Genomic DNA, 62,500 nt, shown 5'->3' on the forward strand with positions numbered 1-62,500 from the left:
CTCATTGTTCTGAACTGAATAGAAGGGGAGAGCGATGGCTGGTTCAGGGTGTATTACGTTTCAAGAGAGGTTGTGGAGCCGTCCAGTTTGGTTATGGGAAGCCAAGAAGAGGGGAGGTAAGAAAGAGAGATGCAGACGGTGGGAGAGCGAGAAAGAAATAGAGAGCATAAAGGGAGGGACTGCAATTGGTTTACAACCTCCACTTTCAGACAGAACCCATCCTACTTTCTGGCCACATTGTACGCATGCACAAATATACACATACGTACACAAAGACATGGGGACACACACACACACACACACACACATGCGCACACACAACACATATACACACATACACTATAAGCCTTATTATCAAATTGTCTTCTGTTTGTATATTTTGAGGACGTTAATAATAAAAGAATAAATAGGGCTCAAGCCTGATGTGTTTACACCAATTACTGTAAACCTTGCTTATGTTTTGTGAAATCTAACGGCATTCATTCTTTTCCACACATTTAACTTTTGTGTTTGTCTATTACATACCGTAAGCGTTAGATTGGCAATTTGTCATTTAAAAGGACTTAAGTTAGGTTTTTAATATTCTATTCTTTTAGAATTATCATTATTCCTTACTGACCCTTCTTGAAAATTCTTAAAATAAAGCAGCAAAATCCAAACTAAAATGGTATTTGGTTTGTAGTTGTTTGGCCTTAGCTGCTTTTATCCAAACAAGGATATTGTGCAATTTGCAAAACAGAAGATTGCATCCATGCCTCGGCATATCAACCAAAGTACAGCAGACCGCTCACCCACCATCAGCAGCCCTCAGCCTGACAGACTTCATCCAGACAAACCTGTTGGCTCCCTTTGAAACGTCCCCCTTGATGTCCAGGGTGGAGACGGGGAGCCTGGCTATTGCCCGCCCAAGCTCAAGCGTAGATTGCACCTTAGTCTGGGGAGGCCGCTGTCATTTTCTTCAGCACAAGAGGCGTGATCAACGGGCGTAGTCCAAATGACTCTGTATGCAATTGAATAGTCCTTAAACCAATCAGACGAGGATCCGGATGACGTACTATGCAGAGTGACGGGAAAACTCTAGGATGCCAAGAAACAATTGTTTTGTAGTACAATGGATTGGCAATGGCAGTGAACCTTTTTTGCAGGTTGTGCAGAATGAATATGAAAGTGGAGGGTATATAACTATACACAGTCACTCGAGCTATATTTTAGTTTAAGCTAAGAAGCCTATGAGCATCGGCGAGAGGTTTGCAGGCATAGGGTCGACGGTCGTGCGAGAGTAGGGCAAATCGGAACGAATTTGAAATCGGTGCGTTACTGTTCTCTCACACCTTGAGCACGATTTGACTGCGTACTGGTTAAACCAGCCAATAGCGCGCCTGGGGCAAAAAAGCCAGCTTGGTGACGGGCTCCAGTAAAAGCGGATCGGAAACAGGAAGAAAAGTTTTGCTCCTCTCCAGCACCTGCTGCAGGGCGAATTCAAATCACCAGCAGAACGCGCTGGCCCAGTCTAGGAGCCGGGCCTAGCTAGGACGGACACTGGGCTCCACTGTGGCTGCTTGTGTTGCAGGAGGACTTCTGGTGCCATAAAGAGAGGACAGCTGAGCAAATCTGGGCTCCGCTGGGTCCGCTTTGTTTGTGTTCACTTGAAGGGCAGTTGGAAAAGTTATTGGTGTCATTGAATGAAAGAAAAGAAGTGTGATCAGAGGCCGGACTAAAAGCGACACCACAGAAATACGTCAGTATGACTGCGTGTGTTTCTCAGTGTGAATGCATGTGTGTGTATGTGTGTGTATGCGTGTGTGTGTTTGCGGGCCTGTGCGTGTTATTAGGGATAACCCACTTAAATCATATTGTGCAGCTGCTGTGCTGGACAATATGAAAGGAGGTTCTTTGTATTCCAAATGCAAACAGATACGAGTGTGCACGCGCATACACACACACACTTACATACACACGCACACAAAAACACACACCCACACACACAGTGTTAAAAGTGTTAAAAAAGAGAAAGTCAGAAAGTGGAATCAGAGGTCCAGTGACAGACTGTGATACGGGAGTGATGTCATGCACCAACAATATGTTCTCTGCCCCTCCTAAAGTCGGAACCAAACACCCACGTCCTCGCCAGTGACCTTTGAACCCATGTATTCATACATCTCATTGTGGGAAGAAAATCAGCATGCAAATCTTTCCTTCTCACTCATTATCTCATTATGTATTTGTGTGTGCATATACGTGTGTTTGTGTGTGTGTGTGTGTGTGCCTTTGTGTGTTAACCTATCTGCATGCATAAGCGTGTGTGAGGTTGTGTCTGTGTTTTTTTTTGCGTGTATGTGTGTGTGTGTGTGTGTGTGTTAGTGTGTTGAATTGGGAGGGGTGTCCCCCTCTATCCCTTGCCTCTATCAGCCATATGTCCGGGGAGTCAGCGACACTGCAGACAGACTGACAGACAGATGGGAGGACAGACAGACAAGATACCCAGGCAGGTGGACACATTTAAGGGGGGAAAGCAGAGAGTGGCAATGAGAGAAAGTTAATCCAGCGATCAATAGCCCTGAGGAAAGAGCACAAGGAGGGAGAGAGAGCGAGAGCGAGAGCGAGAGCGAGAGAGAGAGAGAGAGAGCCATGTCCTAGCTCAGCACTAAGTTCACCTCAGCTACTGATTACTACCTGAGAAAGACACAGAGAGCGGGAGGGAGTGAGAGAGAGAGACCCACTGAGAGAGAGGGAGGGAGTGAGAGAGAGACCCACTGAGAGGGAGTGAGAGAGAGAGAGAGAGAGAGAGAGAGAGACCCACTGAGAGGGAGTGAGAGAGAGAGAGAGAGAGAGACCCACTGAGAGAGAGGGAGGGAGTGAGAGAGAGACCCACTGAGAGGGAGTGAGAGAGAGAGAGAGAGAGAGACCCACTGAGAGAATGGGAGAGAGAGAGAGAGAGAGAGGGAGAGAGAGACTGAGTGTGAGACACTGAGAGAGAGACACAGAGAGAGAAAGTAAGAGAGACACAGAGAGAGACAGGGAGAGACAGTGAGAGAGACACAGAGAGAGACAGGGAGAGAGACACTGAGAGACAGTGAGAGACTAGGATACGGCTGTAGATGAGGTTGATATGATTAACTTTCACCACATGAAGAGACAAGGAAAATACATGAGGGGGGGGGGGTCGATGACAGATAGGGTTGAGGCTGGGATCTTGCATTCAAGCTTGAGCGTGTGTCTGCCTCAAATTAGCTTCCAAGTGGATACATGTGTGTGCGTGTTCGTGTGTGTGCGTGTGTTTGTGGTCATGTGTGTGTGTTTGTGTGTGTGCGTGCGTGCAAGATGGTCTCTCATGGTGCAGTGTGCAGATGTCTAAAGTCTGTCTCATATGTAAAGACGTGTGAAACATGTTTGCATATGCGCGTGTGTGTGTGTGTGTGTGTGTGTGTGTGTGTGTGTGTGTGTGTGTGTGTGTGTGTGTGTGTGTGTGTGTGTGTGTGTGTGTGTGTGTGTGTGTGTGTGTGAGCTTGTGCGCCCGTCTGTAACCTCCCTCGCATATGTCTGTGAGCGAGGGAGGCAAGGGCCTCCGAAGGCCTTGAAACCTGACACGACCCCCCCTACATACACACAAACACGCACGCACACACACATACACACACACACACACACACACACACGCACGCAAGCTCACACACACAGTGCCAGGCTGGCAGCTTGCTGGGGAAGGCAGGGGGGGGACATGGCTAATGCTTGGGGGGGTTGTCTACGCAGACTGAGAGTATGTGCGAGCAGCGGCAGAAAGGAGCGTCAGTGTGTGAAAGGGCTCTTGGGGCGGTGAGGGGTGAGGGGGCGAGAGAGGCTGTGTGTGTGTGTGTGTGTGTGTGTGTGTGTGTGTGTGTGTGTGTGTGTGTGTGTGTGTGTGTGTGTGTGTGTGTGTGTGTGTGTGTGTGTGTGTGTGTGTGTGTGTGTGTGTGTGTGTGTGTGGAGGGGGGTAGCAAATGGGGTGGAATGAATTGTGGAGGGAACACACACGGCCTGATTGCTGGTCTGATTAGCCACAGTGCTAGCCGGACTGATAAAGAGCAAAGCTGCACTCTCCAATTATAGATCTGCGCTCTGCACAAACACACACAACCCCCACACAACCCCCCACACGCACACACGCACACACAAACAATAGTCTTGCTCACACGCGTCCTTCAATTGGTTCATTGCTGAATATTTATCTCGTCTTTAGTGTGGTGTGTTGTGACATGGTGTGTGTGTCTGGTGTGTGTTTGTGTGTCTGTGTGTCTGGTGTGTGTTAAGAGCTGATTATGGCCCCAATTTCACACAACGCAAGGACCACCGAGGCGCTTCGACGCAGTCGTGAACCTGTTTTGGTTCTGCGGCGGGTTTTAGTGAGCAGACCAATCACAGGCCTTGCTGCTGCGTCGCCGTCGCCTCAACGGAAGATTACAATTTTTGGGGGGCGCACGTCAGGCCCTTGCAGTGGACGCAAGAAGGGTCCGCAATGAGGTAACGGGTCCGTAACTGCCTTGCGTGGCGTGAACGTGGGACCGTAATCAGCCCTTTAGTGTGTGTGTGCCTCTTTCTTTGTCATTGTGGGCTCAGCGAGTGTCACAGAGAGCTGTGATTCCTTGATTTTGCATTTTTTTTTTCTATTTTCCTCCTATGCACATGCATTCGTACGCATGTGTAGGGCTCTGTGCGTGTAAGAAGCTCTGGTTGATGGTTTGCCTCTCTTAAACAGATGAACGAGTCAGGCTTTAAATCGATCAGGAAATAAAGAAGCAGATGAGGATTATCGCGGAGACACGTTGCCCCCCTTTTAGTTACAGACAGCAGTTGGCCAAAAGACAAGAACAAACGAAAAGAAGAGCGAGAGAAATATAGAAAGACGGAAAGAGAGAAGGATAGGAAGAAGAAAAGAGGGAAACAGGAATGGGGGATGGAGTCAGAGAGTCAGCATGCACTCTTTGTCCCCAAGTGGGTCTTTGGGTCATTTGATTGCGAGTCATCGCTGTGTGTGTGTGTGTGTGTGTGTGTGTGTGTGTGTGTGTGTGTGTGTGTGTGTGTGTGTGTGTGTGTGTGTGTGTGTGTGTGTGTGTGTGTGTGTGTGTGTGTGTGTGTGTGTGTGCATGCCTGTGGTTCAGAGGTCACTAGCAGTCTCACCAACCCCCCTCTAAACATTCACACACACACACACACACACACAGTCAACACGTGTGGGGAATGAAAGCTGTAACGTTGAGAAGTCGACAATGGGGAGGAGGGGGGGGCTCTCCTGCTGCCTTAACAATGGCTAACTAGCATCTGCACATCCCTACACACTTATCACGCTGAGGGGTGGGGGAGGGCAGAGAGAGAGAGAGAGAGAGAGAGAGAGAGAGAGAGAGAGAGAGAGAGAGAGAGAGAGAGAGAGAGAGAGAGAGAGAGAGAGAGAGAGAGAGAGAGAGAGAGAGAGAGAGAGAGAGAGAGAGAGAGAGAGAGAGATGCAAAGAGAGAGAGATGCAAAGAGAGAGACACAGAGAATGATAATAGTCCTTATTATTAGTGTGTAATATAAAATGACAAAAGAGTAATGTATAGCACGCTGTAGGTTTCATATTGATCACCACAAGAACGACACAGTATAATGCATTGTTATTAGAAATACACCAGTTACTGAACAAAGAAACAATGGAAAATCCAATGACAACCGAAACACAAGGTTACATCTTAGTCCCCTGGAAACATTTAATTTGCTAATTGTGGAACTTAATGGGAAGGTAGGATATGAAATGTTTAAGAAGAAGTTGCTTTAAACAGTCCAACCCACTTCCACATAATGGACACCGATTTTTTTCCAGGTCTACTTTTCCTGGTTACCATTTTGTTAATATCCAAGATAATATCATGTAATCTTATTTTTACTTTTAGATTATGTTGGACTGTTTTCGTTTCCGCTTCCCTGAGCAGCACAATTTTCTACACACGGCCAGCCGAGGAACCTTGGGCTCCAGTGTCCTTGTGTCCAGACATTGTTGCTTCATAAGACATTCTGTTTCTGGTCTCACTGCAACTTCCCTCCACAGACTGACCATTTGGGCGGTAGCTGGACCCTAACCCTAAGCCCCAAGACCCTAACCCCCACGAACCTCACCCTCACGACCCTAGCCCCCGCGACCTCTCGCTTGCAGGCTCCCATCAGGCCACAACAAACCACGAGGTCTTTGTTCCATAGCCCGAGGAGAGCTTTGCATTGTATATATATGTATACATTTTTTTCCTCATATGACCTATGTGAAGCATTTTGTTCTTCTTTTCATTCTTTAATTCGACCAAAATATATCAAGCTGAAATAAATAATGTACGACTAGATGATGAGGACAATAGAACGGAAGGAACCCGATTAAATAATGAGAGCTAGTGAGGCTTTACCAGTATAGCAAATTACACGGAGAGTTACTGGGCAACAACTGACAAAGAACCGAGAGAGACCATTCTATTCCATCTCTTTTCCCCTTTTATTCTCATTCCACCCGGCTCTTCCAGCTCTCCAATACTCCCTCCCTCTCTCTCTCTCCCTCCCTCTCTCCCTCCCGCTATCTCTCTCCTGAGCCATCACATCTCCAAAGGAAATATAGTTGGGGAAAGAAAGGAGAGAGAGCGAGAAAGGAGAGCGAGAGCGAGAGAGAGAGAGAGAGAGAGAGAGGAAAGACCTTATCAATGCATCTTTGTGTTTTACCCTATTTTTATCCAACATAAGACTTGGATTTTAATTAACATTTCTATTAGCCCCGCAGAAAGAGACGAGTGCCAGCCCCAGACCAACAAACAACGTCTGCTTAGTGCTCTGAAGTCTCAGATTTGCCTAATGCAAATAATCCTCCTCGATGCTTCCCTCCCCTCCTGAGTCTCTCACTCAGAGTCTTGCAGAGTGTCCTTCATGAATCTTTGATGGTGGTGCTGCTAAGTGTAAAGCTCATAATGTGAACGCGTGGGCTTGTGGTCTGCTTTTAATGTGGCCCACCGCTCCATCCACACCCACCGACGCTCACACACATGCACCCACCCTCACAGACACACACATGCACCCACCCACAAAGACACACACACACACACACACACTCTTCATCACACCCAGAACTGGGCCAAATTCAGCTGTGCCATTTCACAAATGCAAAGAATAAACACGACCATGTCATATGAAAGCATGGACATAACACACACACACACACACACACACACACACACACACACACACACACACACACACACACACACACACACACACACACACACACACACACACACACACACACACACACACACACACACACACACACACACACTCAGTGATAAACAGGTAGCTGCCAGCTGTATCTGCTCTCAGAAGCCCGAGGGGCCGGGAGAGAACCTGCGGCAGCCAGGGGACTCTTGGACTGTCAGGAAAACGTGTTTACTTTCTCATCCTGGACACCCTGCCCTAGTGCACTACACTTCCAGAAACATGTACCTGGGGCGTCCGGGCTCTACCATTATCTCTCGCTTAACCGCCTCCAGCCAGACGCACTCGGGCGGCGAGGGGCGGATGAACCAGCAAATGAATGAACAATGAGACAAACAAACACAAGCTGCATTGGTTCGCAGTGTGGATGTTCGAGGAAAGTGGTGAATGGATAGGATCGGTTTTTTTCCAGGCATTTCCGACTCATGAGTGACACATATGCAGAACCGTGATGGTGTTATTCAAATCATCTATATCGAGGGCGATGCAGATTTGGATGGAAATAGCTTGTAACTAAAGGCCTATTTTTGCTCATCTGCTCTATCAGCATTTCAGCCTTCTGATGCAGTAAGAACCAGTCTTCCAGAGAAGCCAAACACCACAGTCTACAATCAGCCGCGAATGGCCAATGATTGGGCCGTGTATTATGCACCAGTTTGATTGCATGCTGCCATGAATTTTACTTTTTTACTTCTCTGCCACTTGAATACGTTGATCAAGAATCCACATTTCTCCACAGTAGTACACGAACGGCATTGAGGAGCTTCGGCCTGAAGTCTCCCGCCGCACTAAGACCGTCGCCCTCATTTTCCTTTGATGTCTTTGAATTTCAACCAAATAGTCATAAAAAAAGTCAGGAGCACCACCATTTCTCCCCCTGGGTTGGTGGGGGGAAAGTTCAAGAAAGCGGGCTCAGGTTGCTTTAATGAACGACTTAAATGCCAAACCTTTTAGGGTTCGCTTCAAAGGGAGACTCTGAGCGCCGGGCCTATACCTTCCGGGGTTGCCAATCTGGAAAGGGTTAAGATAAGGCTCACCGAAGGTCTGAGAGTTATTAGTACTGGTATAAGCACCCCCCGCCCCCACAACCACAGCCCATTGCCCCCGCAAACCCAACCACCGTAATATACACAACCAGCGTGCTTTACTGCCCCCAACCATTTAATTAAAGACGTAAAAATCAAGATCCTGCAGTGATAACGAGTGGGCCGGATGGAGGTCTGAGTTAACCAGTTACTGAGGAACCCTCCCCCCCCCCCCACCCTCTATAGTGAGGCATCTGTACGTGCAGATATAGTGGTCGATGATTAACCCAGCTCACACTGTTTGCTCCAATGCTTTGTAAGCCCTTCACCTGGGTGATTAAACGGAGCGTCGTTTATGGCTTCATCCCCCTTCACGGCACTGAGCTCAATAACCAAACTCTGAAAGACATGTTGTGATGCATATCATTCGATGAACATGTACCATTTTAGGAAAAGGGAAGACAACATCAACCTGAGACATAACGGGGTTAGAGGGTGAAAATGAATCAAGGGGGAGCCTCTCACTAAGCCCTGAACACGTACATAAAACCAACTTTTGTCTTATTCATTGTTGTTGATCTCGTTGCAGTGTTTTATCTGAATTATTTTTTAAATCTAGAAGCGCAGAGGCCCTTCCAACACAACTGACTGGGTGGTGAATCTAGCTTAGAGGAGGGCAGCGGCCTGGTGCTCCAAAGATGATTCAGCATTCCAGCCAACACACAAGCAAAAAATATAAATTTCCCAAAATGAGGAACACATGGCACATAAGTCTTTAGGAAAACCCAGAGACACGGACACCCTGGGAACAACAGAGGGACGCATACGGACCCCCGGCACCCGTCTCACATCTGCCAAGGGAAACAGAGCACGAGAAAGAGTGGGGGTCACAGGCTCGGGAGGGAGGGGGGACAGGCTTGTAAATCCCCCCCCGTCTAATGAATGAGGAGCCCTTAAAAAATGTGTCGCCTGCCCCCACCCCACACGTGGTGCAGATTGAGCCTGGGGGTGCCGATAGGAGTTGCTTTGTCTGCACTGCTTTCCCTCCTCTTGCACAAGAAAAAAGAAAGGAAAGAAGCGGAGCGCACAGAGAGAGAGAACGCAAACGAAGACACACTGACAAAGCACATTTTTCCTGTCTGTCGTCACCCTGGCGTTGTGCAGAACCAGGACTCAGTGGTGTAGTCAGGGAGCTAATGAGGCCTCTGAAGTCGGCTTCAAACTAAGAGTTTTACTGGGCGAGGGGAGGCGGGGCCCTGCAGGGTGCAAAGCTGCTCAACTTAGTGGGGAGGGTTGGTTAATAGTTTGTAGGTTCATAATAGTTGGTTTATTGCATCGGGGGTGCAGAGGGACAATCAAAACAGACTGAAGAAGAGTGCTTTTGGACAGCACGGATGTACTTTTAAAATGACAATGAATGACCAGATTAGTACCAATTATAACACACACACACACACACACACACACACACACACACACACACACACACACACACACACACAGTTTAAAGTTGAAATTTGCAATTGGGGTACTAGTATGAATGGAAGAAGAACAGAGTGTGTCATTGTGTGGGCCCGCTGATGTGTGTGTGTGTCTGTGTGTGTGTCTGTGTGTGTGTGCATGTGTGTGTGTGCTGTTTTTGTGTGCAGGTATTTGGATACTAAAGATAGGGAGGCTTTGGGGCAAACAACAAAAACAAGAGAAGAATCCTCTCTGGCCCCCCCCCCCCCCCCCCCCGTGCTAGCGATCCAGACACCGAACCTCCGGCCCAGAGGAGGATAAAGCGAGGGGGGGGGGGAGCGGGATATTGTGCGGCTCAGAAACAAGGCGATCGGGTGTCAGGGCAGCATATGCCAGACGTGTGTCCGTCGGAGGAGGAAGGGCCTCTCCACCTTTCTTCTTCTCCCTCCCCTCCTCATCTTCTTACGGGAATCAGCGCCGTCTCGCCGCGCACGAAACCTAAAACAAGCCCACCATTTCATCTCCCCGAGCACAGACGCTTTACCTCGTCTCCGTCTACGCCTCCAGCCACTCTCTGATTGGCCAAAGGGCTCAGCGAACCCCTCGCTGCTCTCTAACATTCCAGGGGTCCGAGCAATCGCTTTCACCATTTATCTTTCCGTATTATATTCCCGCTCATGAATATTTCAGTTTGAGTGGCGCACAACTATTTCGAGCCAATAAAGAGGAAGAGAGGAAGAAAAGGTATTGCAACATGTTATGCCCCGTGTAGAGAAATACAAGCACACACTTTATTACTACGGTGTAAAGCATCGCTACACGCCACCCAACATCGTACACACAGACAGAGAGAGAGAGAGAGACAGAGAGACAGAGAGACAGAGAGACAGAGAGAGAGAGAGAAAACGTTATTCAATATTTTCTTCAATTATTTGCTTGCAAAGGTTATGATCAAAATGTAATAATAAAGTCTTCTTGCTTTGGTGATGGTTGTTTCTGAACGACACGTGTCCTCGTGCATTTGTAGTGGTAGAGAGAGAATAATGTCTTTCATGAAGCGTGCTCGGGTGATTCTGAACTCTTCATCAGCCACTCTGGCCGCCCCACACGTGTCTTATAAAGCCTATAGTTAGCGTGGCGAGTGTGTGCGGGATGAATATTAAGCAGCGCTATTTCCTCCTCGCACCCCGCGCCCCCAAATCCAATCCTTCTGGTCAGAGATGAGCGCGCGGCGCAGCAGCTTGATAATGAGACGGCTCGTGATTGTGGCAGATGCTCAAATGCCATTACAATATCGGCGACCCCGGCGCGCGCCGAAGCACTCCTTCTGTCGCGCTTCTGCGTGAAACACGCGGAGAGGGAGAGATGGGAATGGGGGGGGGGGGGGGGGGGGGGCGATGGGGGAGGGTATATTAACTTTCTCTTTGTGTGGAGCACTGCTGTGTGGAGAAGTGCCCTCGCGCACATGCCTCCCCCTGTAGCCTCCTCGCTCCACCTGCTTCAGCGCCTTTGTCATCGGGATCTCCTTCATTTCAATGACAAAGTTGCCGCGCCCCCCCTTCCCCCACGCGGGCTCCCGGTAACTTTATGGTCCCTGAGGGCAAAATCTCGGCGCCTATCCGCCTCAAACCGGCCCTCCGAGTGGTTTGCTGCAGACCATTGTTTTTCATGCCAGATTGGAATAGGACCTCGTAGTCCTCCTACCTGCTTTATTTCATTAGCAAGAAATAACAACCCTGGTCAACTTTGAAATAACTCTGAATTGAATAATGTTCAATAAAGTGAGTTGTGTTTAACACCAAGCCGCTTCCATCCCGGGAGTGCGCAGCCATGTCCAAATGCCCAATGCTCTATCCGAACGGTTGAGCGTTTCCCGCACGTCCTGCAGCCTGCAGAGAGACGCCCCGTGGCGGATGTTGTTTAACGCTGCTTCTCTCTCCGCGGCGATACCTCGTATGAGAGGAACTGTGTGCACAGTATACGTCGGATTATGACTCCGTCTGACAGCCCTGGGAAAAGGGCGAACATAGTTTAGCTGAGGAACTCCGGGAACTTAACCGCAAGATATTCTAATAGGCGGTGATTACTTTATTTGTTATTTTTATGGCTAAAGCAATCACTACTAACCGACAGAGAAAAGATTTGCCCATGAGTTCAAAGAACGAGTTTCATGCATGTACTATAATATACAAGGGGTCGTGGATTCTGCAGCAGATTTGATAAGGCATGGCGAGGAATTGGATGTTATCTAGTAAGTCTGACGGCTGCTCAGCGCCTCGGCTAATTCTCCCATAGTGTTTCCCAGGCGGGCGGCTGGTCTGAATGGGGGGGTAATATAGGTTTGGGGGGCTGTCTGAGGCTCGCGCCAGATGGCGGTGATCTCCACATCAGCTTTAGTTGTTTGCTCTCTGAACGCCAGTTTGAGTTTTCATGACGCAGATTGTTTTCAAGATTGGGATGCGGGGGTCATAAAACTGCATTATGCACACGGGAACGGCGGGGGGAGGGGGGGATGTCAGGCCGCGTGACCTGCCGCGAGGCGTTTTCAGATGGAGGCCCTCCTTTTCAGGGATTCGCCACGCGCGGGGATTCGATTGTCCCGCGACGCGTTCATCTTCCTAAGTATTAAGTTACACTTTTTGATTAAAAAAATAATAAAGTAGCTCGCCCTTCTCTTGACGCAGCATCAAGAATATTAACAAGAAACGCGTTCCACTCATTTGATCATTAAACCCCAAAAAGATCCCCAACAAATTCAAGCAAAGGTTCGTTTCAAGCAAAGGTTTGCACTGATTGAGATTCGTCGAGCTCTGGAACCAGGATGTGTCGCATGATAACACAGGCACAGCAAAATGTTTTTAATATTGTAAATCTATGTAGGCTACATGACAATTTCCAAAAATCTGCCGATTGTGCTTCAATGAAATTAGCCTTTATTTTAATGCCTAAATCAGCGGCTCCTATTTTTCGCACAAGAAACAAACAAACAAACACCATTCTTACGCGCGCCAAACGACTTTCTGCGCGGTAAAGAATGGGCACACTTAGTGAATTGCGGTTGTAACAATACTGTGTGCGACGGTGGGCCGCAGTCTCCCAGCCTGTTTGAACTGGAGCCCGGAATAATTCCTCCCTCTCCTCTATTGTTGTGGCACACTTTTAACGCAGGGTTTCTCTGGGGTTGGGCCGCCAGACTTCTGCTGCCATCAATAACCCCGTGTGGACCCCCTGTAGGCTGAGCAGGGGCACTCTGGGCTAAAGGAAGGGGGAGGAGGAGGAGACGAAAACTGGAGAGAGAGGGGGGCGGAATTTCGTATGCGATGAGGAAAAAAATACGCAGTTTTGGTGCGGGGCGGGCCGAGACAGACAGCGGCGCGCAGGGAGAGAGACGCACGCACAACAGAGAGCTGCGCCTTTTCTTTCAGACATCCTCTCCTCTCATTCACTGGCGCACACAAAGGACGGGCGATCTGGATGCAGCCTACGCGCAACAGATCCGTCTGTAAAGAAGAAATAGAAGAAGGAAAACGTCGCCGAATGTTCTTTTCTGGACTTAAACCAAAGCAAAGCGATTTCTTTGAACGTTTGATATCTACTCTGTGGCTTTCCTTTCTATGCGGACGTCTGCAGGCAGAGAATAACAACCCAAATTGATCATGAAATACTTTTGAAGGGACATCGAATTTTTCCCCCATGTTGTGCTGCCCGTCTTGGTCGGGGAAGATGGGTCCACAGAATAACCAAACCAAAGGAAATACTTTATCCACTGCACTATTCAAATTCCTGGTTTTGTTCGCAGTTGCACAGTGCGTTAACGGTAAGACATTGAAATATAAAGTTTACGAAGAGCAGAAAGTAGGCACAGTAATTGCGAGGCTAAAGGAGGACGTATCTGGGGTTTTATCCAAATTACCGACTTCCTTGTCCTTTCGGTTCCGCGCGATGCAGCGGGGGGACACCTCTTTCCTCTCGGTCCGGGAGGACGATGGGGAGATAACCATAGCCGCCAAAATAGATCGAGAAAAGCTGTGTGAGAAAAACCTCAACTGCTCTATCGAGTTCGACGTGGTTACGCTGCCCACAGAGTATCTCCAGCTCTTCCACGTGGAGGTGGAAGTGTTGGACATCAACGACAACTCTCCGCACTTCTCTCGCGCCATCATCCCAATCGAGATCTCGGAGAGTGCGTCGGTAGGGACGCGGGTGCCGCTGGACGGCGCCACGGACCCGGACACGGGAGAAAACGCGCTACACACCTATTCCTTGACCACCAATAACTTTTTCAAAATCGACGTGAGGACGAGAACGGATGGGGCTAAGTATGCGGAGTTGGTAGTGATGCGAGATTTAGACCGCGAAGTTCAGTCCAGCTACCAGCTCCAATTGACGGCCTCTGATAACGGCGTTCCTCCAAAATCGGGTTCGACTTTGCTCAAGATCAGCATCTCCGATTCCAACGACAACAGCCCCGCTTTCGATGAGCAAGCTTATGTAATCGATTTCCTGGAGAATTCTCCCCTGGGAACTCTGATCATTGATTTGAACGCCACGGACCCAGACGAGGGAACCAATGGTAAAATCGTTTACTCTTTCAGCAGCCACGTCTCCCCAAAGATATTGGGAACATTTAAGATTAACCCGGAAAATGGTCACATTACGCTTATCAGAAAGGTGGACTATGAAACAACGTCTTCCTATGAGCTGGACGTGCAGGCTCAGGACATGGGTCCAAATTCAATTCCAGGACTTTGCAAAATAGTAGTGAAAGTGGTCGACGTGAACGACAACAAACCCGAGATCAACATCAACCTGATGACGACGGGGAAAGAGGAGGTGGCCTACATCTCAGAGGGGGCGCCCGTGGACACCTTCATAGCGCTGGTGCGCGTGCACGACAGCGACACGGGAGCCAACGGAGAGGTGACGTGCCGTCTGCACGGCCACGGCCACTTCCGGCTGCAGAAGACCTACGAGAACAACTACATGATCCTCACCAACGTGTCCCTGGACCGGGAGAAGCGCTCAGAGTACAGCCTGACGGTGATCGCCGAGGACCGCGGGTCCTCCAGCCTCTCCACCATCAAACACTTCACCGTCCAGGTGCTGGACGAGAACGACAACCCGCCCCGCTTCGAGAAGAGCCGCTACGAGGTGTTCAAGTCGGAGAACAACTCCCCCGGGGCCTACCTGATGACGGTGGTGGCGTCTGACCCCGATCTGGGCACCAACGGCCAGGTCACCTACACCGTGGCCGACGCCATGGTCCAGGGCAGCCCCATCTCCACCTACGTCACCGTCGACCCCTCCAACGGGGCCGTCTACGCCCTGCGCAGCTTCGACCACGAGGACGTGAGCCGCGTGGCCTTCACCGTGCAGGCGCGGGACGGCGGGAACCCCCCGCTGAGCGCCAACACCACCGTGCTGCTGTCGGTGCTGGACGAGAACGACAACGCGCCCGTGGTGCACGCCCCCCCGCTGCGGAACCACACGGCCGAGCTGCGCCTGTGGCGGTACGCCTCGCCGGGCCAGCTGGTCACCGCCATCAAGGCCTCGGACCGCGACGCCGGCGCCAACGGCGAGCTGAACTGCGCCATCACGGGGGGCAACGAGGACGGGCTGTTCGCGATGGACGCGCGGCGCTGCGAGCTGCGCACCAACGCCAGCCTGGAGCAGGTGGCCAAGGAGGCGCTGGAGCTCCGGGTGGAGGTGCAGGACCGCGGCACCCACCGGCTGGCGACCGGCGCCGTCCTCCGGCTGACCCTGCAGGACACGGCCGAGGCGCCCCCGGCGGCGTCGGACCCCACCAGCTCCGGCCAACCCGCCCTGGACCTCTCGCTCATCGTCATCATCTCGCTGGGCGCCGTGTGCGCCCTGCTGCTCGCCGTCATGGTGATGTTCGCCACGGCCCGCTGCAACCGCGAGAAGAAGGACCCGCGCCACAACTACAACTGCCGCGCCGCCGAGAGCAGCTACCAGCACCACCCCAAGAAGCCCAGCCGGCAGATCCACAAGGGGGAGATCACGCTGGTGCCCACCGTCAACGGGACGCTGCCCGTGCGGGCCCACCCGCACTCCCCCGCCGCCTCCCCCGCCCCCGGGGACAGGGGCGCCTTCGGGAGCCGGGGGAGTCACCACAGCCGGCAGTCCCTCAACAGCCTAGTAACCATCTCCTCCAATCACGTGCCGGAACAGTTTGCGCTGGAGCTGGCTCATGCCACCCCCCCCGTTGAGGTGAGGGTGAGGGGGGTGTGTGTGTGTGTGTGTGTGTGTGTGTGTGTGTGTGAGTTTCTTTGAGAGTGTGTGTGGGTGTGAGTGAGGGAAAGAGAGAGAGAGAGGGATGCATATAAATACAGAAAGATAATGATATTTATTCCATGAATTGATCGTTTTGGGATAACGTGTGTCATGTTGGTAAGGTTAAAACAAATCTTAAAATATGGTTAAAATGTCACAGATTTCAAAACATTGGTCCGATAATATTTCTCTGATCTCTCATAATCAGTTTTTGTTCTGAATTTGTCCACCACCATTTCTGTCCCCTCCAGTCCTTTGTGTCCTACTTTTGTTAACCATTGTTTCATGTTGTGGAGTGAGAGTCACACATGTCACCATGAACCCCCCCCCCCCCCCCCCCAAACCCCCTCCTCCCCCCTCCCCCATTGTTGTGCAGCATCAGTGCTTGTCTGACTCCATCATTTTTTTCTTTATTTTTTCCTCCTCTTCATTTTTTCTTTTTTCTTTTTCTTTCTTTTCCCTCTCCTGTTTTGTTCCCTGGGGATTGTAGCAAGTCTCACAGCTTCTATCCATGCTCCATCAGGGCCAGTACCAGCCACGACCTAACTTCAGAGGCAACAAATACACAAGGAGCTATAGGTAACACACACACACACACACACACACACACACACACACACACACACACACACACACACACACACACACACACACACACACACACACACACACACACACACACACACACACACACACACTTTTCATGTTCCATAAATGGGTATCCTTTAACACAACCAAATGAACAATAGGTTGACCTTTGAAATGCTTCTTTCAAGATCCAATTATTCAATGATGTTGTTCTTATAATTCATGCAAAGTGTTATTCAAAATTCTGAGGCTTTTTTCCTCCAGACCTAACAAACACAGAAGTGTTGCTGTGGGCAGTTTGTTGAGGAAATGAAATACACTCATTGCACAAGCCACTGTGAAATGGTTTTGCCACAAGCAATTGTTGGACAGCCGCACAATGATATGCCCATTCTCCACAGCCCCGCGATGCGGAGGAATCGTAATAATGCTATATTTTTTATTTACATTTGCATAACGTTATGCAAAACCACCTGGAAAGAGCTCTCTCTCTCTCTCTCTCTCTCTCTCTCTCTCTCTCTCTCTCTCTCTCGTTAGGTGATACCAGGTGTCTAAGTGTCTCTCCCCAGGTATTGGGTGGAGGTGATATTAAGTCCTGACCCTCCTCTCTCTCCCCAGGTACGCGCTGAATGAGATGGATAAGTTTAGCCTGAAGGACAGCGGTCGTGGGGACAGCGAGGCGGGCGACAGCGACTACGAGCCCGGCAGAGAGTCTCCAATGGACCGCCTCTTGGGTGAGGGCTTTTCTGAGCTGTACGCCCCCGACGGCCACCAGCACAGAACGCATGCAGGTACACCTCCACCTCCACCTCCACCTCTGCCTCCATCTCCCCTCTACCTCAACCTCCATGTTCCCCTCCATCCCCTCAACGCCACTACACTATCCCTATCCTCTATCCCATCCAAACCAAGTCTAAAGCTTTCCTCTTCATGGTTTCCCTCCGCTCACGCCGGCAGAGAGCGCCTGCTGTCATCTCATTCCATCTCATTACCACGCTGTCTGGCACAGCGTCTCCGCACCTGAATCCTATCGGTAGCTACAAACTGGCAACTCAACGCTCATTAACAATTTATTGATCGTGCTTTGGCACAAAATGACAGCGGCACGCGCGCTGCCAAACCCTGTGAGCACCTGTTTGTCTAAAATGAAAATGCAAACGTGGCTGTGTGTGGCAGGCAAACTGCAGAGAAACGCACACAGGGACACAAAGACACACACACACACACACACAAAAGGCGTGCACACACACAAACACAGGTGTGCACCGTTTGGCATAACACCCGTCAACTTCCCGTTCTAAATTGGTACGCGTGTGACACGACTCTTCCCGACACGTAGCATTTATCACGTCTCCCTTCAGCAGCCGCTCGCCGCTCCTCATCCTCCGTGTCTCTTCCTCGCTCCACGCCACCTCCTCGCCGTCCATCAGCAGCACCACCACAGAGCTACCTCCCAATTAGCGTCCCGGCAGACGACTCACTTACCCTGATTGCCTCCTTCCTCTGCCTTCCCCAGCACCCACTGTTAGCCACTTTCTTTTCCCGTCAATCTGACCTTTCCATCGCCCAAACTTCTCCTCATTCTTCTTCTTTTTTCCGTCCTGCTACCTAAACAGAGGGACAGCAGACTCTGCCTGCTGATTAGAAGGGAACGTTTAATTGCCATGTGACAGAATGTTTCCATGGCGATGACTCAGAGCAGCATGCACATAGTGATTACGCCCCAGCGGAGACTAATCACATTTCGTGTCTCACCTATTTCGATCGCGCACGGCCAGGAACACACACGCCGAGCCCCCGCCCCCACACCGCCGCCTCATTCGCCGAGCAAAGGGAGCAGTTAACCAATGGCCGTCAATATGTCTGCTAGCTAGAGGGTTGAGGGCGAGAGTAGAGTAGGGGGAAGAGGCCGTCCAATGGGAATCTGTAACACACAGAAACTGCAGCCCATCCAAGAGCATCCATGCAGACGGTATCTAACTTCCAGCTGCAGGCTTGACCTTTTGATAGGGTGTTTCTTTTGTCGACCTTTTGTGTCACAAAGAAGTGCGATCGCGGTGAACGCCGTTTATCAACCTCACACTGGGTTTGACACCCGAGTCCTGACACGCGTTGGGCCGGGGATGCCGGCCGCCAGACTAATTGATTTTTTTAATCATCATCTATTTCCTCTCAAGTGTCTATAACACGTCGGCGACACGCAGGTCAGCGTGGGACTCCCCTTCTCTGCATGTTAGGGGAGGCTGAACACCGTGGACTGATTCTCTATGCCGTTTGACATTTCCCCCCCCCCCCCCCCCCCCCGCTAGTTGAATAAGCGCAGTTCCCCTCTGTTCGTTTGTCATCAGCAACAGGGCGGGGATAATGCCCCAGAGCAGGAGTGAGGGTTTGTTTGTTTCTGGATAAAATCCGAACCTGTCACATATGGAGTGACAGGTGAACGCAGGAGCTGAGAGGTATTTGGAGGAGGACAGAGCATAAAGAGAGTGCAGTACTATTCAGGGTAAACAAGCTTTCAATTGAATCATAGTCAGTCTGTTAAAGAAGAAAACTACCACCCCGGAACTGGGTCTTTCTAAACCAATTGGCCATGCGGTTGATTGAAGTCAGATGAATGAGCGGCCATTAGAATGAACAGTCTGTCACTCCAGCAGACAGCGAGGACATATGGAGCGTGTGTTTTGCCCAGGTCTCTTCATTCTCTTTGTTTCACATGCAGATCAGTCTTGATAAATCTTGAAGGGTTTTATTTCCAACGTTTTCATTCAGGGGGCAGCCAATCAACAGCTAGCTTCTTGCTGTTTTTTCCCTCCCTGCCACAGCACTCAAACACACTTTTCATCTGCTCTAAGATGTATTATAAATGTTCCTTTCATGTTAATGAGGGAATAATGAAGTCCCTCAATGGCATGGCTGAAAAGTATTTTTAATGAAGGCTTTAAGTTGGCATTTTTGATTTGTCTAATTTATTCTTTAGAGATTTGCTATTTGAAGATTCAATATTGAAAAGAGTGACTTGAAAGGGAAAGATGCAGGGCTTTTAGAGTAGTAGTCCCCTTTGAATTCGTAATAGGCATTGATCTAGCTTTCCGAATTGTCCCACGTGGTAAATACATTTGAAGGTAGCATGCCCCCCCCTTGGTGCCTCTCTCCCCCCCCCCAAACACTAATTAGGGCAGATTTCCCCCATGTAGAGCAGGCACCAGTGAGGCAGTCTAACGTTGGGCCCATGAAAATACTGCATTTACCCTTCCTGTCCTGCACCCTCTCTCTTCTTCTTCTTCGTCTTCATGCACTGATTCCTCATCCTTCACATGAACACACGTCGGCCACCGTGGCGTCGGTCCTGCGTCAACACATGTCTTGTTGTGTATTGCCGTGGTGCGTGCGTGTGCCTGTGTGTGTGGCCCCAGCCCTCCTGACGCTCCCCCCTGTCCCCCTCAGCCATGCGGCTGTGCACAGAGGAGTGCCGGGTCCTCGGCCACTCGGACCAGTGTTGGATGCCCCCGCTGGCCTCGCCCGCCGCCGCCGCCGCCGCCGCCGCCTCGGACTACCGGAGCAACCTGTACATCCCCGGGGAGGAGGCGCCCGCCCGGCCCGCCCTGGAGAAGATCCCGCAGCCCTGTACCGACGCCGGGCCGGCCCGGGGCCACCAGAGCTTCAGCACCTTCGGCAAGGACACCGAGGGGGACGAGGCGGGGGAGGCGGGGGAGGGCCGGCGGGCGGCCGGTGGCGGGGGGGAGGGGGCGGAGGAGGAGGAGGACCTGTGCGGCACGGGCTCGCTGCTGTCGGAGATGAGCAGCGTGTTCCAGCGGCTGCTGCCCCCGTCGCTGGACGCCTACGCCCAGGCGAGCGAGGGCCAGAGGGCCACCAGCGTGAGCGGCGTGGGGGTGCCCATGACGGGCTCCCTGGACCGCAAGAGGGGCCCCCTCCCGGGGAAGCCCAGCGCCTCGGTGCACCAGCAGGGGGTGGCGGCCTGGGCGGCCAACACCCACTTCCAGAACCCCGGGGGCAACGTGGGGCTGCAGGGTCAGCACCACCACCACCCCCACCACCACCACCTCCACCTGCACCACCTCCCCCACCACAACGGCAGCTACCACACGCTGAAGCCCAGCGCCAAGCTCTCGGGCTCGCAGGGCGGCCCCCACAAGGGCTCCCAGGCGCCGAGAAACAGCCCCCAGAACCACGCCGGCGCCGGGCCCCTGGTCCCTGTGGCGTCGGTGAGCCTGGGGGCCCCCGCCCAGCAGCAGCAGCAGCCCCCCCCGGCGGCCCTGGGGCCCGCACCGGCCTCGGCGCCCCCGCCGGGACCCTCGTCCAAGTGGCTCCCCGCCATGGAGGAGATCCCGGAGAACTTTGAGGAGGACGACTTTGAGGCGGCGCTGGGCCAGCTGCAGGGGAAGCACAGCGACAGCCGGCACGAGCTGATGGACGCCAGCGAGCTGGTGGCCGAGATCAACAAGCTGCTGCAGGACGTCCGGCAGAGCTAGGCCCCGGGAGAGACCCCGGTAGCTGGGCCCCGGGGGGCCCCCCAGAGAGACCCTGATAGCTAGGCCTTGGGTACCCAGAGAGACCCTGAAAGCTTGGCCGGGGGGCCCTCCAGAGAGAACATGATAGCTAGGCCCTTGGCCCCCAGAGAGACCCTGATGGCTTGGCCCTGGGGCCAAGAGAGAGAGAGAGAGAGAGACCCTCATCATGAATATTTAATACTTATATTAGGCCCCGCCCTGTTAGGGCGGGGTCCTGCCATATTTATCGTGACCAAGTCGTTTATTTGGCCGAAAAAAAGAATGAAGAAATTAAGTCAGACATGAAGACCTGCAATTGTCGTTAAAGTTGCATTTCTAATATAATTGTGTTTTGTGAATGCTAAATATCCCAAAAAAATGTTTGTATTTGCTTGTTTGGTACACAATGTACACTCTGTGACTGTATTTATCTTTGTATTTTAAAAATACATTTGTTTACTTATATTTATAAAAAGAAATGTATATAAACATAATCAGAAGTCTATTTTTATATATTGATTGCATGATAAGTACTAAGTAAATCAATACTTTGACATGCGATTGACATTCTCCATATTTAAAAATGTATTTTGTATTGTGAATCTTTTTTAATCGTCACTATATGTACACAACAATATATTAATTATTGAAAACCATGTCTTTGTGGAATAATGTTGGGAAGTAAAGTTCAAAAATAAAAGACACAAGTGAAACTGATTGTCAGTGTCAATTGAATTGCCTTCGTTTTCAGAAATGCTATTATTCCATTTGAACTACACACTGTTTGTGTCCGTCTGTCTGTCTGTCCACGCTTTTACTTTGACACATCCTCATGCTCATTCACAGGTCATTAATATAAACATCCTTAAATATAAAAAATAACAACTGTCTATCGTTTTCTGTTATGCACTCAATGATTTGTTTTGGTTTCTAAGCCTTCAGGTCTTAACAATTCAAGTTAGAAGTGTAAAGAATGTACGCCTGGGGTTTAGTTTATGGACGCAATGCAATTCAGTTAACTCCAGTTAAGCACCAACTATTTACCTACAATTGACATCAGCTGCCTAGATGCTTTCAGAGTAACGAGCCCTAAACCTTTATAATTCCCTCTAGCTCATTGTCTAAGTTTTCCTAAATTTATTAGCCGTTTTACCATTTCTTTTGTCAATAGATAAGTCAATACATACAACCGATGAAACAGACAGCAGCATCAATGAGCTTTTTAACTCCCAAAACATCTCGCTCTTGGTGAATCTCATAATATTTGGAGGGACCCAATCCATAAAATAGCATTTTGTTGAAAATTGCAGGCATCGATTTTTCCTTGGCTTCTTTAGAGCTCCAGCAGTGATAATGAGAGCCTACCAGATAATGGGTGACACCTAGAGGTTCACCAAGTGCACTGTACCAAAACTATGGTTGGCCGCCTCCGCCAATCATACGCCTCTCCTCACCAGAGAGCGTAGAGGAGAAAGGAGAGACTAAACAGAGACCCCTAGAGGACAGATCATTACACTGCAGCTTCCTAGAGTGAACTGCAGATGGTATGAAAAACAGGGCAGCGTCGGGTTTCATTTGCATTGGTAACTACGCATGTTGTTAAACAAATGATTATGTTTTATGGGTAAGTGGACCACCGTGTGACCACCACCGTTTCCAATTAGTATTACATGCAATCGAGATGAGGTTGAAGATTACAAGCTATTGAAGAGCTGCTGGTTGAAAGAAGGTGAAAAGTAATCATGTTGATCCTCTGCACGCCTTAAGAAACAAATCTTTCCTGTCCGTCATGGCCAGTGTCCCAAAAGTCCTTATACAGTCGCTTTATAAACCTGTTACACACAGTTAAGGTTAATATGTTGTTCCTCTTCATTGTGATTGGCCACTAATGGAACATATTGATTCTGGTTACAATAACTATTTACTCCTTTTCTTCTAGGTTCCTTTGACAAAGATAGTGATGATATATTGATGCCATTATGCAAACTGGTGGAATAAGTAAAAACATTGAAAACTTGAGAGGTTTAGAGAGGCGATTCCTCAGACAGTGTCTAAGAATGAGGTAGCATCTCTGAGAGATGGGTGGAGCTGAGTAGGGTCAGAGGTGAGGGGTCAGAGGGCTGGGGTCAGAATGCACTCTGTCTGCAACAACACACTACTTCCTTTGTGTATCTTGTCCTTGATGCTTCCTATGGTCCAGGATAGTGGAAATAGAGAGAAAAACACCCCACCTTAACCCTAACCTTAAACCTAATAGCTGTGGTTCCCTCCGAAGGTGGTCCTAACCTTAACCCTAACCTTGACCCTTACCTTAACCCTAATAGCTTTGGTTCCCTCCTCCGGTGGTCCTAACCTTAACCCTTACCTTAACCCTAACCTTATCACTAATGGCTGTGGTTCGCTTTTCAGGTGGATTTCTGTGGTCTTGTAGCATCAACCCAGACACAGCTGCTTCCAAACCGACGGGAGGTCTCAGAGGATTTTCATTTCATTCTCAAATTCAGAGATGCAGTCCTGAATGCAGAACAGGGGAACCACAGTCCAAATGTAGAGCTATAACATGTAGAGGATCTGCAGTCTGAATGTAGAGCTATAACATGTAGACGAGCAGAAGTCTAAATGTAGAGCTGTAACATGTAGACGAGCAGAAGTCTAAATGTAGAGCTGTTACATGTAGAGGATCTGCAGTCTGAATGTAGAGCTATAACATGTAGACGAGCAGAAGTCTAAATGTAGAGCTATACCATGTTGAGGAGGCCCGGATAGCAGCTGGAAGCGTTGTATTCCATGACGCTGGAGTGGACGAAGCTCACGGGGCGTTTTTGTTTCTCCTTTCCCTCGCCGGCGATGGAATGCAGACGCTTTATTCTTAGCTCTTTATTCCAGCGGGGCCTACCAAGGGGACAACGGGCGCCATGTCTGGGCTGCCAGGGTCGCCCGGTAAAGGTATTGGTTGTCCGGGCTTCCTCTTCTGATCATCGTTCATAGACCAAATAGCAACTACAAGGTTGTCAATGCGTTTAAGACAACACAACATACAAATAAAGACCAGCTGCAGGTGGCTGAGGGTGGAGGCGATGTTGGTGGTGGTGGCTGGTGGTGGTGGTGGAGGTGGTGGTGGTAGTGGGTGGTGGAGGTGGTGGTGGTGGAGGTGGTGGTGGAGGTGGTAGTGGGTGGTGGAGGTGGTGGTGGTGGTGGAGGTGGTGGTGGAGGTGGTGGTGGTGGAGGTGGTGGTGGAGGTGGCTGGTGGTGGAGGTGGTGGTGGAGGTAGTGGAGGTGGTGGTAGTGGGTGGTGGTGGTGGTGGTAGAGGTGACTGATGGTGGTGGAGGTGGGTGGTGGGTGGTGGTACTGGGTGGTGGTGGTACTGGGTGGTGGTGGTGGTGGTACTGGGTGGTACTGGGTGGTGGTGGTGGTGGCGTTGGTGGAGGTGGTGGTGGTGGTGTAGGTGGAGGTGGTGGTGGTGGTGGAGGTGGTGGCGGCTGGCGGCTGGTGGAGGTGATTGTGGAGCTGGAGGTCTTGGTGGTGGTTGTGGTGGTGGCTGCTTGAGTTGGCTGGTGGTGGTGATGGTGGTGGGGGTGGTGGCTGGTGGTGGTGGTGGTGGCTGGTGGAGGTGGTGGTGGTGGTGGTGGGGTTGGTGGTGGTGGTGGGGCTGGTGGAGGTGGTGGTGGTGGAGGTGGTGGTGGTGGTGGTGGTGGTGGCTGGTGGAGGTGGTGGTGGTGGTGGGGTTGGTGGTGGTGGTGGGGCTGGTGGAGGTGGTGGTGGTGGAGGTGGTGGTGGTGGCTGGTGGTGGTGGCGGCTGGTGGTGGTGGTGGTGGTGGGGCTGGTGGTGGAGGTGGTGGGGTTGGTGGTGGTGGGGTTGGTGGTGGTGGTGGTGGTGGTGGTGGTGGTGGTGGTGGTGGAGGTGGTGGTGGTGGTGGTGGGGTTGGTGGTGGGGTTGGTGGTGGTGGTGGGGCTGGTGGTGGAGGTGGTGGGGTTGGTGGTGGTGGGGTTGGTGGTGGAGGTGGTGGGGTTGGTGGTGGTGGGGTTGGTGGTGGTGGTGGTGGTGGTGGCTGGTGGTGGAGGTGGAGGTGGTGGTGGTGGTGGTGGCTGGTGGTGGTGGTGGTGGGGTTGGTGGTGGTGGGGTTGGTGGTGGTGGTGGTGGTGGCTGGTGGTGGAGGTGGAGGTGGTGGTGGTGGTGGTGGCTGGTGGTGGTGGTGGTGGAGGTGGTGGTGGGGCTGGTGGTGGAGGTGGTGGGGTTGGTGGTGGTGGGGTTGGTGGTGGTGGTGGTGGTGGCTGGTGGAGGTGGAGTTGGTGGTGGAGGTGGTTGCGACTGGTGATATAAGAGGTTGCGGCCGGTGTGCCGGGGATGGAGATGCCAAATACATCCACGGCAACCATGGGCTATAATTTGTTCTCAGATGTTTGAACTTCTGGTTAACTAAATTGTTCCTCTTTCTTAGTGCCAAATGAAATATTTTTTCTCTCCTTTCCCCACCGTATTCCTATTTTCTTAACACTTACACAATATTCATCCTTGTTCCTTCACTTTTTTTCTTCACATTCTTACACAAAAAAAAATACTATTTCATTCATCCAAGCATAATGAGTTGTTATTCTTTAATATATTTGATACTTTGTGTATGGCTTAGTCTTAAAATGATCATGGTTGTGCTGTCAACTCCTACCTCATCAGAAGAAGTGGGCTGGACACTATATGCTAAATGAACTGTTGCTACTCTGCTTTCTTAGCAGAATTGGAACAAAAATCAAGGAAATCCAATAGTCCAGTTGCGCAAAAAATAACATCTTGAGTCGTCTTTGATTTCAAAACAGATGTAGTAAGGTAAAAGCTAAGGTTAGCTACTAAAGCCAGTTGCCTCGTGCTACTCATGCTAACACGAACGTAAATCTTTCCCTCTAAAACTTAAAAACATATCTAAGTAATATTTATACATAGCTTTCAGTTGTCACCCTACCACTCAAAATGTAATACTGACATTTACAAATATGCAATAATGCAATAACAGTCAAACAAGTACCTACTTGGGTATGTGATTTAATTTATGTTTACCATTGCACACAAAATATGTATGGAACTGGCATTTTCTTTAGAATGAGTACATTCAACAGTAGATAAATGACCTGGACTAAAAGGATTATTGCTGATTTGCGGAGTACGTAAAAAGTAATTTTCTCCGCTTTTTGGTTTAGTTTGACTCAAACAGAAGGAGAAAGCAGAACTTGGAGAGAGAGTGGGAATGTGTGAATGTTAAACAAAGATATTTTGTGTGTATGTGTGTGCGTGTGAGAATGTGTTTGTGCGTGTGTGTGTGTGAGTGTTTTAGTGAGACTGATAAAGAAAGCGCGACATGTCAATGAGGAGTAGATATTGTTCAGGTTGTTTCTCACTCGTTATTGGCATTCCTCCATTGTTATCATTTAATGCTGTGATTGTATCTGAACCAGTGCGGGCATATTGTGCAGACATGCCAGTCAAGTTTAATGAGTTCTATTGAAGCTGAATTGTGAGCCGTATTGAGTGGTGGGAGTTATTGATTGAGACAGCTTTTCCAAGAGTGCTAGCACATGTGAGCACGTGCTGCTAGACGAAGGCTTGGTGGGAGCGAGCGAAAGCGAGAGATAGAGAGCGAGAGAGGGAGGCAAGTGAGACAGACCATTGTTGGCAGAACAGTTCTTGCTGTTGATTCCCCATTGTGTGAAAACTGGGTGTCTGGGTAGGCACTCAGCCCCCATTTCTTCACAACGCTGCTTTGCATATCGCACTGACACACACAGAGACAGAAACACACAGGCTTGCACACGCACACGCACATATGCATGCACAAACTCATGCACACACACTCATGTGCAAAACACACATGAACGCAAACACACTGAGACACACACACTCACTCACAGGTACACATGTAGATGTTTGTGTGTTCCCACGTATGCAGCTGTGTGCTTGTGTGTGTCCTCTGTCTTTGTGTGCCTGCAGCAGCCCGGTGTGTGAGGGGTCCTGGTTCTGGAGAGCAGGCTGACGGCTGCACAGGGAACCTCAGTGTCCACACACCAGCAGGGTCTGCTTATTGTTGTAGGCCCACACACCATTATCTCCCCCCGCCAGCCCTCCCGGTGTGTGCGCGTCGAGGGTGCATGTGTGTTTGGTTTGTGTGTGTGTGCTTAAGCATGCGAGTGTGCAGTTGTCTCCCCTAGTGAAGACACGAATGGGGCACCGTCTTATAGTGGCATGCGAGTGTGCAGTTGTGTGTATGTGTCTGTGTGTTTGTGTTTTTAGAAATTGCTGCGTGTGCACACGTTAGTGTGACTGTTAGTGTGCACATATCAGTGTCTCCACGTTAGTGTGTGTTGTTGTGTGCTGACCTACTGACAGAAGGGGTTTGCAATGCATGGTGTTTATCAGTATTCACAGTGCTGCAACCCAGGTGATGCAGGCAGCATGTCTGGGTGTAGATGACGCAGAGGTCCAACAGGATAACCCTGGGAAACAGGTGTGTGCAGGATAAGCATGCTGCATGCAAAAAAGGCCTCCCATATAATATTGACTGCAAACCCATTAAAAAACCCCAGCTATAATAAATACATAGATTCTGTATAGAACTAGCATATCTACACCTTACATGCAAAACATAATATCGTCCATGTGTGTGTGGATGTGTGCACGTGGGAGCTTTCAATAAAGCATTGTAAATCCCCACATTAAGCTCTAAACACCTTGCTGGGCACAGGCAGGCATCTGTGTACACACCTATGTTATCAGGGCCTGCCCACAGCGGATGAGGCTGATATGGCGGAGAGGGCGGAGAGAGAGAGAGAGGTAGCCAGACATTGTAATGTGGGCATGCAATGAATAATGCATCTGTTGATGGCGTCTCAGAAAATGTGTGCTTTCTTTTTCATTATTTCCCCATGCCCTCAGCTGCTCCCTGCCTCTGTTCTCCCTTTCACTTTAAGGGCATGTTGTCATCTTCCTCTTCTTATGAGCAAACCAGCAACAGGTTCCAGGACGTTTCACCTGGGCCACGCCCCTCCCTCCCTGGACGGTTCACCTGGGCCACGCCCCTCCCTCCCTGGACGGTTCACCTGGGAAACGCCCCTCCCCCCCAGACGGTTTCACCTGGGCCACGCCCTGCCCCCCCCCCCCCCCCCCCCCCCCCAGACGGTTCACCTGGGCCACGCCCCCTCCCTGGACAGTTCACCTGGGCCACGCCCCTCCCCCCCTGGACGGTTCACCTGGGCCACGCCCCTCTCCCCCTGGACGGTTCACCTGGGCCACGCCCCTCTCCCCCTAGACGGTTCATCTGGGCCACGCCCCCCCTGCTGGCCCAGAGCAGGACGAGCAGCACCTGCATCGCCTCGCTGTCTGTACAGATGGGAGCTGCCACTCCAGCACACATTCCTCCAAGCTCCGTCACACACTGGCTGACATCCTGCCTAACGTACAGGTCAAGAGGCTGCAAGAGAGAAGCCCATTGAGGAAAAGCCATTGAAGGAGACTTCTGTGTCTGAAAAGGTAGGTACAATGTTGCTGTGTGTGTGTGTGTGTGTGTGTGTGTGTGTGTGTGTGTGTGTGTCTGTGTGTGTATCTCTAAATCTATATGAACGTTCTCCCATGCACTGTGTTTTCTTTACACATTGTTTCCATCATCCAGGACAGGGGAACCTTATAAGGAAGTAGAACCTTGGATTTCTTATCTCGTGTTTAACCATGCTTCATATATGTACAGGATGTGCAAAACGTTGTAATGTCAAGACAGCCACTAGATGGAGCTGTTTCTATTTCCCACCGAGTAAAATGCTATAGATTAATAATATCCTTTCATTGGATAAAAACGGTTGGACGAAAATGCATGCGAGTTGATCCGACATTACTTTGATAAGCTCTCACATGCACACACACGCACGCCCACACTTGCACGCACACCCACGCACCTAGACACAGACAAATGGACACACATTCATACACTTATTCTGCAGCATGGATATGGGATTACCCGATCCGTGGTGCAAAGAACCAGACAGCAGAATCAATTAAAAAAATGAACCATTGGCTTCACCCATTGAGGCTCTGCAAATATTTGATAAATGTCATCTCATCCCTCAATCTCTTTTTGCACTGCCGGCATATCCATCCCCTAAACCGTCTCTCACACACACACACACACACACACACACACACACACACACACACACACACACACACACACACACACACACACACACACACACACACACACACACACACACACACACACACACACACACACACACACAACAATTACAGTTGAGAATGTCATGGACGTGGCACATTTCTCTATTGGGATTATCATACAAACGTCCATTACAAACCAACCTAATGTGGACATTTCTGGGCAAATCAATTTTTTCTTAGTAGCCATCTTTATCATCCAAAACATGAGACATCCATGTTAAATGCATAATCAATAGGCATGGACGGTCCCGCACACGTTTTGTGTAACATTGTTCATGACCACTCACCTAGACTTCGCTCTGACTCTCTCCATGGAACAAATGACCTTTATACCTCACGGGAGTCGTCTGGCTGAATGGTTCAGATGAGAGGAAGACCTGTGCTCCACAAACCCTCAAGTGTCTCTGACAGTGTTATAAAGGCATGGCGTTTATACTCTCCCTCTCTCTCTCTCTCTTCCTCTCCCCCTCTCTCTCTCAAACTATTCTTCATCACATATTCAGACGGTGCAGTAAAACACACTATTCATAGGCCAATAGGCAATAAGACATTTGTCTCCTTTGCTTCAGATCAGTGATTATGGGAGGAAAGCAGAGGCCACGCCCCTCTCCCCCTAGACGGTTCATCTGGGCCACGCCCCCCCTGCTGGCCCAGAGCAGGACGAGCAGCACCTGCATCGCCTCGCTGTCTGTACAGATGGGAGCTGCCACTCCAGCACACATTCCTCCAAGCTCCGTCACACACTGGCTGACATCCTGCCTAACGTACAGGTCAAGAGGCTGCAAGAGAGAAGCCCATTGAGGAAAAGCCATTGAAGGAGACTTCTGTGTCTGAAAAGGTAGGTACAATGTTGCTGTGTGTGTGTGTGTGTGTGTGTGTGTGTGTGTGTGTGTGTGTGTGTGTCTGTGTGTGTATCTCTAAATCTATATGAACGTTCTCCCATGCACTGTGTTTTCTTTACACATTGTTTCCATCATCCAGGACAGGGGAACCTTATAAGGAAGTAGAACCTTGGATTTCTTATCTCGTGTTTAACCATGCTTCATATATGTACAGGATGTGCAAAACGTTGTAATGTCAAGACAGCCACTAGATGGAGCTGTTTCTATTTCCCACCGAGTAAAATGCTATAGATTAATAATATCCTTTCATTGGATAAAAACGGTTGGACGAAAATGCATGCGAGTTGATCCGACATTACTTTGATAAGCTCTCACATGCACACACACGCACGCCCACACTTGCACGCACACCCACGCACCTAGACACAGACAAATGGACACACATTCATACACTTATTCTGCAGCATGGATATGGGATTACCCGATCCGTGGTGCAAAGAACCAGACAGCAGAATCAATTAAAAAAATGAACCATTGGCTTCACCCATTGAGGCTCTGCAAATATTTGATAAATGTCATCTCATCCCTCAATCTCTTTTTGCACTGCCGGCATATCCATCCCCTAAACCGTCTCTCTCACACACACACACACACACACACACACACACACACACACACACACACACACACACACACACACACACACACACACACACACACACACACACACACACACACACACACACACACACACAACAATTACAGTTGAGAATGTCATGGACGTGGCACATTTCTCTATTGGGATTATCATACAAACGTCCATTACAAACCAACCTAATGTGGACATTTCTGGGCAAATCAATTTTTTCTTAGTAGCCATCTTTATCATCCAAAACATGAGACATCCATGTTAAATGCATAATCAATAGGCATGGACGGTCCCGCACACGTTTTGTGTAACATTGTTCATGACCACTCACCTAGACTTCGCTCTGACTCTCTCCATGGAACAAATGACCTTTATACCTCACGGGAGTCGTCTGGCTGAATGGTTCAGATGAGAGGAAGACCTGTGCTCCACAAACCCTCAAGTGTCTCTGACAGTGTTATAAAGGCATGGCGTTTATACTCTCCCTCTCTCTCTCTCTCTTCCTCTCCCCCTCTCTCTCTCAAACTATTCTTCATCACATATTCAGACGGTGCAGTAAAACACACTATTCATAGGCCAATAGGCAATAAGACATTTGTCTCCTTTGCTTCAGATCAGTGATTATGGGAGGAAAGCAGATGCCAAACTCTGGTTGAAATGAAGACACCAAGGCTGAAACCATTTGAAACACTGGGCTAATTGCGAGTGCAAAGTTAGATTAATCCACGCTCATGATCTCAGCCCAAAGACACACACACACACGCACACACACACGCACACACACACACGCACGCACACATGCTTCTGCTCGTACACACGCACACATGCATGTGCACACAGAGACACACACGCATAAACACACTGGAACACAAAGTTCCTAAATATTTAAATTCTGATGCTTTTGTACGTATCAACCATCGTAGGGGCCGCGGCAACAAAGACACGAGGCCGGTGACAGCAGTTATGAATCAGCTCACACAAGCGGTTTGTATTGGGACAGGACAGTGGGCCGTGGTGAAGGGTCAAGGGTCAAGGGGCCTGCGTCTGTTACGCCTCATAAGTAGCGTGTCAGGGCAGATCAGAGAGCTTGTAAAAGGGACGACGAGAGGAGCTGAAGGCGATATCCAAGACATTCTTTCTAATGGTACGTACTCATCTTCTGCTCAACCAGAGCCATTCTTCTTACCTTATGGAATTCCCTGTCCTCCCCTCTTCTGCCTCATTGGCCCTGAGTGATGGTGGAATAAAAAGGTGAGCGGGGTCATGACAAGGTTGGCTGGGCTCCCTAGTGGCCGATCCTTATTTAAAAAGAGCTACGGCGCATAAAGGTGAAGGGGTTTACATTCGCCACATCACTCAGGGAAGGGGTTAATAGACGGATCGAAGGGGGGGGGTGACCCTGGGGCAACCCCATTGCACCGATCAGCTGAGCGCAGCCCCCCCAGCCCGTCTCCATCCCACCCTGACTGCCGTACTGTCACTAATGGGCCCCTCGGACCCCCACTCTGAGTCCCTACGGGCCAGGTTGTAAGGTACAGAAAGGCACTACCGTCTCTCCGCTGGCGGTCTGTTGATGTGGTGATACAACTACAGAAACCAGCCTGCATTTCACCGAGTGCTCTTGTTGTAATGGGGACATTCCGCTGTTTGTATTGCTTATTTTGTTGTATGGCAGTACATAGGGCGGTATGCTTTTGTTTGTTTGGATTTGAAACATACATGGTACCGGTGCTCTAAAACTATAGTCGATTTGATAGCAGCCGAGACCCCTGAAAAGAACTCTTGAGATACCATGCATCTCGAAAAACTAAGCAATTTAAATCAATTTGTAATTCCTTGGTCGTTCTCTTGGTAGGTACAAAAACAATACGACAACTTAATTAGTCGTCAATGGTTCTGTAGACGAAAAACAAAAAATCTTTGGTTGCTTGTGGGTTATTTAATTGGGGATGTTGGCATCAATATCCTTTAATTGAACTGCACCATTCTCTCTTTCAAATCAGAGAGATAGCTCCCACCTAGACTTAGCAAATCCTCCTCCAAAAGCAAACCAAACACCATGCTGTGCTGTTATCCCTTTATCTCCCAACTGTATTAAAAAGCCTGAAATAGAATGGAAAAGCAAGGAATTGCAATAAAATGCAGTAATGGATCTATTACTTTATTATTTCAGGATGTTGACGAGGAGGTGAAAATAAACGTCATCAGCAGAGAAGTTGATTGTGGTTCAGACTGGCATCATTCAAGGTGCAGCTCTGACTCCATTGGTCCAGGGATCCGTTAGGGCGAAAGGGGTGGATGATACAGGCCCATCTGAAACTAGTGATGGGCAGTATGGCCATTCTCAAACAAGTGATGGGCAGTCTGCCTTTTATCAATGAGTCAGATCATTTTGCACAGCTCACCAATAAAAGCAGGCTCTTTTGGCTCATTGGTTTATTATTGTTTTCTATAAAGATGTGTTGATGTTTTTGTCGTCTCACAAATCAGAGATTTCGATTAATGTCTACAGTCTGACGGTAAAGCTCAAATCCGGTTGAGTGCATGGTCGTCTTCCTTTTTTGCTTCAAATTTGCATAGACCAATCAGGTTCATGGAGCTTGGGATCTGTAAGCACATAATTGAACACAAACTCGGAAAGCAGTAGAAAAGTGTAAAAAAGTGTCTGTAAAGGTTTTAAATCAACACCTTGTAGGCTGGCCACTGTAGGAATGCGGTTAATAAAGTCCACTAACGAAAGTTTCATCGACTCTCACACATCGGTTTTCTTCATTGGAACAGGAAACAGGAAACAAGGCGTGACTCCGCCCCCTTTGCCGTTTCTAGTTCCTGCCGCCGGTCCCTGGCCCATTGTCCCCCCAGGTGCGCTGCTACTACACAGGAGGACTGATGGAGCCCAGATACGTTGAACAGTGCTACCCATTTAACGCAATGATGAATTGTAAAATAGTCGTGTCTTCGTTCTACAATGAGCTGGGTAGCATTTTGTTAGATGAAATTATTATACAATAGCTGGACATTAGGCTACAGAATTCGAAATGTGGACTACATCAGTCACTCTGATTACAAGTCATTTCTAGTAACAGTTGTGAAGGTGGAATTGATCTAATCAATTTCTAAATTGGATTTTGTGAAAAGCAAGGGCCTACCTAGACCCTGACTTTCGCACACTCTCTTAAACACTACCTCTATATTATATACATTTTTTGGGGAGATACAGCCAATCATGAAACCATCCATCTTCAGAGGTTGTCACAAGTGGGAATGGGAGAGAGAGGGGGGGGGGGGGGGGGGGTGAGAGAGAGAGAGAGAGAGAGAGAATGTTTTCCCGTGCCGCAGTCATTTAGAACCTTTCAGAGGGGGAAGCGAAAGGCTGTTGCACCCTACTGTATGAAAACAGACAAATCAGAGAAATATGTTTTCAAGTTGTTATGCTGTGAAAAAAAAAGGGGCTGTAAAAAGAGGTACATGTTTTCATCTATTTTCATCCTCTGTGTTTTGAGGTATTAATGGTTGAACAACATGGTGGGGAAGGAATGAACAGGATACAAATGGAAAGAGCATCAGCTACAATGTCCTGGGTAACCCCAAGGCAAAGCTAGTTAATAGCATACCGACGTAACCTTTCATAGATCCGGACTTCTCAGTGGAAATTAATCTAGCATGAAGTGAGATTTCTGTGACAAATTACATGCGTCCACATAAAAGGACCTTTCTCAATACACATAGTTCAACCCTTTTTCATTTGTGGACAGTTAATCTAGGAGTAGGGCCACTTCTGAACATGTAGGAAACAACATCCAAGCTACATTTCAACTGATACTTTCAGACCTTCAGGTATGAAAACAGAAAGAAATACCAGTCTAAAGATCTCTTTGAACTTTAGGTGCATTGTGACCTTCAACATATGTATACAATTTCATGACGATAGACTAAATGTATGAGAGCAATACACACAAAAGAACATTTATGGTATTTGTGTTGAACAATAATGAATTGAATGACCTTGATGGAGCTTGCATTATAAAAATGTGTACATATTATCTTCTGCCTACCACCAGTTCCCTTTCAATCCAGTTCTGTGATGTCTCTCATTGTTCCCATTGTTACTTCATCGTTGGTCGCTGTATCTACCTTTCAACGTATCCTTGCTTTCTATATTTCCGACTCAATATATTTCATACTACAATTGATCATTTCCCCTCTTCTTTTTTCTCAATTCCCATTCAACCATCTACACCACTTTATTTTGTATACGATTTGTGAAAATTGTGAATCATAACCAGTTTTCACTGTATTTGTGTTGCTCTGTTGTTTAGCCTGGTTTATACTTTCCTGTCGCCACCTCCCTTAAGGTTGGTATCGCCCGTTAGGACACCGGTGGAGGTTATCATGTAAATAGGGGGTGCAGTTTAGGGCTTATAACCGGAAATGTAAAAGAATCGAGAAACAATACATTTGATAACAAACCTGGAACTGCAATAACTCCATTGAAAACATTTGTCAGCAGAATTGTTGCAAAAATCTGTTTACTATAACCAACAGAACCAGCAGTGTTTTTAATTTGTCAGGTGCATTCATTTTATACTTGCGTCTGATGGATAAGTCCAAAACAATAGTATAACCAGGCTGTGCAAGTAGCAATCCATTCCCTGCTCGGTCTCCGAGCATTTACCTGAGCCATATCTCTGCCGAGTCAGATGGCAGCAGCTCGAGCAATCCGTCACACATCAAGCACTCCACATCACATCGGGATTGGGCCAATGCCCTGCTTCCACTTTACCACTGGTGATGACATGGTAGAAAAATACCTTTATGTGTAAATCTGTACGAACAGATTGGTAATCCAATATACCTTGATTCCCTATCCATGCGCATGAATTTAGTTTGTTCTACACATCAGGGATTTCCGATGAAGCATTGTGACGGCGATCGCATATCTGATTTAGACTGGCATCTTTACAGTTTGGCTGATTTAGGTGTTTATCTTTTCACATTTGACTGTACAGTTACGTTGGATTTACACTCATATTAGAGCTTCTCATGCGCTATAGCCTATAGTCTATGTATTCAATGTGTCAGCAACTACCTTCAATCCATTCCGCAGAGAATTTATGTCTATACACTACACTTTTTTGCCAAACCTTTATTCATTTTTTTAAATATTATTCCCCATCTCTTCAGCTTCCCGCATGTCTTGCGACATTGATGTCTCCCCCACCCCCCTTCCGACGGTTTTTAATGGCCCCGCCGTCAACAAACTCTCCCAGGTAAAAGCTTCTGTCTATAGACTGTAGAAATTACAATAAAAGAGGTGAAAGAACCATTTCTCCCTTCATTTTTTTTTTTTTTCAAACATCACACCGACCGGCATATCAACAAACAACTTGCACACTCTTAAAGAGACAGCGTCCCTATAACACAGAAAACATGTCAATAACCCAGCATGGTGAATTATGTCACTATTGGAGTGGATTGGACGAACATTCGAACGAAATTAATTGTTTGGAGTGCTGCGGCCAGGTCATTTGAAGTGATTTTTAATCTCCATGACATATTCTTCTGGTGAAAATAAACGCATAAAAGTTCTTAAACTCTCACATCAGGTAGCCAATGTACAATACGCAATCTTGCCCTCACAGCCCCCTCCCTTCTCCCTCTCTCCCCCCGCACAGAAGCCCATGCTTCATTTCACTAAAGTTAGGTAGGTTGCTGCCTTAGCTGATACACTTAGTGTAGGAACTGTAGGTAGGTTGATGTAAATAGTGAAAATTATGATTCGGGTGGAGTGAGGTTTGGCGAGAAGGCAGTGTCTCGGTCAGAAGACAGTGGTAGGGGTGATGAATAAGTGCAGGGAGGAGGGAGGGTTTGATGTAGCACAATTTGGTTCATTTCTTATTTATTTTCGTTTACTTGATGCTTTGTCTTGCATCAATCTCACTCATCAATGTGTGTTGCATAAAGGAGATACCAAAAAGATAACAATAGAATTAGACAATGATAAAACACATAAATTAAACAAATGAACAAAGGCACATGGCAGATGTCTAGCGAGCAAAGGAATCTGGTCATGAACCAAACCAGCAAAAGAATATGGTCATGAACCAAACCAACAAAGGAATATGGTCATAAACCAAATGCAATCAAATAAATAGATCAACTTACGTTAATTGAAGGCGCACACAGGATACATGACCGTGCTGGTGGCGAGTGCTAAGCAAGAGCTAAAGTGTGCACAAACAATTTATAGGCTCCACCCCTCCCCCAACAGGTGAGGTGGGCGTGGTCAAGTGGCAGGTGGCAAAGCTATGTTTAGGACAGGCAGATTCAACACATCATTGCGTTCAAAGAATAAAAATGGAAGGGGAAGTAAATTAAATGGAATGAGTCTTTTCACTTAGTTGATTTCACTAAGGTGCTTCTGTACATGAAAACAATTTTCAGCTGTTATTATTATTTTCAACTAACCAATAGTAGTTGCCATGCATTTTTTAAATGTCAATGCACTTTGAGCCCTGAATAACAGTAAAAGCTATTGAATACTTAATATGCATGCATTGTATACTACACTTTCCATTGCACAATTACCCCTGTAACCCATAAATTGACCATGAAATGTAATCAAATGCTCTCACATCAGCTGCTTTCAGACACACATGTAAGTCCTGATATTCTCCTGCTATTATCCTGATGGGCTGTATGAGTGAATAACATACTGTGACACAAATCTCCTGAATAATACTACCCCTGATGTAATATTTTCTCTGCAGGAAATGTAAATTACCGAATATGTGAATGAGGAGTAAAAAGTATATTTTTCACACAACCTGAGTGGGTGTGTTGATGACGATTCTGCATGTCATTGAGTGTCCCCCTAAATGATAATCTGTCACGACTCAGAACGGGAATCAAGTGCAGATCAGAATAACTTTGAGTGGTTGAAATTAATTGATTCAGTCCAGGTACAGGCAGGGTTCGTAGACAGGCTGGCAGGCAAACAGGTACAGGCAGATAATCCAAAAAATACATTGTCACAAACAGGCAGGGTTCAGAACCGGAAAAAAATGTAAAGGTTCCATGACATGCTATTTTATGGATGCTTTAATATAGGTATTAGTGGGCCACTAACACAGTATTCAAAGACGTTCCCGAAATTCAGCCGTGGTGCAGAGTTCAAGCCACTCCGAGCCAGTCGCACATTGAGCTTCCCCCAAATGCGCTGTTTGGGTGTCTGTAGCTATAATGCAAATGAGGAGGAGCGAGGCGGGTCAAGGAGGAGGGTGGGGGTGTGGCCCTGAGCAGTACCATGCGCTCTGTTCACAGTGGATGTATCGCAATGGCGAGGCACACACCTTTAGCCGTGTTCTGTAAATATTCTAGAACACACGGGAGTCCTGGAGCTCTAAATAATAAAAAAATCTAAATAATATCATATTATACATAGATATCTATATCATATAATATACATTATCACGCCCAAAAGCTGTGTGAGCCGATATTATGAATCGACCGCTTAGGGTTCTCCGACGTTCCTGGTTCTTCCACGTCCACATCAATCTGAAGTAGACTGAACTGCGACATGGAGGAGAAAGGGATTGTTGGCGGGCAGCGCTTAGGCACCTCCGCCTCCTGCAGCGCCGAGGCGGTGGTCCCTCGGCAGCGGGAAGCGAGTCTCAAGCGGGAGACATTCGCAGCCAACAATCCCTTTCTCCTCCATGTCATGGTTCATGTTCTTGAGGAAGTCGAAGCCAAAGTTCCTTTCACCTCTAATTCATTCTCCACCTTGGCTGAGATAACCCCCAATACGAGTCTCGTTGTAGAAATACCAGAGACGAGAGTCTGACGTGTTATGCGCCATAACACCAAAAGCTATGGCGCATAACACGGTTATCCAAATAACAAGGAAGTGTACCACACTTGCGTTACAGTCCTGGAGCTCTATATCTAAATAATATCATATAATACATAGATATCTATATCATATAATAAACATTATCACGGCCAAAAGCTGTGTGCGCCTCCAGAAGATATTATGAATCACAAACGACTTTGTCGGGTTCTGCGACGTCTCTGGTTCTTCTACTTTCACATCAATCTGAAGTAGACTGAACCGGGCGCTTCCTGCTGCCGGCTGCCGGGCGGTAGTGCTTCGTGACAACCGTAATGCATTACGTAATGTTCCAACTCTGCAGCCCCTAGGTCCTTGATAGCATGGGCGTGATTTACACTGGGGAAGGGGGGGACATGTCCCCTCCTCTTTTCAAAATCCTGTTTGTGTCCCCCCCACTTTTTAACTGCAGAAATCATGCTTATTTACTGTTTGGCCAGCCGTCAGATTCTGGCTAAGAATGTGAATTGAGCTGCTGATTGTAGGGCCTTAATATATATGAAAAATAAAAAGATAAAAAATTGCCACAGACAGCCTGCCTACGTGTTCCACCACACGTGCGCACTTCACTGAATGAAGAGGCTTCGCAGGGTTTTTCATAAAACTGAAACGCCAGTTCAATTTAATGTATTTCTTTGGAGAGGGGATGAAAAGAAAGAAAGGACATGTGAGTTGGTTGATTAGTGGTTGTAAAACAGCATGATTTTTCTATTAACCTATGTAAGTTGAAAACGAGTCAACCTTAAACTGCAGCAAGAATCTGTCAACAATGTGTGAAAAGCAGAGTCTCTCTCGCAGCTGGTTTACTGTAACGGACTCACACACCACGGGCTCAATAGGATAACTCGACTCTGCTTTCATAGGGTGACCAGATGTCCCGCTTTGTGTGGGACAGTCACGCATTTCAATTACTTTTTACACGTCCTGCAAATTGAGACGTTGTCCCGCATTGTTATTGAAAGTCAGACTCGATTTTTTATTTTTTTGGAAATATGTGTTTTATAATCTGGCATTTATCAAATAGCTGTGTGCGGAGACAGCAGTAAGGGGTTTCATCAGAGGGCGGGGCCGGCTGTTTGATCATGTCAATCAATCTGGGACGCAAACACTTTGATGTGGTGTTTTGAGTTGTTAAATTATTGCATCAGTAGCTTCTGTTCACTGACCTCTGTCCATACGATGAATGAATAAAGAAATGTACTTTATATTAAAAGTTTGATTCATTTTGATTATGCATATTTATTCGGGCAGAATTTAGCATGATGTCCAACTTAATTATTTCCCAGGTTTTTATTGGTTACCGTAGTCCCTAAATGTATGTAGAAATGCAGGAAATGTCCCCCCCACTTCTCAAACCAAAGTTACGCCCTTGCTTGATAGAGATTAACATGGACCTTCAAACACAGCAACGCCTCTGCTTTCAAAAGTACCTAATGAAGCTATGAGGTGTTTAATTGCCATATCAATAAAGTCGGGTTGGTTTCCGTGGTGATTCTCATCAGGGGACTTTGGGAGGAGTTTACTGCACCTCACCTTACCTCACCTTGTTCCCTATAACCCCCTTGTGTCACCTTAAAGAAACCCATCCCTATCCACCCCTGCCCTTATTGATCTGTGTTGCCTGGCATTGTTAATGCTGGGCCAAGGAGCCTGTGCTATTGACTTTCCTGGATGGAAGTGGCAATCAATATCTTCTTCAGCCACCTATCCATGGTCTCACTGACCATCCATATCCTGGATCCCCTGCAGTCCAAGCTCTGGGTCTCCTTGGGCTTTTGGAGGCTCCAAAATGTCTGTGACACAGCTTGTATAAGGGTAGGTGAGGGGAGGGTTTAGATATGCAAGAACCTTTCGGTATTCAAACCAAAAACGACAATGTACAGTGTGTAGCCACAAGAAAAGCTCATTCCTAGGGGCTAAAACATACTGGCGCCACAGCGTCAACAGGAAGACCCAAGCAGGCAAACTAGTCACCTTTGCGGCTACTGCAGGGGCGGCGTGGCGACCAGTACTGGCGTGTGCCTAGCCACCCCCAGGTTGGGGGTTGTACATAGAAAATAATAGGGCCGGCTGTTTTGACGCAGGCGATGTAGGCTTAAGACTAACAAACAGGGAGCGTGTATACAATGAATACATTTCTATAATCATCTTATTTCTTTCATTAATTTTCTGTATACATCGCATCTCGCAGACACAACAGATTCCTCCAGGCACCTTTAATGACTGAGGAACGAAATGGCGGCGAGGGGTTGAGGCAGCGCCGGGGACATTAAGTGGCTAATCAATAAGCTGCTCAGATTTGTCTCGTCACATTAAGCACCACATCTAATGTAGGCTGCGCTCGTCGATTGCTTAGCCTATATCATTTAATTACACAGCGATGCGCTACAGCCAGCTCTGCAAAGTCATCAACGCTTAGGAGAGAGCAGACTCTCTCCCCTGCATCATATCATCTCATCCGTGTTGATTACACTTGATACGCAGTCACCTAGGAAACACGATGTGCAATTAAAATAAATGTCTCAATTGATCATCTCAATGGATAAATCAAAAAATTAGAAAACGACACAGGTCTTATGCAGAAGGACAGATTCTTTGTTTTGATTAATTGGGTTATTTTGCCACGTTTTATTTTGTTGTGAAAGTCTAAGTTTTAAGAAAGGTATTCTGAACTTCCATACAATTTAAACCAATTCCTATGCAGCCCTGGAGTGCCCCATCACACGCTTTAGTCTGTATTGAAATACAATAAACATATATATATATATATAAACTTACACAGTACACCTATGTTTACACACTATGCCTGCAAACAAAAATCTGAATATAAATCTGCATCATTGTTGCTTTTGGAAATGTTTACCATTATGTTTACTCACTACTGTAGCACTAAGATTATTTTCTGACGTAAATATGGCTTACCGCAACATAGTTCTACAATAATAGACCCTCGGTAATTGACCCTATTGCTAATATCTGCACGAGTAGGCACAGGTCTTAAAGGTGTTTACCACATAACCTGCTAATACAACTTTTATTCATCAAGGAAGGCTAATATTAAGTGTCCTTCAGATCTTAGGCTATACTATACCAACATGGAGGTACAAAGTATAAAATCATGACTAGGAGAGTATCATGCCAGTATTCTCCATCACCAACATGTACAAGGGAACACAACGAACAGGGGTCGGGATACAGGGCTTTACATATGACAAACCTCAGCAAACTAGGACAATTTCTCTCTAATTTGCAAACCCTGGTGACACAATGATACAGAACATCACCAGAGTTCAATGTAAGAAGGTGTAAGAAGGGGCCATTCGTGACTGAATGTCGGCCACTGAAAGAAAACTCTAGAAAATTGCATTAATTATAAAGGAGAGGAGGTTGAGGAGAAAGGCAATAATCACCAGGCTTGTTAAGCTGCTTTCCTGAGTGAGGAAGGCACTCAAACATGAGTGGTTAAGAGCCCCACTAGAACAGGGAAGTTACTATGGGCAACAGGGATCATCCACTGGCCGGCAAAACCAGAACGCATGTTCTGTACAATTCAAATTTAACACAGCTAACTGTGATACACAATTGGTCTGCTTTGCTCTCTTACCATTACATGCTCAAAAGCTAATCTGGACTTTAGCAATACACTAAGAATGTGTAACGTTTCAAAGAAACCTCTCGATCTCCCTTCAGTACATACTTAAGCTGAGTTGGCACATTTTACACGTTCACTCAGCCTATAAATAAATTGCATTACCATTAACCCGTTACAACATAATCTCAAGTACCTCAACAACTTTAAATTGAAAGCAGGATCACCTTGGTTAGTTTTTTCCCATTAATTTGCTTCATTGCAGTTAATCAGCAATATTTTTTGCTTTGGTTTCCGTGAAAGGTTTGTGCTACTAACAAACAAACAGCACCCATTCGTTTTTAACTAAAGATATGTTTGCCTTTATAGGGCAGCAGTCCTACTGGACCAGTATACCGTGTAGATGTGACAGTGGCAGATAATATAGTGACATACATCATCTTTAGTAATTTCTTCTTCAGAGCGATCTGTCTGGGTTGAGTTCCTCTTCTCAATTGCCACGGCTTGTTTCTGTGCGATCTTTGTTTTGAGTTGTGACGAGTTGGACCGTCTCTCCGCTGGCAGATGCAGATGCAGCTGAGGCGTGGTACGAGGCGGTTTCATTGTTATTCCAGGCACAGGGGCTGACAAACAGTCATTTCCAAAAAGCCACGGCAGCATAATGAGATGTAAAGTATAATAATCCGAGTTGGCAATCAGGCAATTTAAAAATCCACCGTTGGATTCCCCATCATTTCATCACGGTTTTGTTTTATCCGTTTTTTTTATTTGCCTTCACTCTTTTCCTTTATTTTTATGTTTTTGTTCAGTGCTCCCCCTCCTGCCCCCTCCATGTGTGGCAACCATGGCTTCCAGGGGATGCTTGTCCCTCAGCTCTTCAGATAGGAAGCTCTTGTCTCAAATCCATTCTGGTCGCTTTCGAGACGCCAGGGATATTGAAGGCTGCGAGAGCTTGTTTGGATTCAATTGAATGAATTGTGGAGGTTTGGAGTTTAGATCTGCACAACTAATAAAAGTTTAAACACTCGATTTGGGAATATTGTGTTTCAGCAGCCTGATTTCTTCTCAATGTGACAGAATGGTCAGGGTTCAGTGTGTCTGCCTGCAGTTCCATGGTAATCTTTGATCTAAATGGATGTGCCCAACTTGCTTCACATCATCGCCACCATCTTTACATTGCCCTGTGTTATGTCACAGACTGCACATGCGTTGAAATACATTTTGGGGAGGCCTGGGGAAAATGACTACTTTGTTATCGACCACAACATTATAAAGCTTTAGCCTCTGGCCTTCAAGTAGATTACGATCTAAGATCAAACGACGGACACAGATTTCTACGAGATGAATTAGAGGCAAACGTATAGAGAGAAAATGAGAACGGTCGATTTAATCCTGCCCCAGGAGTATAGGAGTTTATCAGTGAATCATGGCATCCATTGAATGAAGTGGTGCATCATCCGCAGTGTCACCATCCATCATCCACAGGGTCCATGAACCAAACATCCTCCACCACCTTCGTCTTAGAAGCAGAATGCAACATTTGAAATTAGAAGACCTTATTGACAAAAACAAACTAAAGACTAAACGATACTAAACTTTATTTTAATTTTCCAGAGTGTGAACATTTATTGCCAAGCATCTGCCCCATGACAAACATGATGAACAAACTGCAAAAGCTAATAGCAAATGTGATAACACCATATGTGCCCACTTATTAGCAGCATTCATCTTGCTCTGGAATGCATTTGTCGTTGTTTTATTTGAAGGCATTTCAGGGTGCAGTCACCCTCCTTTCTGTCATAATATCCCCATATGCTCCCAGAGACCCATCAACTTCACAAATCACAGTGAAATATTAAGAACACGAATTAGGACAAACGATGGAAATGGGAAATGGCTGATTTCATGGTCCAAACACAAACACAAAGCAAATACTCAAATACCATAAAACACATATAATACAATATAATACAAATATTATTCAAGTATCAATAAAAAATCCACACGCCGACAGCATAGGAACTTAAATTTCCTCAACCAACTCTGTGCGTAGAAATCAGGTTCTTATGGACCACCTGAACACACTGTAAGAGTCATAGTAATAATGATCTGTTTTTATCAAAATGAAGTGATATTTAAACACACATATGCCCAGTTTCTTGACAGGAAGATAAACACTTGATTTACACTGCCTCTTGGGACACTTGAACAAGAAAGCCTGGAAGAAGGCCCCAACACTTCAAGCAAAACGGATAGCTTAACAGATCAACAGGCCAAACAGGCCACTGAGTGGCCTCCATCCCGAATCCGAACACAAACGGGAGTGAGGGAGCTAGACCAGTAAAAGCAACTAATTGGGTGGTAGGGTTAGCTGACCGACAACCATGGCCTCCGAAAGGAGGTTCACAGGTCATGCACGTAACATGTGCTCTCCCGCCACAGTTCGACCCAAGACTGCTGTGTGACGCCGCTGATGCAGCATCCGGCTAGCAGGCTTGGTCACCAGGACGCTTAGCATCGATCTACTAAACACTTTGTGAAGTTGTATTGTCATTTAGCGATATCGTTGTAAATCGGTTCGTTATATCTGCAACCCGTACTGCATACTCTGTATTGTATTTGCTGTTTCCTCATTGGAGCTGTTTCTGCATTAACCACGGTAAGCATGGACTCTGGTTGCTCTTAATATTGCTCCACCTTTCCCATACATAAGATAGCTCTGCTAGAGAGAATTATCTGTCAGACGTATAGAGGAGGAAAAGGTAGCAAGCATAAAGTCCCGCCAGGCGGGCTCGTAGAGCTGACGCTATCGCTAGCACTAGCTCCGTCAAGGCAACCCTGTCGGCAGCACCACCTACGAAGGCGGACAGCAGACCGCCTCACAATTTTTTTTCCGGGGGGTAAAAACGCGAGGCTGTTATACATAAAGATAAGATACACACGCCAGCAAAGGTTATTTGCCTACCCGGGGCCAGGGCTTCCGACATCGAAGCTAATCTTAGGGTGCTGGCAAGTGTCAGATCACATTCAGAGTTAGATAAGATGCACCAAACACTGACACTAGTTTCAACAACATTGTAGTTCATGTCCGCACCAACAATACTAGGATGAGACAAAGCAAAAACAGTTATGCTGTGTGACTTCACCAGAAAGATGTATCGGCATCGATTAATTATCTCTGGCTTTACCAACCTCTTCAGAGCTGAGTGGTAACCAGACTCCCTCTGAAATTAATAAATTGGAAGTGCTCAGAAAGGGATTTATATTAGTTTGCTTTCATCTACGGCATTGGTCCAGGATCAAATTGTTCATAATAAAATAAGGCATCCTGGGCCTATGTGAAACCTGGTTGAAACCAGATGAGTTTATGCCTTTAAACAAAGCTACTACCCCCAACTAAGGCCCCGTCCACACAAAGCCGATTTCATGGCGAAACCGCAAAGGTCTTGTACGGTTCGGCCTTCCGTCCACACGAAGCCGGCGAATCCGCTGACCGAAACCGCAAACTTCTGAAACCACCCTCAGAGGTGGTTTCAAATCTACCCGGTTTCGTTTTGGATTCGTGTGGACGCCTGAAATCGACTGAAACCGTAAACCATGACGTCATCGCCCCACCCCTCGACCCTCTAGCCAATGACTGTTAAGCCCGCAGAGTCTCAGAACTCACAACAACAAAGATTTCTGTAGCAGAAGCAGCGCCCCTTATGGGCCTGGAATGTGTACTACAGCGTTTCTACAGATCTACCCGGTTTCGCTTGGCTTCGTCTTTACGGAGATACTCCGAAACCGGATAGATCGAAACCGTAACGGTTTCGCCTGTTTCGGCTTCGTGTGGACGGGGCCTATGTTAGCTCCCAATTATCTAGAGCATTGGATCTCAAAGTGCGGCCTGCGGGCCAATGGCTGCCGGGTGCCCGCAGAAACATTCCTGGCGTAAGTAAGTAAGTTATAATTTTTTTTTTTAAAAATCTTTATTTCTATTTTTTTATTATTATAACAATATTAATTTAAACAACAATAAATAAATATAAACAGAAAAGTTGACTCTCTAGCTTTCAATTAAGTCCTTTTACGTTTGTTAGTTTTAATCCGACTGTACATTACTTTGAAAGGATGAACCTCAGTTTCGTGATTTAGACCTCACTTGACCTCACTCCCAGAGGTCCACATTGCAATGTTTTTTTTCAACACTGGGATGCTGACGGCATTTCCCGCCAATTTTCTTTTCCTTTGGCGGCCCTCAGTTAAATTTTGGGTTCCTAAATTGGCCCTGAGCTGTTAAAACGTTGAGAACCCCTGATCTAAAGAATTAAAGAAAGGTGGTTGAGTAGCCCTAATATCTATCTCTATGCTTAAACTTATACCAAAAAATAAATGTACATTCACATAATTTGTGGTGCTTGCTTTCTGCTCCTCAATTACTCGACAAACAGACTCTTTCGTTTTAGTTATAGAATACCGCCCCTTAGGGCCCTTTGGCGGAGCAGTTTTCTGATTTTGCAGCTGATCTTATTCATGCAATGATTTGCTTATTGGGGATTTCAACATTCATGTGAATAATCCATCTGATTCCCTCTTAAAGGCTTCTCTCTAAATTACAGATACGCTTGGCTTCAAACAGCTCGTCCAGCACCCTACCCACATCGGTGGAAAAATTCTGGACCTCGTCTGGACCCGTGGTGTAGACATCTCAGACCTGGCTGTCTCTGCCTACACCTCCGATTTATCAGGCCATTTTCTGCTCACTTTCCACGTGGTGGTATCCTGCCCCTGCGTCAGTTGTAGTTACAGCGGTCGTAGCAACACCCCTGCAACCACTACAGATATTGCATATAAGTTACCCCTTTAACTTACTCCAAATTACAATTACAATTAAAATTAGGGCATTTAGCAGACGCTTTTATCCAAAGCGACTTACATCGGTTAATACACACATTGACACACCGACGGCAGTCAACCATGCAAGGCGACAGCCTGCTCGTCAGGAGCAGAAAGGTTGAAGTGTCTTGCTCAGGGACACATCAACAATCAGCTAGGAGGAGCTGAGGATTGAACTTTCGGTTACAAGACAACTGCTCTACCTCCTGAGCTAAGCCGACATTGCTCCCCTCTGTAACTACAGGGTCTTTCGATTGCCTTACCGATGATTTTTTGACAATGCCTTGTCTGCTGCCATCAATTCTGTTTCTCTGCTCCTCCCTGGTTTAATGTAGATACTTGCATCCTGAAGCGAGGATGCATAATCCCTGAACGGAAATGGCGCTCGGCTAAACTTGAAGTCTTTCATCTTACGCGGCATGATAGTCTGCTTACCTATAAAGGTGCACTGACTACTACGACCTACTTCTCCAGTATCATCAACTTGAATAGAAAGAACCCCAAGTTTATTTTCGACACTTAAGAGTGACTCAAAAACAGACTCTGAATGTAGACTCCTCCCATTCAGCAGGTCAGTTCATGGATTTCTTTGAAAACAAGATTGAATTGATTAGATTCCCATAATGCACGCAGCTACGGGAGCCTGTTAAGTCCATCGAAGAGTATGATTTTTAGAACTGGATCGGACTAGGGTTCATTTGGAAGCGAACAGAGACCCCCTCTCCGGCTGGCTCTCAGACCGGTTGTTTTGTTGGATTTGATCCGCTGGACAGAGAGCATTTGCCTATAGAGCGCACTACCTATGGAATAGTCTGCCAACTGTAATCAGGGAAGCTGACTCTGTCTAACTATTCAAAGCAAAGCTAAAAACATACCCCTACCCCTTTTTTTTATGCAGTAACTAAACTAGCAGCAGTCTACATTTCCACTATACACTTGTCCCTTTGAATTCATTATTCTGTCTGTTCTAGTGTGTGGCAGTGACTGCGACTGTATGACTGGACTCTCTTTATGGTTAACCGGCAAGCACCCCATCATCAATTTAATATGTTGATAATTATGGCACCCAGTGCACTCCTGACCAGCCCTGGAAGGAGGGTTCCCCACTCTGCCTTACTGCTCAAGATTTCTTCCTTGCTGATTAATGGAGTTTTTTCTGCCATTTTTGGGGCTTGGGACAGGGGGGCTTGGGACATCAGCACATATGGCGAGGTACGTTGAGCTGGGATTCGGAGGGCAGCGGTATGGCTGGAACTTTGTTACTTTGACATGACTTGACTTTGGTTACAGCAAAGGTCGCCGATCCCCTCTTCGGTGCCGATTTTTTGTGTGCACATGAACTGTAGGTGGTTGTAAATAACCACAGTTGGATTGACACGTCACGTTTTGTTCTTAGACGTGCACGCTCAGTGGGGCTGACTCCATTTGTCCTGCTCCCTGCCTCAGGTTGCCTGCCGAGTTCCCAGCCCTCACTCAGCCCACTTTCTCTGTGTCTGCTGTTAAGCATGGTGTAGCGCATCTCCTCGCCACTACTGGTCAACCCGTCTACGCCCTTGCTTGGCGCCGTCCAAGCTCGCCGTTGCCAAGGCTGAGTTTGCAAACATGGAACCCCTGGGTATAGTCCGCCGGTCCGACCGCCCGTGGGCAAAACCCCTCCACATCGTCCCCAAACCTGGCGGCGGCTGGCACCCATGTGGCGACTACAGGCGTCTTAATGAGGCTACGACACCTGACAGACACACAGTCCCGAATATACTGGATTTTGGCTGATAAGGAGATTTTTTTCCAAGGTGGACCTCGTCTTTGGATATCATCAGGTGCCACGTTTATACATAGCAGGGTATTTAGAGAAACAAATATTTACCCCCCTCCGTTTTGAAAAAAATAACATCGTGCACACATAGTTTTCAAAAAAGTTGTCATTTACATCAACCCGCATAAATACGCCGTTGAGCGCCATGATAACTATGCCAAATTATGGGCGGCAGTGTAGGGAGAAGGATAAAGCCATGCAAGCCAATCAGAATCCTCAGAACAAACAAGTTGAGTTGAATGCGGGGTAAAATCAGCCTTTCGCCGGCTGCAAACTAGCAACGATACATGCGACGGTGTAGATAGTCAATTGCGCTAGATAGGGCCCCTATTGTTTGAGTGTAATTTGCTAAAGATGGCATAGCCTTCTCTCAGCTACCATTGCGAGAAGTGCTTTGATAAGATCTTTATCCAAACGTCAGCACCTGGCTCCAGTTCAGACCAGTCCCGGATCATTTCTGACCAACCAGGGCATCTCTTTCTTGATTGGTTGAGGAATCCATCATAACCAACATATGCTTATGTATCTGTATGGGAGCTCTGACAGTCGCACAAAGAGGAAATTAGAGAGAGTTGTCACCAAAGCCTCCAACATCCATGGTTGTGACCTTCCATCAGGCCACTCTCTGCAGCTTGAACGAGCAACTAATCATCAGGGACACCTCACATTCGAGCCATTATCTCTTCCAACTTCTGACCTCTGGAAGACCCTATAGATCTCTGAAGACTGGAACAACGCGCTTCAACAACAGCTTGTACCCTTCAGCAATTAGACTCCTGAACTCCTGAAGATTTGCAACTCTACTTTATTTATTTTCTATCCTCTCCCGCTATAATTCCCCCTACCCTCACACCACCACCGGACAGAGCTACAAAAAATACCAGAAACATTGTTTCTGTATATTCTATTCTATGCTATATCCAGGAACTCTATGTAGAGATAATGAAATAGCCAGAAAGGGCACACTACGCACGCACACTCACAAAGATAGAAAAATATAATTAATATTCTTTCAATGTGCCTTGAGTCATCCTTTGTGGTGAAATGGAGCGATCTAAACCACAAAGCTGGCAGAAAATGACATGCGACATATTCCAGCTAGACATTGCAGAAATTGCCAAGACAGCCAACAAATATACGCAAAGTACGAAAACACCTTTTTAACTTAATTCATCATTATTACAAATCCAAAGCTTAGAAATTACTCTCACCTTTGTGTTCCTTCAAACCTTTAGCTCTTGAGGTTCCAGGTAACATTTTTATGAAGACAAAAAGAAACAGAGCTGGAAAATTGTGTTTCCTAAAGAAATTGTGGTCAGCTCAAATAAGAAAAAGTAAGTTGCAAATAGAAACCGATGTGTATTTGTATTTTTGTATGTGTGTGTTTGTGTGTGTGTGTGTGTGGGGGGGGGGGGGGGGTAATTGTATATTGGAAATGCCAGAGCGGGGTTCCATGTGGGGGACCGATGGTGTCATTACTGGGAGAAATCCACCCTCTCCCCCCCATCCCGCCTCTCTCACTCTCCCTCACCCCTACCCACCCTCTCTCACTCTCCCTCCCTCACCCCTACCCACCCTCTCTCCCTCACCCCCTCCCAGTCTCTCTCACTCTCCCTTCCTCCACCCACCCCCTCACTGTCCTCGCTCACTCTGGCCGATCGAAGGCACCATCAGTATGTGGCTTATAAAAGCAGGGTTTAGAAGACGTCGGCAAAAATGAGGAGACACCACACCCACACACACACACACAGAGTCACACACACACACTCACTATAAAATATAGACCTAGTCAGGCGAAGACGTGCACACCCAGGCGCAGAGTGGCTGATGGAAAAACCCGGTCCGTGAACACATTATTTATTTCATATTCTTTGTCATTATTGTCAGATGCAAATGCATGTGTGTAGATTTGATCCACATAAGTATACAAACTCAGACGCAGTAACACAAAAGCCCACACAGGCACACATACACACACACAGTTACTGCAAGTGATATATATTTTCCTCCCCTAAGGGCTGATGATACCCAATATGAATATAATCAAAAATAATACGCTGTCTCAGGTTTAGAAATCAAATTTCCTGGAGCGCACGCAGGAGTTCATTTCTCCAGTGCCTCGACACTTCATCGGGGTCCAGCTTATCAGAGAGAGAGAGAGAGAGAGAGAGAGAGAGAGAGAGAGAGAGAGAGAGAGAGAGAGAGAGAGAGAGAGAGAGAGAGAGAGAGAGAGAGAGAGAGAGAGAGAGAGAGAGAGTACAGCTTGCCTTTATCAAGGCCAAATCCCCATTACGGTAAAAATGGAATGAAGGGTCATTAATGGTGGAAAATGAATGGCGTACGTTTTTATCTCTCTCTTTCTCTCTCTATTAATTTCTTCTCTCACTATTATTTTCTTTATCGCTGTCTCTCTCTCTCTGACTCTCACCTCTCCTATTAGATTCGGTGCTGTGATCACAGTAATCTCATCAGCGCAGACCAATAGTAGGATCCTCCAATGCATGGCCTAGTATCATAGAGACCACAGGTAACACTCAGTTCATTACTGACGGCCTGATATCCGACCACAACACTCAGTTCATTACTGACGGCCTGATATCAGACCAGAGGTAACACTCAGTTCATTACTGACGGCCTGATATCAGACCAGAGGTAACACTCAGTTCATTACTGATGGCCTGATATCAGACCAGAGGTAACACTCAGTTCATTACTGATGGCCTGATATCAGACCAGAGGTAACACTCAGTTCATTACTGATGGCCTGATATCAGACCACAGGTATCACTGGCCTTCAATTCTTTGCTGTCAAGCACACTCTTTTTCCTGAGGTTCTGTATGGGGAAATCAATGTTGTTAGATGCTTAGATAGATGTTTTATAGAGATGTTTTAGATGTTTTATTATTATTTATTCCCAAATGGATGTGGAAAGGAAAACAGGATGAGCACTGAAGGTAATTACAATGGAAATGGAAATAACAGTCATGTAAACACACACACACACACACACACACACACACACACACACACACACACACACACACACACACACACACACACACACACACACACACACACACACGTAAACCTGATAACATATAGACCCCATCAGAGGTTATGATTTGCCATCATACAGTAATTGAGAATGTGACGATGCCTCCTCACTCAGCATTCATCCCACAGGATCCCAAACTGGAGGGACAGGAGGAAACAGAAGGGAAATGAGCAGAAGGGAGTCAGTGGACGAATTTAGCCTGAGAAGAACCTGATGGACCCTCAGCCAGCACTGGCCAGTTTAAAAGTGACGGATGTTAACAGAGGGGCCAGCTTCCCCTGCTACAGCGGGGGGAGACCATTGCATGGATAATAGGACACTCGATAGAAAGAAAAGCTCTATTGCCTTCAGATTTCTTTGCAACTCGTGAACGAGACCTGCCACCGAGGAGGGGGTTGACACAGTTAAGGAACGGAGGGAGAACTCCATGCTACTCGATGTCGGAGTTTAAAGGCGAATCAAAAACCACGATTGAGCCAGTCCATCACACACTATCAAGTTCTCTTTTAGAAGGCCTTCTGACCCACTTCTGCTGGACACCTTCTTAAATCCAGGGTTTGGTGGGGGCGGGGGCTGGGGCCCGAACGTCGGAGGACAGTGCCTGTAGGCCACAATGGACAGGGTCAGGTAGAAATATACAATGGCATACATAGAAGCAATTTTCGTGGACAAAGTTATCATTATGATAAAATAAAAGTATATACAAATTATGTAACCTTGTTCACATTGTTACTAAGCAATTAAAAAGGCAATGTATAAATCATCCTATCAGCTAGGGAAAGCTCCCTCCGTTTCATGTGTAGATGCTAATGCTATAGTGCTTTGTATTTACACTCTCCACTGTAGCCTCAAAGCCTGACGCTGAGGACACGCCAATCTCTGGAGGCCTTTGACGTGCCGATTCCTTGAGCTGTCGTGCATCCTTTCACTCCCACATAGTATATTGTAAATGAACTTGGTCTCTCCTCCTACCTCTCCACCATGGTCTCTCCCCTCACCACTGTTTCCTTCGTTGTTACTGCCCACCATCTGAAAGTTTCCTTCCAATAATTATGAACACTCATTGCCTCATTGAAGATGCTTTGTAAATAGCTGCCTTAGTCTTCTCATGAAAAGACACCTCTATTAAATTAAATACTGCTGTCAAGAAGTGTCCTAAAACAAATAACTATTTCATCAGCTAGCTGACAATGAAGACTCTATTTACCTAATTGCACTTTGTTTTTAAAACGTTGTGTATCTGAGTTGAAGTTGGGACATGTCAATACTCTATAACAGACTTAAAGGGGAAATCTGTTGTAAAATGGATCTGGGATTTGTTTAGTATCATAACGAGTTGGAATGTTTGTTCGTTTGGGAGCAAAAAAGCGCATATAGACGCGTTCTTAAGTTGGCTGTTTTTAGCCAATTCTACCAAAACGCTATAAACTTGGAATGATAGGGGCATGTCTCATGGTAAAACCTAAATCGCTATTTTAACTCACTAACAAGGCTAGAAGTAGCCCAACACTTCTTTGGTTGTATAATAAGGGTCTTAACATATAAAACGAGGCATCGTTAACTTTGTAAGTGCACAGATTGTTTATTAAAAAAGGACATTTTATAAACACAATACCATCAGTAGATCACCCGTCGACACCATCTTGTCTTGGGCTGTTCACCTGAACAAGGGAACTGTGAGGGGGTGTGCAGGGCACAAACTCTAGCCTCAGCTTGGAGAACAGCTTCTGAAGAAAGAGACAAAATGGTTTGTGTCTGTGGCTTTCCTGGTTGCGTCACGAAAATGTGAAGTTACAATCCAGAGACTTTTCACAGGCTACCTCTGCGGGGGTCAACTTTGAAGCAGTGGCTTGTTGTTTTGCTAGTCAACGTCGAGACGCCAGTCCAAATGCTCAAAGAGAAGGATTACCGTGTGTGTAGTCGACATTTTGATCAGGACGACTTCTCCATTCCTCTTCTTACCAAACGTTGGGCTGAAGAGAAATGCAATTCCAATAGTGATCCGTCTCGGTGGTGGCTTGAACAAGATTTTTTCTGCTTTTCGTGTCTTGAAATGGATGGTATTCGACACAAATCTCCAGCGTGATATGAAACAGATGGCGCTTTTCAAGCACACGTGTATGCCACAATAATTAAAATGTGTTTCTTAGAGGTGTATTATCTACTGTAATAAAAAATAATAAGTCAACAGCTCTTTAGGGCTGTTCTCCTTTGGAACTTGACTCTCAACATAGCCCATAACAGCATTTGTTGTATAACTAAAATCAGAACCTCATTTATAGAAATCCTAACATAAAAAAATTCAATGGGACACTTTTTGCAGGATCCATTGAAGTGTATTATAATGTAAACCTGAAATATGCGCCAAATAGACTGCACTTCACGTATGACTCATTGAAGGCCGAGTTGGCCATCATCGACCACCGGGAGGCTAAGGAAGGCTCTATATTCTCTATATTTATAATGCAGTATATACACTCAACACTTAAGCAACATTCAATTGAACCACACAACAGTGGGTGGCCAAGCCAATCTACGGAGCTACCACACAGGCTTTTCAACAAAACCTAATGGAGGATGTTTTGAAGATGAGGGATAAACTAAATCAGATAAAACAATCAAAAACTGTTTCTTATTTTAAATGTTGATCTGGTATATTTTCAATGTGACCTTCATAATCACATACCTATATTTTATGTTAATAGTTAGTAGTAGTAGTTGTAGTTACAGTATGTATGGTTAGTGTATATATTTATTTTGTATTAAATAATGAGAACGACCAAACCTGTGTTGAATTATATTTTTTATTTTGTATAAATATGAAATATATAAAGTAAAGTTCCACAAATTTGAACATTACTTGCATAGGCTGCATAGTTTCACTTTGTGCAATTGGTTGACTATATAACTTATATAAACATCATCCCCTTGTGATACAATCGTTTATATTCACATTGACTTAAACATTCCTAAATAATACTGGAAGCTTCCTTTGAGCCCCCACTCCAAAACAACTGGGTACGCCACAAGTCTGCACTGGCCGGGGCAGGGGGAAGCAAGGTATGTTGGTCATTGCACGGTTTGATGACTGAGTAACGTAGCTGACTATACAAACTAACTAAAACCAAACGAAACATGTGACATATCAGAAGCAACCCATCAATGTAAAACGTTTGCATGTTACTTACTCAGCTGAAAGATGTCCATCTGGCCCCCCGGTACGGGTCTCCGGCTCCAATTTATTTTTGGGACATGGAAAAACGTTTCCAGCACAGCCAGGTTTGTTAGGGAAGACAACTCTTTGGTTGATGCCACACAAGTGTCCGGAGTTTCATTCCGCAAAAGGTCCCATTCCTGGCAACATCAACACTCCTCTTCTGTTGGCAGAACTTCACAACAGTGGCGGGTACACCACCACTTCCCACGAGGTTCGAGCCGGTGCTCGGTCAGCGGTTGCACGCCGTCGCTCTCTGGCAGCCCTTTCGTCGCGCTCCCGCAACTCTTCGTCAGTATATTCAGGTTTGAATAAATACGGACGCCCATCAAAATCAAATGGCTCGTTATTCTCTCTGTTCTCTGCCATTTTGTCTCCTGTTATCTTCTCCTCTCTCTTCACAAGCCTCGTTTTATATGCTAAGACCGTTATTATACTACCACAGAAGTGTCGGGCTACTTATAGCCTTGTAAGTGGTTTAAATTGCAATTTAGTTTTTTCCATGAGCATGCCCCTATCATTCCAAGTTGATAGCGTTTTGGTAGAATCTGCCAATTTAAGAATGCGTCTATATGCGCTTTTTTGCTCCCAAACGAACATACCAACTCGTTATCATATAAACATACATATCCCAGATCCTCTTTACACCGGATTTCCCCTTTAATCACATCGAGCTGTTCAGGGGTGTCATTTAATGTAGGCTGCAGGCTCCTTCTAGAATACCCACTGGAAGCCATTGGGGGTAAGAGAACAGGCATTATGTTCTTGGTGTTTGTTTCTTAGCATGTTTCTTAGAGGTATTTTTTCATGGCATCTGTCTCTATTGTCGAATAACTCTTCATTCCGTCGAACTTCACCTCTTTCCCCCTAATCTCTATCTGCTCTGTCGTGCCCTCTCCCGATTTAATTTAAATCGACCTCGTTCACCGTCCCTCTCTTTCCCTTGCATCTCACTATGTCATCCCTTCGTTCTTTCCTCTCGCTGGGATGTTGTAGTCATGGCAACATAGAGGCTCTCTGGTGGAGTGGTGCTCTGGCTAAATGGCTGAAACTAGTAGCAATCCATGCATTTGTGCCTGCGTGCGTGTGTGTGTGTGTGCGTGGATGGGTGTGAGTGTCGGCGCACTTGTGTGTCTGTGTGTGTGTGCGGGGGCTGTGTGTGTGTGTGCCCAGAGCTGTGTTTGCGTGTGTGCACGGGGCTGTGTCTGTGTGTGTGTGTGTGTGTGTGTGTGCACGGGGCTGTGTGTGTGTGTGTGTGTGTGTGTGTGCACGGGGCTGTGTGTGTGTGTGTGTGTGCACGGGGCTGCGCTGCATGCACACAGAGACACCCAGCAGCCCTCGTGGTGTGTGGGATTGGGTCCTTGTGTGAGAGCACCTCCATTATTATGCCGGGTGGAAAGAGAGAGTAGAGGGAGAGAGAGGGAGGGAGGGAGGGGGAGATAAAGAGGGGCTCTAACTCTTTGCTTTGGCACTGGGGGGTTAGCGGCGGTGACCTCAAATGTAAGCCTGACAACCCTAGCGACTATACCCTCTCCTAGTCCCCACCACTCTCACTCTCTCTCCCTCTCCCTCTCTCTCCCTCTCCCTCCCTCTCTCTCTCTCTCTCGCTCTCTCTCCCTCTCCCTCTCTCTCTCGCTCCCTCTCTTGCTCTCTCTCTTCCTCTCTCTCTCTCGTTCTCTAGGTCCCTCTCTCGCTCTCTCTCTTCCTCTCTCTCGCTCTCTCTCTCGTTCTCTAGGTCCCTTTCTCTCTCCCTCTCTCTCTCTCCCTCTCCAGCTCTCTCTCTTTCTCTATCTCCCGCTCGCTCTCCCTCTCTCCCCCTCTCCGTCTCTCTCTCTCCTAATAGGTTTTCTCTGTTGTCCGCCCTCTATGTCTGTCTGTCTGGCTATGTCTATATGTCTGTTAAGGCCCACAGACAGGGAAAACTGAATGGGTGTGACTATTTTGGCTTGGCGCTCCCTCTCGTTCCCTATTTGTATTAGGAGGACTAGACAAGCTTTCCTCTCGTTTGCTTTACATTTAAATTATGGTCCCCTGTGGAAGAACGCTGAAGTGTTTTCTCCCCGTGAGATATTATACTGAAGGGCATGAACCTGTTGCTGTTCAAACTATCTATAACAAGCCTTTGAAGTGCAACAAACTCAATAGGCTGCCATTACCACTAAGAAACTGTCATGATGAACACCTTTCAGAGTCTGACCCATATTGTCAGATCATTATAACGTGATGCAATGGCTCCAACTTGACCGAACAACCAAACTCCAAAAGATTTGTTGCCGGAAGTGGTAAAGGCTCCAGACTAGATGCCATTGTACACCCATGCAAAATTTCAAGTCTATATCTGAAAAGGAAAAATCCTATGCATTTTTTTGCAGTTGCCTTTCTGATTCGAGGCCTCTCTGCAAAGCAGGATGGGCCTTAAAGCGGTAAAATTCATAGCAATAAGGCGAAAGACGTCAGAGATGTAAAAAGCAATGTAAACAGCTCTACAAAATGTTCAAACAGCTCTGACATTGCATCCGAAATACATAGGCTCAGCTCTCGAATATGGTTATTGAGAAGGATTACATCGTAAACCCATGCCAAATTTGAAGACTATACCTGAAAAGAAATAAAAAAAATGTTTTAGAGTTTCCCCCTTCTGAACTGCGGCCTCTCTACAATGCAAGTTGGGCTTTAAAGTGGTACACACAATGGTTTAAGTCCGACCTCAACCCACCATTCTGTGAGCTATGACATCCCATAACGTGTACAATCATGTATTTATTAGGACATCACAACAGTCATACAGTCATATGATCGGTCATACAGAGGCACTCGTCATGGTTGCTTGCAAGTATATTGTTTTTAACATGACTTTTTGGCTCCAAAAATATTCTAAAAATTGGCAGGCTTGTAAGGGAATCAAGAGATGGGCCAGAATAACAAATTCTCACACCGAGTTTTTCAAAAATCGACGCTTTTTTGGGGGGTTAGGGTTATGCACTTATCACTGTTTGCCATGGAGGGATTACATTGTAATGAGTTGAAAAACCCCTGCATCGAATGAAGACCAACAAGGACAACCTTTGCGTCAGAAGCGCCAAAAGCCCCAAAAATGTGTACTCGGAGTGAGACTGCGTTGGCCAGAATAACACATAGGTGGCGCTATAACAAGGCCTGGAAGTTCTGCATCTCAACAGGCTGCCATTACAACTAGGAAGGTGCAATAGACATGAAACTTTTTAAACTGGATGGTTCAAGCCCAACCTGAAACAACCATTCTGTGAGACATGACTTCAAATAACGAAGTATGCCTACTCATGCAGGCATACGGTCGCTAATAGAGTAGGACCCCGTCATGGTTGCTTGCACATTTATTATTATTATTATTATTTCATATGTATAGGTCGATAAAGCCTTTGAAGGTGGATATGAGAACACTGGTTTGGAACCAGAGTAGAGGGTATCCAGATTTGATAAGGAATATTATCAAAACCGAGAACACAATATAAGTTCTTGACTCTTTTGGCCCCACAGTACACAGTGACACTGCAGGCAGGGGCTGTGTCAGATTACTTTGTTGACATTGACACTTTCAATTTGTGTTAATTTCAAAATAGTGTTGCTTTGTTCATTCCATCTAATGTTTTCCATCGTCACGTTTTCCAACAATGTCGTGTTCATTTGTGTTGTAGTGACTTCCTGCAGTGACATTTGGCGCCCTGGCGTTCTTCACTCAGTGGTTGATGTGTATATTACCTATATTTTTCTGTTGGGATATTCGATGGTTTGTCACTATTTTAGGCACCATTAGTCCATTTAGTGGTCCGCCTAAAGCCAGAGGTTGGAACCACTGCCTGACTACTCAGCCTTTCCCCCTCGCATGCAGTCGGAGATGTGTTGGCATTGCAGCTGACGTCTAGGAAATGGGGATGGCTGGAAATAGTTCCCGCCAAACACCAGCCAGTGGATCATTAAAAATAATACAGAGTCCAAATGCTTCTTCTGTATTTCTGAGGCGTTTTTTTTTAGCTAGATCATTTTCTATATTATTCTAATTCTGGGTGAGGAAAATGTTACTCTGATTTCTCCAGGTCACGACAGGTCACCAGACGGGATTTCTTAAAGCATATCCTATTCAGATGTTTAGTGGACAAACACAGTTCGTCTCCCCATCCGACGTCCATGAACCCTTACGCCCACATCCATGGAACCAAAAGGATTTCTATCCGGAAAGATTGTAGGCTTGTGAGTCCTTCTGCACAATGTCATGAACAGAGCCAGCATCTCATTCACAATGCTCTTCATTTCTTATACAAACCCCTGTTAAACAAACTGTCATCGTTAACTGATATAATCTGTTTAGATATAAATCTGCTCCTATTGTAATCTAAGTCCATCTTCATCCTCACTGTATTGTCACTCACATGGCAGACAACCACTACAACATGTCTTCCATGTCTTTGCTAAGGAAGCAGTTTTCCTGAGCATTGTTCCTCAAATTCAGTTTTAATAAATATGCTGAAAGTCAATTCACCTTGATCTCCCAAATCAATACTCTCTCCCCCCCCCCCCCCCCCCCCCCCCAAACACACACACACACACACATACACCCAGACACATACACACACAGATAAATGATGGCGTGCAAACAATGTATGGCGGTAAAAGCAGAAATGTAGTGTGTTATAAACACATTCTACAAAGCGGTGCCCTTCCACAAAAAGATTGACGAGAATGCATGGGATGATAGACAATAGGAGTAAAATCGAATTAAAAACAACTCAAATTAATATTATTTTCAAATCGCTGTACCACTAAATCAATGTCCACTACTCTCTCTCTCTCTCTCTCTCTCTCTCTCTCTCTCTCTCTCTCTCTCTCTCTCTCTCTCTCTCTCTCTCCTCTCTCTCTCTCTCTCTCTCTCTCTCTCTCTCTCTCTCTCTCTCTCTCTCTCTCTCTCTCTCTCTCTCTCTCTCTCTCTCTCTCTCTCTCTCTCTCTCTCTCTCTCAGCATTCACTCTCACGTGCACACTCATTTTCTTTTACTATATGTGTGCGCGCGCGGGCGGCCACACACAATTGCTTGCAAGAGCTGCATTGGGTTGACTCGGCGTCTTGTCGTGCGCAGCCGCTAGGTGGCAGTAGCGCTCTTTGGATGAGCTTCAGCTCCGTCTACTTTTCAGTGCCGATAGCTTTCTTGAGCTTAAATTCCTGACAATCGTAACATACAATTAAGGCTAAATGACAGCCAGTCAAACGATTCAAGTGCAGAGAAATGCCAATTGTTAGCTGTTGGTTCATCGAAAAGCGGTCCCATTTCTGTTTGGCATGATTGTTTCAGAATAGAGGAGGTAGTTGTGGAGGATTAATCCGTAGGTTTCTATTTGTAAACTATGCATCGTCGCCCAACAAGCAGTCACCATGGCAATAATCGCAGTGTGGCAGGTAGTAAAAACCAGGTAGGCCTCCTGCTAATACCATCATGCCTTTATTTAGATGTGGGATTTGTCTTAGGAAGCACCTTCTGAAGCTAATTAATATCATGATTGTCAAACTTAGAGGTACAATTAACACATTTTAATTGGATTAAAGCATTCTGTTTTTATTGACATTCCAAGGAGAGTTATAGCCTATTTGTTTGTGTCTCATATGAGAAGGGCTGATTTTTTTATTTTCATTTAAACTGCAATTCCTTTAAACCCATGGAGCAATTTGGTCCTATGTTTATTCTGTCATCTGTTTATTGTTTGATAAAACCAGCTCTTCTTTTATGTCGACTATCCCTCCTCCCCATCCTGCTTTGTGTTCTCTGCCTCTCTCCCCCACTCTGCACTCCCTTTTCTCTTCTCTCTCCCTCGCCCGGCGCTGAACGCCCCCGGGGAAGGCTAATACTGCCTCTTCTGAGTGGCAGTTGCAATTTCCTATTAAATCTTTGGAATCCTCTCAGTTGCCATTAAAAGTCTTCGCCCCTGTTTCAGGAGGGGTAAAAGAGATGGAGAGAGAGAGTGAGAGGAGGGTGCACGAGGGAGGACGGGCAGATGCACCGCCCCCCTCCGTCTGAACCCACAAACCGGTGGCAGTGGCAAGACTATGACCCATGAAGACGATTTGGACAAGTAGGCCAGGTAAAGTCGTTTTAAATCGATCATCTCATCTCTAAGATTTGCTGAACTCGTTTCTTTAGTTCCACCCTGGTACTCATATCCCTCTCTCCCTCTCTCCCTCTCTATGGGCTGTCCATAATCTACATACAGTGATACAGTTGAATAAATAGATAAATAAGACAAAATGTGAAGATACTACCGAGAAGCACTTCTCGGTCCAAAACAGTAGGTTAGAAACGCAAGGAGGCACACACAACTATAATTTGGAAATAAATAAACTCTCCAAAATCGACTCACACATCTCCTCATGGATTGCTCCATATTTGAAATCAGCATGAATTGTATTCACAAAACATCTCAGAGAGGTTCCCCCTTGTGAATAAAATGACACGGATCCATAGTCAACATTTTGTAATAATTTAACGACGAGGGGCTTTAAGAAAACTGTCTCCCATAGTGCCAAATTGACCTACTCAACTCGTCCCCCCCCCTTCTGGGATAGATCTTTGATCATCATTAACGGTGGGGGGGGGGGGGGGGGGGGGGGGGGGGGGGGGGGGTGGATGTGGGCGTTAGGGGGTTGAGGGTGGGGGCTGGGATGTCTGAGTGTGGGTGTGGTCTTCTGAAGGTTTGCATGACGACGTAGGATATGTCATTTACACGTACATATTGCAAAGAAAACGTCTTTGTTTTTGTTGGATAATTGTCAATGAGGCTTGAATAAATGTGTTTTGCTAAAGAATCCTACATGTTGGTCACACGTATATGCACTGTTATGTCTTAGTGAAATACTGATGAGACCAATGTGTAGTTGAAACACATAAAATCAAAACAAAATTACACAAAAATCGATTCATTCTTTTACTTTAGCATTGTAATGCTCTACATGTTCCCATGGCCCTAAGTCCCTTTGGCCCCTGGGCCCATGCGCCAAGGGCCAAATACCTCATGAGGGGTCCATCCTACCTGCCCTGTGTGTCTCCTTTCCACGGTCGCCCAGTTCCATATTCAGATCTCTGCGTCTGTCAGCATGTCCTCTCCTTTCCTGCCTCTTGTGCTTCCTCTGCATCAGGTCTTCCTCTGTTTAGCGGGCGTCGGTAAGTACTGCTACCATTGGCCGCTCGGCCCACTGAGGGGGATGGGGG

General features: G+C 46.8%; 1 protein-coding gene across 2 annotated transcripts; it reads left to right on the top strand.

The window, feature by feature from the left end:
• Positions 1-13,094: 13,094 nt before the first annotated feature.
• On the top strand, positions 13,095-22,054 carry pcdh18b (protocadherin 18b). Of its 2 annotated transcripts, none has more exons than XM_056600936.1 (4): positions 13,095-15,969; positions 16,523-16,611; positions 17,239-17,411; positions 20,065-22,054. In XM_056600936.1, exons 1-4 carry the CDS (start codon positions 13,432-13,434, stop codon positions 21,108-21,110), a joined length of 3,846 nt encoding a protein of 1,281 aa, XP_056456911.1. In that variant the 5' UTR covers positions 13,095-13,431; the 3' UTR covers positions 21,111-22,054. The 2 variants fall into 2 exon arrangements, with proteins under 2 accessions (XP_056456911.1, XP_056456912.1); XM_056600937.1 differs by having other exon boundaries at positions 16,556-16,611.
• Positions 22,055-62,500: the final 40,446 nt, after the last annotated feature.

Source organism: Gadus chalcogrammus, chromosome 10 (genome assembly GCF_026213295.1).
Source record: "Gadus chalcogrammus isolate NIFS_2021 chromosome 10, NIFS_Gcha_1.0, whole genome shotgun sequence".
NCBI classification, from domain to species: domain Eukaryota; kingdom Metazoa; phylum Chordata; class Actinopteri; order Gadiformes; family Gadidae; genus Gadus; species Gadus chalcogrammus.

What these genes read in the sequence shown, in the direction of transcription:
- pcdh18b (XM_056600936.1), top strand. Translation starts at nt 13,432, where the DNA reads ATGTTGTGCTGCCCGTCTTGGTCGGGGAAGATGGGTCCACAGAATAAC. An exon ending in AAATACACAAGGAGCTATAG is followed by an intron (nt 16,612 to 17,238) that starts GTAACACACACA and finishes CTCTCTCCCCAG; the next exon opens with GTACGCGCTGAATGAGATGG. An exon ending in CCAGCACAGAACGCATGCAG is followed by an intron (nt 17,412 to 20,064) that starts GTACACCTCCAC and finishes TGTCCCCCTCAG; the next exon opens with CCATGCGGCTGTGCACAGAG.